At 35.4% G+C, this 72,089-nt stretch overlaps 1 protein-coding gene across 1 annotated transcript; it reads right to left on the bottom strand.

Annotated features, from left to right (window-relative positions):
• Nucleotides 1–29,891: 29,891 nt before the first annotated feature.
• LOC18431520 (NAC transcription factor 56) lies at nt 29,892–31,786 on the bottom strand. The gene is made up of 3 exons (XM_006841642.4): nt 31,446–31,786; nt 31,023–31,330; nt 29,892–30,896 (listed from the first exon to the last, which is right to left on the bottom strand). Exons 1-3 carry the CDS (start codon nt 31,627–31,629, stop codon nt 30,339–30,341), a joined length of 1,050 nt encoding a protein of 349 aa, XP_006841705.1. The 5' UTR covers nt 31,630–31,786; the 3' UTR covers nt 29,892–30,338.
• Between the last annotated feature and the right edge of the window lie 40,303 nt (nt 31,787–72,089).

Below are 72,089 nucleotides of genomic sequence, written 5' to 3' on the forward strand. Positions count from 1 at the left end.
GAGGAGTTTTTGGCGCAACAACAACCAATTTTCAGGTCATACAGGAGTTTTTGGTGAGTTGGCGGCGTCACTTCTTCTTATGTGGTTTCCCTCTAAAATCATCTCGAAGATGGAATTTTTATCCAAAATTTTAGGATTTGCTAGTCTCAACCATGATGATGCATAAGGATCTAGAATTCCTTTTTTTCAAAAAATATATCAATTTTTTTTTTTCAACCATCGATTGTAAGTTTTTGTTGATCCTCTATTTTATGACATCCATCATATTTTGTGACTCACTAAACCGTTCCCTTATTTAAACATGTACTTTAGGAGGTTCTTTGTATCCGTTAATGATTATTTTAATGGTGTAGTTTCTATAAGGTTGTAACTTTAAACAATCCAATTAAGACGCACTTCCAAATTTTATCATAATGCATAATTTTTGTGTAAAAAATTATTAGGATTATCTTTGTATCTAGTTATAAAATTTTAAACTCCAAAAATAGTTAAAATCAATTAATCTATAAACATATGAAATTCTTGAAATGGACGGTCTAGATAATGTAATGATTCTATAAGACCCTCCCCCACCCATATGTGTGGGACTTCAAAGGATCACCATTAAAGTTGGCACGGATCTCTATAAAACTTATCACATAGATGTGGGACTTGACTTTTCTATAGATCCGTGCCAAATTTAATGGTGATCCTTTGGAGTCCCACACACATGGGGTGGGGGAGAGTCCTATAGGATCATTTCTCTCGTATATATATATATATATATATATATATATATATACTTCATATTCATATATCTCAATGTCAAGTTGATCAATTAGACGGGTTTTTCCACATTAAAACGACTTTTTCCGATGGATTTATGAGATGTATCTTTAATTCTACATTTTAAAGTTGCAACCTTATATAAACTGTCTCGCTTGTTTTACCGAAAATACGTTGAAATTTTATGTTATCCTGCCTGCATTTATTAAGAGGCGGGCATCCAACTTGCTCACAGTGAAAATCATGGCTAAACTCGCATAAAGGTAAATAATCAAGTTAACAGTTATGAATTAAAAGAGGTAAAATGATTAAATGATTACTCTTTCTCATGGGGCAGGAGATTTGTCAATTTTCAGAGAACCTAAGTCCTTTGCTCTCTCTCTCTCTCTCTCTTAGAAAGTATGGTTTACATGCACAAGGTTTGAGGTACATTTCCAAGCAATGCATTATTAAGAGAAATGAAAACCATACAAATAGGCCAAAAAATCAAAAGACAAGGTTTGGTTCAACTCCAACACAAAAGACTCCTTTCAAGCAACACCTTAAAACACATTGCTACCAATAACAACACCTTAAAACAACTTCTTACTAAAAACCACTGACAAAATACATCTCAAGACACTAACAAATGCACCATATATATTAGGCGCTAACTTATTCATATTGACACTAGCACCATATTGCCATAACTTATTCATATTGCCACCAACACTTATAGTGGAAAGCAAATCCTAAGCTTAAACAAACATAATCAAGGAGAACCCCCATCTCCACTGCTAGGGTTCCCACCTGCTGGGACTTCATAGCCAGGGTTAGGCACAGAGGTATCATCACCACCAGGGGTATAACCCCCAGGTGAGCTACCTCCCACAATTCCGTTTCCACCTCCGAGAAACCCTGGAATACCACTTGGAAAGCCACCAAAGGATGGCACCATGACTCGACCGATACCAGGAATGAGCTTACTTCCGTCTTTGTCGATGAACCACTCTGGCTCTTTCTTGTCGGCATCCTTAATGGGAGATGCCAGAAGGTCTCGAGTGGCCAGTGTCGTTGCTATCATGAGAGAGACAGCGAGAAACATGGCAAAGACAGAGCACCGTTGTTGAGACATGTTGTTGCACTAGAGTGTTTGATTGAGAGTGAGGGTTGGGCTAGAAGGTGCTTGGGAAAAAGGGAGTGGGATGGATTTTGACTGTTGAGATGGAACGGGGGAGATGGGTTAATTTATAGGTAGTGAATGGTGATAGTTGGTGGGGAGATGGCGGTGAGTTAAGGAGAGGACACCCACCCCCTGCCCTTCCCCCTGGGAGAGGCCGGGGGTTGTGTCGAGAGACTATGTACTACTATACCTAATCTACAAGTATTTTTAGCACCCTAAATTTGAGAACATAACCTCTACGTGCGATACTCAATAAATTATTTTTACTGAATTGCATTTTCTATGCTCTTAAAAAAAAAAGCTTCATTATTGAAAATAAAAATCTAATTTTTGAAAATTGAGATACGATTATAGAAAACTTGAAATTCAATTTTTTTTTTCTTTTGAATATAATCATCTAATGATTTGTTTAGGTGGTTATCAAAATTTCAAATAAAAAAAATCTTGCAAAGTTATTCCATCCGAGGGAGTGAGTTCAAAGTATATTCCCTTGGAAGCATAGTATATGCACTACTAAAATGGGTATCACACTCCTTTGCAGGAAATCCAAGTGTGTTAACAGAGAGAACATATGCTGGAGAGGGGCAATGTGCATAAGTTGTTTGCGGAGGGATGAGTTAAAGAGGGGGGTGGTTCGCTAGCAACTACAAGAGAGAGTGGATAGGTGCCTTGAATGAATCCGTTTCATTTTGGTCGTACGATTAGCATAGAGAGAGAGAGATCTTGGTCGAATAAGACCCTTACTCGAGCACTGTGTTTGTTTGTTTCCATGATGCAGCCCATCTGCTTAAGCGGCTATTAAATCCATTAGCCGCAAGCGGGCTGACATGACCTGTTTATTTATGGGGGGACCCCCTCATCTACCGGGGTGAACAATTGAGTCGTTGCCAAATTGGAAAAGCAATAACACGGCTTAAAGAAAAGGTAAATTATGATATCCCCAAAATGAATTTTATAGATATTTTACCTTTAATATTTCTGGTGTCATACATATGACCCAATAACTGTTTTATAGATGTTGCAATAACAGAAATCAAGAAAAGAAGAGAAATAGATCCAAACAACATATACGGGGTTCAACAATGATGCTTACCTCCACGAAGGATAAACCAATATTGTATTTTTTTTTTTGGTTGTGGGATCGTAACACTTACATTGATTGAAATGTTTATCAAGTTTATCCATGTTTTGCCCAGCCATATGAATATACGATACACATCCAAACACATGCAATTAAGACAAATCAATTTTTTTATTTTTCAAAACTGCATAGGGAGATTTATCTTTAAGAATTTTACTTGGAAGTCGGTTAATCAGATAGCAAGCAATTAGAAGAACTTTAGACTAATAAATTTTTGAAACATGCATCTGAACATCAAAGACCTTGTAGCTTTCAAAATGTGCCTATTTTTTCTTTCAGCAACACTATTATGCTGATGTGTACCAACACACAATGTTTGGTTTATAATACTAAGATTACATAAAGGGTGCGGTTTGTATGGATCCTAGGCTCTAAACAATCAAATTAGAGCCTACCTTCAAATAGTATCAAGAAATGTGGTTTCAAAACTGAAAATATTTGTGATAACCTTAAACTATATTTTCGTCTTTGTTTATAAAGTTTAAAGCTTAAAGAACAGTGTAGATCGACCAATCTATGAAAACTTAAAAATTTTGAAAATTGATAGTCAAAAAATGCATTACAAAATGCACTATTTTCAAAACTTGAAATCCCTTTTTTTTTTCATGTCCATGCATCTTGATGTTGAGATGATCAATTTGAATATATTTGGACATCAAAACAATATCTTCTAGTGATATTTTTTAGGTAGGCACAAATTTGATTGTTTAGATCCTCTGCTATATATAAACTTTTCCCTTACATAAATGCTCAAAAAAAGCTTTGTCCACATACTATATGCCATTATTAGTTTGTATAATTCTAATCTTGTCATTATATTAAGCAGAAATCAATTTGTAAAATTCTTTGAAGACACGGAAAACTTTTGTTTTTTTCAATAAATATACCGAAGTAGCATGAGACTGGTCAGCACTGAATTTTCGTGCTCGCGGAGGGAAAACCCTTTCTTAAGAACCCACGATGTCTTTTCAGGTTTTAGAGAGAAGGAGAAGAAAAAAAAGAAAAGATGTGTGTAGCATGGCCCCCTTTTTGGGTTCACGCGCGTGTACGCATGAGGGGGACCCTATTGCCCACTAAGATAAGGGTCGGGCAGTACGGTAGTTGCGGATCAAACCAACAAAAGAAATAAAATCACTTGGTTGGGGTTGGGACACGTTTAGGAACTGAGCCCTCTTAGATCATTTCAAAAGCCCCCCGGCCTTTTTGGCTCGGTCTGATTTCGGCTCCATTGAGACTTTGCACACCTTCATATACCTACTTGATAAATGACTTTCAAATTTCATCCCTTGGCTCTCCTTTCAGTGCTAAGACTGGAGGGGTTTTTTTGGGGTTATGAGTTAAGAAATAAAGATGGAGAAACGAGGAGATGAGGTATAGAAAGAGAAGAAAGGATGGAAGAGAGAGAGAAAGCACCCAAAATATTAGAAGGCCTTCATGTGTCACCTTCTTTAGGATGTATTACCGAAGGCAAGAAAAAGGTCTTAGGCACGACGCCTAGATACTTCGGGGGATTCATGAGACCCTATACTAGTGGGTCAAGCCCGACTAGGATGCATCTCGAAAGAGCCTCCTAAAGAGTTACTTAGAGATGGAAGCAGAGAGAAGAAAGAATAAGAGGAGAGAGAGAAAGCAAATGCCTTCTGGGGTGAGTCAAAGGTGGTAGTCCTCACGAAGATGGTTTAACAAAGAGCGCAACCCCTCCTAACTAGTGAGACGAGAAGAGAATAAAAGAAGTACAGGGAGAAGGCAAGAAAATTGAGCATACTTATGGTGTCACTTCCCCAATGAGGTATTTGCCAAAAACACTGGAAAGGAATTAAGCTTGAAGCCTAAATATCTTAGGGAATTCACAAGAAACAATATTAGTGGGACACGCCTGACTAGGAGGCTTCTTAGAAGAGCCTCGTAGAAGTGATTTGAATGAGATGAAAGAGATAGAGAATGAGGAGAGAAAGTTAGAATAAGGGAGATGGAAGAGAGATTGAGGGGGATGAGAGATAAAGAGTAAGGGGGAGAGAGAGTGCAAGAAAGAGAGATGAGAGAATGAGGAGAAAAGGGGAGGAGAGGAAAAGACAATGAGGAGAGAGAAAAAGAGAGGAGAGAGGAAGAGCAAGAGAAGAACGAAAGGGACGAGAGGGAGAGTGAAAGTGAAAGAAAAGAGAGAAAAGAGAAGGAGAGAGAAATCGAGGGGAAGATGAAAATGGGGCAGGCTAGAGAGAGAGAAAAGAACGAGGCAAAGGCTAGGCTGCTGGCCACAGAGAGAGAGAGAGAGAGAGAGAGAGAGAGAGAGATAGATGAATCAAAGAACTATTAGCAATAGAAACATCATTCCTATTTCCATTATTTTTTAGGTTGGATAGACATTACTAGTTATATGATCTGAGGCCCCTAAGTCTATTATCCAAGAAAAAGTGTCACAAAAAGACATGAAAGCATAAGGGTTACCTCTGTCCAATAATTAAGAAGAAACATCTTGTGTGGAGGAAGAACTATTGTTGTTACTTGGTTGCTGATAAATATCACATTTGCAATAATGGGTTTGAGTGGTTGCATTCTGAGCGGTAGATCTATCGATGTCCTGCTAGTAATAGACCGTAAGTGTAGGTATAATACCCAACACTTATACTTCACATGTCCTATATTGTTGTAGCGTTCACATTTAAGATGCCCTTTATTACTACGACCCCTTCCCCATCACGATAATTGTTAGAGTCTCAAACACCACCATTATGTTGAGGTTTTTTTGTTTCATATTTCTTATTATTAGCAACAAAAGAAAATTTCTCAGCATTTTTTCCAGAGGTTTTGAAATCAAGATTCATGATTTTTTTCCTAGTTGAGTATCTAAGTTTAGATTTTCCAAATAGAGAATGAGAAACAACTTTCGACTAAACAAGATAATTGCGTCTATTCAAAGAACAATATGAGTTATTTTTTAAATTGACCATTTTATTGAAGAAATAAAGAGAACCAGAAGACTACTTAATTAGTACAAAAAAAATTATATTAATGGATGGATGATCCCTCAATTTGAACCAACCAAAGGCCAAAGATAGCTGAAGTTGCAGTCAAATATTATTAGTGGCTTCGAATAACCCAAGGTACGACAGGTGAAGAGATTCGGGCTAATGATTCATCACCAAGACTCAAACCACATAAGGTTTCCTTCCTCCGATTTATTGAAGAGATCTCCGATGACTACTCTATCGAAATCAATGAAGATGTGACAAAACTGAGATATAAGCCTGGGAGTTTGGTTGACGAAACTTGGTGCTATGAATGTGGGTACAACCGGTCAATAGGGTACTTCTTGGAGCCGTTGATTGTATTGGGGCTGTTTGAAAAAAAAGGAGCCTATTTCAATTACTCTTAAAGGAATTACCAATGATAAGTAAGATCCTTGTGATGATACTTTCCAAACCACCACGTCGCATATTAAGATGCAAGATGCAAACGATGTAAGCCAGATAAAACGGGACAACAATATGCAAGCCACAAAACATCAAGATGTAGGCGGTAGGTGAACTACTTCGGAAAAAAAAAATAGTCTTGGTTTGTAAAAATTCTCCACAATCAAGATAGATGAAGAAACCACCGGTAAGTAATGGATTGCTACTGATAGATCGCCTTGCTTGGATACCACGTAAAAGTTGCAACAACAGAAATCAAGAAGAGAAGAAAATAGATCCACACAACACATATATGCTTAAAAAATAGTGCCTACGTCCATGGAGGGAAACCAATATTTTGCATTAATAGTGATTACTCTAATTACCAAATATTCATAGAGTTATAAATCTTGCCTTTTAAGGAACAAATCTCATTACAACTGTAATCCTACAAAAATAGAAAGCTCAATATCTTGTAATCCACGAGATAAGAAACTTAAATATCTTACTGCTATAACCTTCAACCTAGTCAAAAAGTCATTGTTTTAAAAACTAAACTGCCATTCCTCACATTTTACCCTACCCATTAAATCTCTCTCTCCCTCTCTCTCTACCGACCCTCTCTCTATCCGGGTAGAGAGAGGGGGGGTAGACAGAGAAAGAGAGGGAGGAGAGAGAGATTTAATAGGTAGGGTGAAAGGTGAGAAATGGTAGTTTACTTTTCAAAATAATGACTTTTGACTGAAGGGATAAAAGCAAGAAAAAATAATAACTGTATTATAGTTGTGATACTAAAAGTATTGGACTAAAATGTCTATAAAATTCATTTTGGGGATATCCATAATTTCTATTAAAAAAATAACAGATAAGAGAGAGAGAGAGAGAGAGAGAGAGAGAGCATTGAGAAAAGATGACGAGAACGAGTTAAATAGGGCTGACAACCGGCCAGACTTAGGTCTTGGCTCCAGTCCCTATAGGATCAGCATGGGCTCGGCCTGCTGATTAGGCTAAAGAGGCCTTGGCCTATATTCGACCCTAGCCCTATTCGGGCTAGGCCATGCTGGCAGCTAAATAAAAAAGAAAAAGAAAAAAAAAAAAAGCTAGGCCCGGTTGAATCGTGCCCGACAGGACTAGTCTCGATGCAGCCCTAACCTTGGGCCATGGCTGCCAGGCCTTGAGGGCCACATTTTACGCCTAAGTCCTTAACTTCACGAGATATAATAAGCATAAATGCATTTGCCAGTGAGTACCAGTTATAAAACGTACACCGTACAACAAAATATTATAGCATGAATGCTATTGATATTTATCTATGAAAAGTTATAAGATTTACGTTTCAAGCCTTTAGTTCAATTTTGGGCGTCCTCTCTTTTGCATGCTTGAGGGTGAGGGTAAGGCGAAGGAGTAGTTTTATCCACGAATAAATCTCTTAAAAATTAATTTAACAAAAGGTTAAGTTTTTTCGAACTTTGTGATACACCCAACCTATCAAATTTCACATTGGACGGTTGTAAATAATTGTTATCACCTTATACCAAAAATAAATAATCTCATTATATACAATTTTTTAACTCAAATATCAAACTAACTAATTTATCTATATCATGGTGACTGGTCACGCTATATTTTCCTTTTTTTTGTAATTACTAGATGCTTCTTTTAATTAGGGAAGACTTCAAAACGAAACATAGGACTGTGAAGTGCGTACATAAGTGAAAACCATTCAAAGATCCGGCAAATCTCTAAGAACTGCAAATGTTAGAATAATTGTCTTAAAGTAAAATGTATAGGTTCGTTATAGAATTGGTAGGAAGCGATAAAAAATTCGCAATTCTCTCACTCTAGGTGATTCATTATGTGAAAATTTACTGTATTTTCTTTTGTACTACTTTTGACTTGTATAGCATGCCACTTTTGACATGTAACCATATTTGATGACTTTGTAAATAGTATATACAAGTTGTATATCATTTTTATAACCCTATAAAATAGAGTTCTTTTACACATATTATGCAGGTTCTGTAATACATTTTCTATGGGAGCGTAAGGCTCAGAAATAAAAAAAACAAATAACTTCTTACATGGTATCATAACCGATATGATCTATGAGCATAAAAGCCCCTTTGCCATTTTCCCCTCTACCATTTTGCACCTCTGAAAAACAGTCGTTCTACTGCCCTGAAAAATTAGCTACTCCCTTTATCTCTTGCTCAGCTTATGACCCCCTCTACCACCCAAATCTCCCTCAACCCCTCGCCAGCCACACAAATCTCACCTAGCTACTTTGATATGAAACTGTCGATCTATCGCCTTTAAAAATTTGCCCTGAAAAAAAATCTAAAAATATCCCAAAAACTATTAGGTCTAAAATACTCATTATCCTGTTCTCTGAAAAATGGCCATCTAAAAATGACCTCTAAAAAATCGATATATCTGAGATCACTGCCTTCCCATTGAAATCAAGTGGCATGTGAGAAACGGCCTATGAAAAAATCCCTCTGAAATTGCATTTGGATATGAGACCACTTCTACTTTGAAATCCCTAAATTTTCCATTGAAAATGTTGGGCTTACAAGCCTTCATTTGGCATAAAAATTGTGCATGAAGGAGTTTTTAACCTCCCGAACACATCTGTGATGGTCCCAAGACCGTCAGAGATCGATTTCAAGGTACTTCTATAATTTTGTCTGTCCTTGACTATGCACAGGCCGTGCATGGTACCCATTATGTATTTTCCTATTTTGTGGCCCGTTTGAGCTGCAACTTGGGGGAAGTTTTTGGGAAACTAAGATCTATCTTTTTATTCCTTTTGGGGTTGATCTGGGCTTGTTCGAGGGTACTTTTGATCATAGGCCGTTATTCGTGCTCCATGGCAATCCATGATCAAAAAGGATTTTCCAAATCATTGCTTTTATTGGAAGCCTATGAAAAGTGAGGTTTCAGGGATCTGAGCCCATTTTGAGCTTGAACAAGGACCCGGCAGTTAACACTTCCCCACAAAAAAAAATAAAAAAAAACAAGGACCTGACTGCGCTTCTTATGGTCTTCCGCATGTGTTTGGTGTCGGGAAGTCCCAGGTGCTTCCATTGCTCCTCTTATTAGTCTATGAGGTGATGCTTCCAGTAGTAGTCACGATGCTCATGGTCTAGGACGACTTGACTTGCAGAACCCATGTATAAGGCCTTTGATACCGCAATGCATAATGCATATGTGGTCAATATTTTTCGGGCCCTAATGCACCAGGCACAAGGGCGCGAGTTGCACACAAGGTACAGGAGACCTAAGAACAAAAAGTACGTGCGGTGCACAAGGTTATGCAACAGAATTACATGTGGTCTTAGCATAACTAGCACACGCATTTTGCAGCATCATAACCTATTTCTATTTCCTAGCCTTTACACAGAAGGCGCAAGGTAAAAAAATGGGGCTCATGGCTTTCTCTAGGGGAGATCGACACACTCTAGGGATGCCGACCCTAATGAAATCCTAATTTTGAAAAATCGAAGTAAGAGTGGATATTATAATTACTAGAATTTTCTTAATGCAAAAATGATAAGATGGCCACAATTGGGAACCCAGTTATGTAATTGCACCGAACCGGTGATAGAACTGCTCCGTTGGCCTTTATGGAAGCAAAAATTAGGCAATCGAGAATAGTGTATCATGCATAAGTTCTCATGATCCAGTTTTTAGTTAATCAGGGCCGTATTTGTTGAGCTCCTTTTGGAGAGGAATGACTGACTCGTGTAGGCAGGTTGAACAATCACTAGAGCTACCAAAATCTATTCCATACTACAAATCACAAGCAAGGTGGATGCTCATAAAAATTCTAACACATGCAACATATACGAGACGAGGAGTAGAATCCAAGCTCAACTCTCTCACATGTAATTCATTTATCTCTCAGAGTTGTGGTTTCTCCTTTCAAAGTGAATTGCTTCACTTTCACACCCGTACCTATAGACTCACACCTCTCCCTTTTTTATAATGAGATGAATGTCCCCCTCATGCCCTCAATCATATGGCTACAAACCCCGCGTGAATGAGTAGCCGTTAGAGTGCATGGTGAATGCACTCATGGGGTGTAACCCCTTCATGAAAAGGGTATAACCTTCTCCAACTCCATATGAAGAGGTAATAACCCCTTCATAAAGAGGGTACGGTCAACCCCTAGGTGTACCCTCCCACTAAGGAGGCACCTTATGCTCCCCTAAAAAATACCACACACATACACACAGAGAGGAATGAGAGAGGGAGGCTTGAGTGTTTGGAAAGAGAGATATTGGGTTTATATAACACATATATCAGGTTATGTCAGAGAGAGAGAGATAAAGATATTATATTATATTTATGCAGTTGATATTATATGTTATATGTTCTACAAGTAATATAATAGCTTATTGATGGCTAGGGGATTTTTTTACTAGGGAAAAGTTTATGAGGCTCTAAACAATCAAATTTCGGCCTACCTCAAAAATTCCAATAGAAGATGTCATTTTGATACCTAAATATCTTCAAATTGATTATCTCGATATCAAGATGCATGGACATGAGAAAAAATTGGATTTCAAGTTTTGAAAATAGTACATTTTGTAACATTTTTTGCACTGTCAATTTTCAAGAGTTTCAAGTTTTCATAGATCTGTAGATCTACACTATTTTTTAAGCTTTAAACTCTATAAATAAATATGAACATATGTTTTAAGGCCATCACAAAGATTTCCAGTAATGAAACTACATTTCTCGATACCATTTTGAAGGTAGGCTCTAATTTGATTGTTTAGAGCCTAGGCTCTATACAAACTGCACCCTTTTTACAATGCGTATTTTTCTATTGTATTGGTTGTAGTTTGCTATTATTTAATGTCAAATCTCATCGAGGATATTATAAAAAGTTCAATGTTTTTAAAGGAAGTGAGTTATATAAGGTGATAACCTTATTTGTAGAAGTAAGGTTCAGTACTATGTAATGTCTATTTTAGCTGAACGGTGTAGATTTGATATGTCTTTTAAGATAATATAAATTTAACACATCTTTTAAAATAATATTAAATCTACTCTAACTAACATAAGTGGTATAAATTATTACAGCCTTACTTTTAAAAGTAGGACAATGTCTTATAAATATATTATGTTTTATTAAAAGAAATAGTTTTATATAAGGTGTCAACTTTATACTCGACGAGTAAGGTACATCTAAAAACTCCACTGAAGAAGGTTGTTCCTATGCTAAAAATCCTAAAATCAATCATCTCGACCTCTAGATTCATAAACATAACAAAAAGGATTTCAGTCCAAAAAATAGTTCATTTTCTAACACATTATCTAGATCGTTAATTTTCAATATTTTTAAGTGTTTATAGATTTGTTTGATCATCACCATTTCTAGAACTTTAAATTTCATAATTGGAGGCAACAATAGATTTTCATATCCTCGCAAGGCTTTGCGGCACCGAAACTGTATTTTTAACATAGTTTTGAGGTGCACCTTTCTTTAATAGTATAAAGTTGACACCTTGTACAAACCTCACCCTTATTAAAATAACCTCGAAAAAAAATAAAGTCGGCCTTGCCCAAACCACTAGCTACCACCCAGCTCATGCCTAAGCCAACTCCGACCCGGCCCATTGCCATTTGACAAAAGCTACAATAAGTCATCATATGACCAGTGCTGCATGACATGCTTGAGAAGGATTATGCTTAAGATAGGCCTATGATCTACACGCACTGAGGCACCTCCTAAGATGCATGACAATACAAACGTTTCTCAAAGCTTGCGCTCCTCAATCTTAAATTAGTCCGTAGGAAGGCTAAAATTTAAATACCATTCCATGAGGATCATGGTCCTTCTTGAGGTTAAGAACTTCAATGAGGGTGAAAACATGGGGCATAATCTTTAGAATGCATGATGTCTGCCATTAATAGGAGGAGCAAACCAAAAAGGCAGAGAATGAATGAAAAAGAAAATACGCCAAATGTCTTGAGGAATTAAAACGTGGTGAAAACATAGCAAATTAATGACAAGAACAAATAACAAAGAGAAACATAAAAAAAGGAAAATCAAATCAGAAAAGAAAATTCAAGCGATAAAACCGCCGTAAATCAGCATGTAGGAGCTTGATTGATGGATTAAGATGAAGAATAGAACGTTGAGAATTGAAAGAGAATATACTTTGCCAGAAAGTCTCTTCCTAAATTTGTTTAATTCTTAGAAATCCCCATCGAGTATAACTCCAAGCATACAATTGTTTGGAAATAAATCCTGCTATCAAAATTACTACGTGCAAACCTCTTTTGGATCCTCTATGCATTCAATCTTATGCAAGTTACCATAAAGTTGTACGAATTGGGCTTGGGTTTGAGTAGTTAGCCGTTGATGTCAAGCAATGCGACCAGTTTTTGTTTAATTCCTACCATTTACCTATTTCCAAAAAAAATATTGTAATTTTGATCCAGAAGTGTAACATATCCTCAACACCATCATTTTGAAGATCCCCTTAAGTCTAAGAGGGTAATTTGTATTACACTAACTATTGATTGAAAAAACAGATCAGTAACCAAGATCGGCAACGCAAAAACCAGTTCAGATGGCCGTTTACTGTGTGCAATAGTGAACCGGAGAAAAAACTGTGAACGGGTTTGAATCGATGAATCGGCATTTTTACTGTAGCAAAAAGGCATTTTTACTTTAGCAAAAAGCCATTTTTACTATAACAAATTGACGGTTCTCTTCTAGATCCGAAGGATTTCCTATACATTATGATTCCTGAAGCGGAGTAGGCGATTCCATGCTGATCTTGCGTTTTTTAAGTCACTGATACTAACTATTCGTCCCAAATGGAAACAATAGAAGTGACACTTGAGCAACTTTGAAAAGCGAACATAGAAAATGGGCAAATCCACGTGTAGTAAAAGGAAAATAAAAGATAAAAGAAAATAAAAAAAAGAAAGAATGAGTTTTTCCAAAAGATGCATGGCCATGAATACTTCCTTTTGTAGGACACTTTCGAGTCGGAGACAAAAAAAAAAAAGTCCAATGCATTTCCAGAGGGATAGTGATTCGAAACTATGAATTTGTAGTGTCATTATCAAAAGTCAAAACTGAGGGAACATAGAAAATGAAAAGATGGTTTTCCTAGGGAAAATGATTTGATAGGGCTGCAGCCCTATCCAAACAAGTAAATCTTCACCTCATAACTCATCAAAAATAGAAGTCAAGCATTGAAAAACTTTTACATCGATCATCTCGACTTGAACATTATGGTTGTGAAAAAAAATTAGAATTTCAAGCTCTTAAATAGTATATATTGTAACAAATTATCTGTACTATCCATTTGTTTTAAAAAATAAACATTCACATATCTGTAAGATCTGTACAATTTTTTTAGTTCAAAATTTTATTGTCGGCGTTGGAAATTAATTTAAGAGCCATCATATAGATTTCCATCGGCAAAAGTACTTTCCAGATGAGGATTTGAGGTGAGGCTCTATTTTATTTTCATAAAACTTAGGTCTTCCCACAAAGCCAAGCTCATAAGAAAGGTACTCAGATGGTAAGGTGATCATGTAAAAATGCATTGTGTACATCTAGTTGTCTAATTTGCTATCCTTTGGACACCGTAGTGCTCACTACTATTCTTATAGTAGTATGCTTGACAGCCGGACGGAAAGTGCCTTTGTAATCAATCCTTGGTTGTTTATTATACCCTTTGGCCATAAGATGGGTCTTGTGTCACTCAATCGATCCATCAGCCCGACGTTTTATTTTGAAAATCCATTTGCAGCCTATAACATTGATGTTGGGCTCGGATTGAACAAGAACTCATGTTCTATTTTGGATTAAAGCGTTAAAATTTATTATTCATGGCATCTCTCCACTTCTTGTTTTTGCTAGCTTGATAGAAGCAAGTGGATTCAACATCATGGGTCCGGCATTGGTTACGGGATATTTGGATGGAAGATAGGCTTTTGGCTTAAAGATGCCATCCAGAGATCTAATGCGCATGGCATGGGTTCGGTGTGAATTAGAAGAGGGTGCTCTTCAATGGGTATTGTTGGGGGAGTGATGGGGCAATGGTGTCTCGCAATATTGGGTATAATAGGAGCAGTTGGATCAACAAGTAATGGGTTAAGAGGCTATGATGTTTGGGCTCTATCTATATTGGGTGGCGTAGGTATGGTGGTACTGGAGTTTGGTGGAGTAGAGTGAGGAATATGGGTATTTGTGAATGGTGGAACTTCTTGGTTGGAGCATTCATGCCGTGGACAGTATTGGTTAGAGGTGGACTGTTTGATGGCAAATTAGAGAAACTTCCCAGGTCAGTTTTTTGTCCCAGATCAGGTAATGGTATAGATTTCCCCACTAAAGATGGTAGTGCTGGTGTGGGGGACTGCACAAATGTGCTACTAATGGAAGCGGATGACTTTCCCTGTATACCTGCAAAAGGAAATTTATTTTTATAAAAAATTACATGTCGTGAAATGATGAGCTTTCCATTGGCCATGTTAAGCCATTTGTAGCCTTTATGATGTGAACTGTAGCCGAGAAAGGCACATTGGATTGAGCGGAACTCCATTTTGTGTGAGTTATATGGGAATATATAGGGGTAGCATGCACAACCAAACACCCGTAGAAATGAGTAATCTGATGCAGTCTTAAACAACTTGCCAATGCGTGTTTCATTTTTAATAATGGGAGAAGGGAGTTTATTTATTTAAAAAAATCACACATTCAAAAGAAAATTCCAGTAGTTAAATGGTATTGATCATGAGCAAGTAAGGACATGCTCGTTTCGACAAATATTCATGTGTTTTCGTTCAACATAACCATTCTGCGCATGGATATGCGGGCAAGATAGATGATGCTCTATCCCACAAGAAGCTAAATATGGAGATAGCCGATGATATTCTCCACCCCAATCTGTTTGCAAGAAATTGATACGTCTTTCAAATAAATTTTCAGCCAAAGCCTTAAACTTTAGAAAAGTGTCATAAACATCTAATTTTTGAATAAGACGAAATAGCCATGTAAATCGACTAAAGCTATCCAAGAAATGAACATAATAATAGTAGCCTTCTATAGATGTAACTGGTGCAGGTCACCATATATTAGGAAATATTGAACCCAATGGCTCAATACTAATAGTGGATGAGTGCAAAAAATGGAGTTTATAACTATTTCCCTTTCTGACATGTTCACAAACATGGGGAGCCTTATTACAGGAAATAGGTAATTTATTTTCAAAAATTATTTGCCTAACTGTGCGCATTGCTGGATGGCCCAGTTGATTATGCTATTCCGTTATTACAACTTTTTCTCCAAGGAATATTGAACTCGTACTCTTATCATTCCTCTTCTTTGCTACCTTGAGTAGGCCTGTGCAGAGTTTTCCCCGTTGAGCAATCCTTTATAACAAAATGGGAAGGGTGAAATTCAAACACAAAATCATTATCCTTCATAAACTGATTAATTGACAATTAATTGTTGCAAATGGAATGAACATGTAGAATATTGCAAGGAGCAAATGCAGTATTGTTCGTAATGAGTTTTGAGGAACCAATATTTTTTATGCTCAAACATGTACCATTGCCAATCTTTATCTGTTCTGGTCTCGTATATTCTGAGTGGAGAGAAAGATTGGAGAGATCAATTGTAATGTGGTTAGAAGCTCCTGAGTGTGGGTACCCTGCATCAATGATGCTGGAATGGGCCGCATGAAAGGCATTCAGATTTACACCCAAATCAAGTTGAAATGCATGGCTAAAGCATTACCAACCTTGGAGGGTTGAGTGGCCCACACGATTGCATACTTGGCAAGATATACGTGGGCAATTACCTTGCCGATTTCCAAAGTGGGAGTTATTGTTTTGCTGCTGACCATGGCCTTGACCACGACCACGGTCACCACGTCCACGATTTCTGAACTGACTGCCATGCCTCCTTCTTGAGTTGTTGTTTGGTGTGGTTGCAAGAGTGGAGAGCCAATATCCAACATGCCATATTTGTTGAAGAGTCAAATCTTTTGGCTTAGCAACATACCATAGAGATCATTGAGGGTAATTGGATCAGACTTTGTAGTCATAGAGGTCTGAAACGACTTGTACTTAGGGAGGAGTCCACCACGAATGTGAAGTATCAAGTATCATCAAACACTGGCTTTCCTACTGCAGTGAGATGATCGACTTTGCTTTTTACTTGCTGAAAATAATCATCAATGTTCAAGGATCCCTTCTAGATAGTCTGCAATTGAAGTTGTAGTTGCATTATACGTGTTCGTGAGTGATTCGAAAACGAGAGTTCTAGTGCAGTCTATAATTATTGGGAGGTGGTAGGACCCACAATCTAGGCATGGAGACCCCCTATGAGGGACAAGATGATCCAGCTAAGTAATAGCTGGTCTTGTCGCTTCTAATTGAGAAACGCAAGGCTGATCTTGGGCTCTTCATTGTTTTCAACTGGAAGAAATTCAACAGGGCAATAGAGGAAGCATCCATGTTGCTGAGAATATCATACCCTAGAAGAATGGGCATTAACGATGTTACATTATACCGAAGTACAGTCGGGGCACTTCAGTATCTGACCCTCACGCTACCTGATCTTACCTATAATGTCAACAAAGTCTCCCAATTCAAGCATCGACCTACGTCTAATCATTGGGCGGCAGTGAAAAGAATTTTGTGCTATTTAAAGGGAACCATCATGTTGTCTCTTTGGTTGTCGGTCCTATTAACCTAGACCTCTCTGGCTTCTTTGATGATAACTGGGTTGGTTGCCCTGACGATAGGAAATCCACGGAAGGTTATGCTATTTATATGAGAATGAATCTTATATCTTGGAGCTCTCGTAAACAACAGACAGTGGCTCGTTCAAGCACAGAGGCAGAATGTTACGTGCTTCACTGCAAAATTAACTTGGCTACAATGATTCATAGGGAACTTAGCATCTTCTTACATAAACCTCCTATTCTTTGGTGTGACAATATGGGGGCCACCTATCTTACTGCCAAACTGGTTTTCCATGCACGCACTAAACATATGAAAATTGATTTTCACTTCGTTTGTGACAAAGCATCGAAAACAAAAGATCAACTTGCTGATATTGTTACAAAACCTTTGTAACAATCCTAAAATTTCAAAAAAAAAAAAAAAAAAAAAAAGAAAAGGGGGGAAATGATGCTTTTAATAGGTGATGGTCTGATTGAGTATGATGGTCCTTGGGGACCATCACTATTTTCAAAACTTTTGCTTTGGATTAACTTTCGCTTTGCCTTTACTTTTTTTCCTTTGCCTGCTTTTGCCTCCTGCTGCTTGCAGCTGGCAGCGTCCTTTAGCGGACGTGGGTTTCGTACGATAAAAGTCTACTTTTAACGCGACACCTCAGGTATGAGGTAGAGCGTAAGAAAATAATGTAATAATACGTTATAAGAATATTAAATAGGGATGTGAGCACTCCTACCCTAAAACAAAATTTTGAGATCTCTCTCTCTGGTCGAAACACAGTGAACTTCTCTCTCGAACCGAAATTTTTTATCGGAAGCTCCCTCTCAAATAATTGTGGGTAAGTGACATCGTCTTCCTGAAAAATAGTCTATTTTTAATAAATAGTGATATTTCCGTCCAAGATCTTTATTTTATAAGTTTTGTGTGTAAGTGATATCGTCTTCCTGAAAAAAAGTCTATTTTTAATAAATAGTGATATTTCCGTCCAGGATCTTTATTTTATAAGTTTTGTGTGTAAGTGACATCGTCTTTCTGAAAAATAGTCTATTTTTAATAAATAGTGATATTCCGTTTAGGATCTTTATTTTATCAGTTTTATGTGTAAGTGACCTCATTGTCTCGAAAAATAATCCATTCTTTTTAAAAATAAAATGAAATAATTATTTCTGCTTATTATCATGAATTTTAGGCGCGATAAATTTTATGCGCACGTGACCTCATTATCTTGAAAAATAATCTTTTTAATAAAAATTGTGATATTTTATCTATGTTAGAAATTTTGAATGCTGTAAATTAGAAAAATAAATTTATTTATTTTTCTTGTCTATTGTTAGAAATAAATGTGATATTTCTGCTTTTAGTAAAATTGTGATATTTCTTTCTACTGCTTTGAATATTTAGACATTGTAAAATTCATGTGCAAATGACTGCCTTATTATTTAAAAATTGACATTTTTGCAATTGATTATAGTATTATTGTGAAATGTTTATTTGTGAATTGATATTCCATAAATTGTGATAATTCCGTATTCTTGAATTTTTATAAGAGGCTTTCTATACATATTAAATTGGCAATTATGCTAGAATGCCTTTCCAAACTGCTACCTTTCTAAATTTGAGCCCAAAATATTTGATTGGTTATTTTTGAAATGTTATAGAGAGTGACTGTTATTAATGGTTTAAGTGAAATTCATATTAATGGTTTCAGTGATATGTTGAGTAAATGATATTGCTGCTTTCGAATGTTTAAAGAGATTTAAAAATAATTTAAGTATGCAAGTGGACTCATCCGGTTCGCCGGTGAGGTATAAGTGGACCTATCTGGGACGCTGGTAGGGATTAAGTGGACTCATCCGGTACGCCGGTGAGGTATAAGTGGACCTGCAGGGATTAAGTGGACCTATCTGGGATGCCGATAGGGATTAAGTGGACCCATCAGGACGCTGATGGGGTATATAGGTGACCTACTTGGGACGCCAGTCGGGTATTTTGTAAAACCCTTTGAATTATATACTGCCGTTAAAAGTGTTATAAGCATTTCAATTACTCGGATTATACTTAATTATACATTTATTGAAAGTGAAACTGTTGATGCATTTCTGTTAATAGATCTCATTTTGGAAAATATTGATATCTTTCAATCATGATTATTTTTAGGATTATGATGATCACTTACTGAGTAGCCAAACTCATCAAACTATGGTAAACATTTTTTCAGGATAACTGCGGATTCATTTTGAGTGCTAGTCAAGATCAACCTTGGAAAATACTGTTGTTGTACTAGCTTTCTTTATTTACTTTGTAAGACCTCGCCACTGTAAATTTGTCCTATCAATATATGTATATATGTTTTGTCTGTCACATCTCAGGAATAACAGTATTATAAATTCTTGGGGTGTGACAACCTTTATTTGGCAGCAGGTTTCAAGATCTATAGTCCGAACTCAACGTTCGTGAAAGTACGTTGAACTTGAAGGGGTGTGTAAAGGGATAACCCATAATCATCCAAATCTTTGAGTTATCCCTAATATTGTAGGTCAATCTCATTCAAATAGTTGTTGTAACAAATATAAAGTCAAACACATTCAAAACATTATTGTAACCGGTGGTTTAAAAAATGGATCAGTGACCCGAATTGGGCACTCCAAAAACCCATCCGGATCTGGAATCGGTCGACTAGGTCGGATTAAGTTTAAAAAAAATCCAAAAAAATTATTAAAATTCATAATAAATGTTGTAAGAATCCAATAAGAAAAGAGGGTATTATATTGTTAACTTTCATTTTTTTCATCAATTTAAGAATATTGAGATGTTCTTTCCATGTATAAACTTATATTAACAATTAAATTTACATCACACATAAGAAAAATCATAGAATTATCATGGACAAAGTATATAATCATACATGGAATACAATTAAAGCGTAGTCTAAATCTATTAAAAAATGGCCATTAAAATCTTGAATTGGCGGAATACCCTAATCCGCTAAAAAAACCCAAATTATTACAACCTAACTAACTATAATATTATATGCTGAAGTTAAAATTGTTGGTTTACATTTTATAATACAGATAATAACAAATCCAAAATATTTTATAATATCATAAAATTTAACATGTATTATTGACAATGGTAAGAAAAATAGTACATTACATGATTTATAATGCAAACACTAATAAATAAAATAAAAGATTTAGTTATCGATACAGAAATTATTAGAATGTGTAACAATTTTTGAAATAACACTTTAATTTTTCAAAATTTTAAATTTTTAGATTTCTAGAATAAATTTAGTAAAATAGATTGTTAGTAGAAAGAGAGAGATTTCAAATGGAATAAACCAGTGGTTTAAAAAACGAATCGATGCCCTAGGGTGCATTATTACAACCTAACTAACTATAATATTACATCATTTATTCCTAGGGTGTATTAAGAAATACTTGTTGTATTTATAAATACCTTTTTTTTTTATAATAAATATTTATTGTATTATCTTTTCTTTTTTACTAATGATACTTGTTGTATTATTTTTTATTTTATTTTTTGACTAAAAAATTAAGAAGATGTTGTACTCTATTTTTTTTTTTTTTTTGTATAATCTTTTATTTTAGTTTTGACAAGAGATACATTATATTACTTTTTTTTTTAAAAGAAAAATAAAAATATGTATTATTATTATTTTTACCAAAACTGGTTGTTGTATTACCTTCTATTTTTTATTTTTTTCCTTTTATTTTTTTTACAACAGATTTTTTCTTCTATTTTTTATTTTTTTCCTTTTATTTTTTTTACAACATGATTTTTTTTCTTTTACTTTTTTTTAAAAAAATAAATAAAGCCCCAAAGGGGTATTTTTTTTCCTTTTATTTTTTTACAACATGATTTTTTTCTTTTTTTTAAAAAAATAAAAATAAGGCTTTTACGTTTTTAAGTTTTTTCCTTTTATTTTTTTTTACAATAGGATATTTTTTCTTTTACGTTTTTTAAAAATGAAAATAAAAGGCCCAAAGGGGAAGTGCGCACGGGAGGAATCGAATGGAGGGTGAGGACTAGAGGGTGGGTAGCGCCGGACAAAATCAGCAGAGCTAACCTCCTCCACTAATTCATCCAAATGTCCCTCTTGGGTTGTAATAAATATATACATTCTATTAGTTATGCAACTCTAATTTTGTCTCACATCGAAGGACAAGAGCACTAAACTTCTCTATAAATAAGAACGAAAATAGTTGACTGCCATGCATGTGGAGGTACGAGGGCAATATGTCACGCGTTAATGTGTTTTTGCACGTGCGAGGTGGGGCTGCCACGTGTTTACTATTGAGAATCAGTAATATTTTGTCGATTTACAATGGGAATCGACGATTTCTCTCTAGACTCGCCCCTCGCCTGGTTTCTGATATTGCGTCAGAACCGGTACGGGCAAACCGATTCTCGTGTCGACCCGAAAAACCGATCTCGGGTCCGCATCGATTTTTAAATTTACAATGGGAATCGGCGATTTCTCTCTAGACTCGCCCCTCGCCCGGTTTTCGATATTGTGTAGGAACCGGCACGGGCAAATCGATTCCCGTGTTGATCCGAGATTGCCGATTCCCGTGTTGACGAGGGAAACCGATCCCGGGTCCGCACAGATTTTTAAACTACTGGTTGTAACAATACATCCCATGTATATCTAAAAGTACCACTGGTTGTAATAATACATCCCATGTATATCTAAAAGTATGTATATCTTGTGTTATAAATATACAATCTAAAAGTATATATATCTTGTGTTAAAAATATACAGTCCCAACTCATGTGAAAGTTCAAAAAAGTGAGATAGAGACTTCTTCAAAATATTTAAGTTGTTCTATTATATAGAAACTTCATCCTTTTCATAGTGAAGCATTTATAAGTTATAACGCAATTGGTGACATTACTTCAAACTTGTTTGCGTGCATTCTAATTTAATGAGAAATTATTTCAAGATGTATTTTAATGTAGTGGCTACACCTTGATGTAATTTGAAATTTAGAAACCTCTCATAAAGGAGAAATAAATAAATAAATAAATAAAGAGAAAAGGTATACAAAGAGATAATTTATTTTAAATATACGAAGGAGATATTCACTCTTATCCATCATATTTTAAATTAAGTGGTTGTATGTATGTCATTGACGAGACTACAAGTTTCAAAAAAGAAAATTTTCGAACTTCGTAACATACCCCATACCATTCAATTTGATATCTAATGGCTAGGAGTGATTGTGACATTTTTATAATAATGATAAATCATATACAATTCCAAAAGACAACTCATACCGAAAAATAAACGTCCTTTTATGACATTGGCGTACAAATATCCACTTAGAGCGAGTTGGCTGGAAATAGAAAAAAACATAATAAAATAAAAAATGAAAGGCAGCAAACAAATGCACTTAGGAGAACTTTTTGTTTGGGCCATAGTGCCAGGAGAGTTTTTAAAGAAAAGTTATAGAACCTCTTAAAAATCAAAATATGAAATTCAAATATTAAGAAAGTAGAGCCAGCTGAATTGCACCTAAAGGAACTTATGGACTTTCCAAATTTTTAACTTTTAATCCTTGGTGTTTCACATCAATATGAGTTGTTCTTCATATTTCAGAGTCATCATCATCAGAGCTTTTTTCCTACGATGTAGGGATGGCTAAGTTCTTCATATTTTAGAGTGCAAGTCAATATTTTCATCTAAGATATATGTTTACATCTTCAATGTTTAGCGACCTTGATATTGGCCACACTGAACAAGGACAACAGAAGGCTCTAAAATTTTAAAGAAAAAGCAAAAAGCTCAAAAATATGCATATTGAGGGCTCTCTAAGATCCTAAATCCATGCACTTGGAAATCATAGTCTTCTTAGTGAAAAAATAAAAAATATCACTGAAAAAATAAAAAATATCAAATAATATTTTGTTTTATTTCATAGTCCTCCCTTGCAGATTAGTTGCTTAAGTGATCCAATTGGAGGTAGAAAAAAGAAAAATTGACAAATTCGATCCGGTTAATCTCTATACTTCAATTCATTCTCCAATTGTTATCTATTCTTCCTGAGTTTCACTAATTGTTTGATTCATGGTTTGGGCAATTAGTTTTACATTCTTATAACGACTTCTACATCTCTACAATGCTATCTTATGAGTTTCTGTCCACTCATTAGCGTTCATATAATTAAGAAACAAATTCGCTGGCTTTCATTTTCTATGTAGTGTGTCAGGACTTGGCTGAGTAACTTGACCTCGTCCTGAGGTGAATTCCTTGTGAATTAGGTGTACAACTTTAAAGACCTAAATAAATGCTAAAAAAAAGAACAAATTAATAAATAAATAAATAACACTAGCATAATGGTTAGAAATACTTCTTTAAAGGAGTTTATTGGTTTTCAAGATCATTTGTGAACTTTAATATTTTTCCTTTAATGAATTTGTTTCTAAAATATTTAAGGTATAAATCCACCTTTTCAATAATCCACCTTTCATAGCTATTTTTGTCTTATTTAGTTTCTTAATAATTCTATTAATCATTTTACCTTTTTCCTTATTTTTAAAGATTTTTTATGGATTTTTGCCCGTTTTAGCTTTTGTCACTTTTATTGAGGCGTTCCTAACTTGGCTGAGTCCCCTCGGACTCTAGCTACGGCCAAGGGCTGAGTACCTTGAGCGGATTGATTTTTTGTTATATTTAATCTCTTTTTATTCTTTTAACAAAAAAATAAATTTGCAATAACTCCTTTCATGGAGCCATGGAAAACAAATCGATTTACTTGACATACCTTGTTTTTCTCTATTTCTTTCCTATAGTTCATGCCTCTAAACTTCTTATCCCTTTCTCTTTTATGACGAATTGAGTTTTCTTCATATCCTAGCCCCCGGATTTTATTATAAACATACCTTTTTTATAAAAATGACACTTCCATGAGAGCCAAATATCTAGAATTGACTATCTAGGTGCAATTTATGAACAGGTAACATGCATTTGTTTTTTTTAATGCTTTTTTGTAAATGCGAAATGCATCACTACATAGATAACTACAAAATCGAGATATGCAAACAAAAATGTGCAAGTTACATGCCTCGCCAGAGAGAGAGATAGAGAGATGTCTCTCGAGAGAGATGCATCTAGAGAGATAGAGAGACGTCTCTAGAGAGAGTGAGAAGAGAGAGATGGGGACTTGAATTAATAATTCAAAAGAAAATCTATACATGAAATCATTTTGAGTTTTGTCCTTGTCTTTCTTGTCCACAATACCCAATTTGATTGGTGTGAACCAATATATTATACATAACAATAAATGAGAAATCGAAAGATACTACCCGAACAACAGCTATGTGGATTGAAACCGTTTTTTTATCCGGTTTTGGCAATATTATCCAAAATAAGATTATCTCAATGTCCATTAGAAACCATAAGAAACAAAGACACCAAGGCTTACGTATCCTGTTCATTGTACACCACAAGTCATGCTTGTAGATGGTCACTCTAGTTTCATGGCATAATTTTCATATAATAAAATATATGAAAGATAATATCGCATGCTATACTAGCACTGATTCAAAAGTCGACGAGTTGAACCGGACTCGTCCGATTCTATTCGGGAACCGGCAGACTCGATCTGGTTCCAGTGAAATACCGGAAATCGTTCATGCCGTAAATCGTTATGTGATGTCATGATTCTCCCGATTCTTCGATGGCCTGCCGATTCTTCAATGGTCCTGATTCTTCTATTATGCCGTAAATCGCTATGTGACATCATGATTCTCTCGATTCTTCGATTCGGGACGTCATGGCCCGACGATTCTTCAATGGTCTCGATTCTTCGATTCATGACATCATGGCCTGCCGATTCTTCAATGGATATTTTTGTAAATTTTAAAAAGTACATGTACCTTAAGGTCCGCACACTTGGTTACGTGACTCTCCTCACTTCGCACACGTTATCCTCGTTAACTACAAAAAGGTATTTATTCACTACAACTTTCTTCTACCTCTTCGATGTGGGATAATGTGAAGGTATTAACTTGAAACATTAATATAATATATATTTTGTTTGCGCTTTTAATACTACTATGTAGCATGTGGCTTACTGGTTATAACTTTCTTTCTGCATGTGGAAGGGGATATGAAAGGGGGTTCTTTTATCAACTATTTTTCTTATCAATTTTATTTTGTTGAGGTCAATTTTTTTTCTTATAAAAAAAATAAAAGGTTTTTTTATCAATTTCACTTTTTGTCAAAATTTTTTATTATCAAAAAAATGAAAGGTTTTTTAATCAATTTCGCATTTTGTCAAATTTTTTTCTTGTCAATAAAATAAAAATTTTATTATAAAAGAAATGAAAGGTTCTTATCAATTATTTTTCTTGTCAAATTTCTTTTTTTTGTCAAAAAAAAAAACAAAGTAATAAAAAGTTATTGTCAAAAAAAAAAAATCTTATAAAAAAATAATAATACAACAAGCATTTTTGTCATAAGAAAAAAATGAAAGGTTTTTTTATCAATTTCGCTTTTTGTCAAATTTTTTTCTTATCAAAAAAATGAAAGGTTTTTTTTATCAATTTTGCTTTTTGTCAAATTTTTTTCTTATCAATAAAATAAAAAGTTTCTTATAAAAAAAATGAAAGGTTCTTATCAATTATTTTTCTTGTCAAATTTCTTTTTTTTTTCAAAAAAATAAAAAGTAATAAAAAGTTATTGTCAAAAAAAAAAGTTCTTATAAAAAAAAAAATACAACAAGTATTTTTTGTCAAAAAAAAGGTTCTTGCTAAAAACCAAAAGAAATGTAATACAACAAACATTTCTTGTGAAAAAATAAAAGGTTTTTGTCAAAAAAACTAAAATGTTCTTATAAAAAAATCATTCTTTATTGTAGTCCATGTATGATTATATATTTCATCCATGATAGTTCGATGATTTTTTTATTTTGTGATGTAATTTAATGGTAAAATAAGCTCATACAGAGAAAAAATATCTCAATATTCACATATTAACGAAAAAAATAAAAATTAATAATATAGTACCCCGATTTGTTATTGGATTCCTAAAAAACAACATTTATAATAAATTTTAATAATTTTTTTATATTTTTTTACAGCTTAATCCTAGCGATTCGGCCAATTCCCGATCAGGATCATTGATCCAGATGGGTTTTTGAAGTGCCTGATCGGGGCCACCGATCCGTTTTTTAAACCACTGTATACTAGTATTAGTTATAATTAATAAACTCATTAATATCCAAAAGGTTGTACTCTAAGTATTGGTTTAGAGATTTAGAGGTCCCAATTGTTGGGCTTGGTGATAGTTAAATCACCATGCCCATTTTTTCTTCTAAAAATTAAGGTATTATAGAAAATAAAATATTGACTTTCTTGATAAGCAAAAAAGTGATATCTTTATAAAAAAGTGCAGGAAGACATAATATGGGAATGAATCTCCAATATGGAGATGAGTCTCCAGGAGAGAGACATGATCTCTGAGAGAGGGGCGGTATTCTTATGAGTTTTGGATTGGTTAACTTCCACTTCTAGAGAGAGAAAATCTCGATATTGTTCTCAAAGTTATCTTTCCAATAGCGGTATTGCAGTAGGAAAGAGGATGTTGATCGACGGTGTTGCTCGGTCAAGATAGCGGGTTTAGAAGGGAAGATCGGTGATGGTCTTTTACCGATGTTTAGAGATATGTATTATATCTGGTAACCTAAAACTGTAATCTTCATTGTGATAGTGGATTTCTAGTTGTTGAGGCCGTGGATGTAGCCCTATGGGGTGAACTACGTAAATCTTTTGTTGTTTAGTGTGTCTTTTTTTGTATTTATGTTTGCTTATTTCTCGCACTCCATTTATAGTTGTATTCATCTACTTCGCATTTGGCCAACGGAGTACACGATCTTGGATGGGATCCCTGTATTTAGGATTTCTGGTTCCGCAAGTAAGGGGTTCACTAGAACCCTACACCAAATGGGGTCGATATTAGTATGGGCCTTGACAGTAATAATATTGCTGAGTCCCATGGTGAGGTCTCTAACTCCATTCTCACCAAAAAGATATGGCTCAAATCCCCATTACCATACCACTTTACTCACAAAAAAAAAACGGTCCCAATGGGATTAACATAAGAGCAATGAAGCATATCACAACTTGGGAAAGATGAAGTGAAAGTATGTGGTCGTGATACCGGGCCTAGCCCGTGGATATTCTAATCCAAGTAAAAGACTAAAGTGCTATTTTTTATTATAACCCAATGGTATGAATTTATGGAAACCACTTCAACTAGCATAAAGTGGGAAAACTAATAATAAAACTGATTCTCGTGGGTTTAAGAGTGTGAGCCCGGTTGAACATATCCTTTTCGTAATATTCTAGCATAGCACCTCTAGATTACAACGACCAGCACCTTCCACTTGAACTCCAAGTAATCCAAAAGATATTACACTCCCGCGGGTGTACAATGTCCATTTACTCCCACGAGGAAAACACCACATAGAACTAATTTTAAGACCCCAAATTTTGGAGATGTAACAAGTTCAACAAAACGATTAACCTCAATAAAAAAAAAATCCGAATTGTACCCTCTATGCACTCGAAAAAAAAAAGATGTCTCAAGATTGAATCAAGACCATCCAAGTTTTAGATGGTAAGAATTAAGTGTTGGAAAATTCAAATTTAAAAAAAATTTCTTGAGAATAATCATCTAGTAATTCATAAGTGGTTCTTAAAAATTGAGAGTGAATAGAATATCCTCGGAAGCAGGTATTCTAACGGAGGGAGTAGAAGTAGAATATGGTCATGAGGGAGCATAGTATAGGTGCTTTGTTTGAAACTAGGATAAGGGGGGCGGCGCTTAGGAATAGAGAGAGAGAGAGAGAAAGGGATGAAAAGGGCCCTTAAAAATTGACTTTTAAAAGAAGTTGTGGAAGCATCTTAAAAAGGAGAATAGGATAACCGTGCTTTTAATCTTTGAAGATGGGGTGGTGGGGTGTTACCAAAGAGGGCCCAAATGATTTGATGTCATCTAAAGCCACGTTGTCATCTACCTCGTAAAGGAAAGGGATTCCAAAGTAATGTGTTGAATAATTTTTAGGGTTTGATTCCATGCGATGTGTGAAATGAGATGGCCCCCAAGGATGGAGCCTCTTGTCAATTAGCATACCCCATCACGTCCCCTCACTCCTTAGTAGATAATGACCTTCAATAAATATCACCAATTTTTCATGATAAATGTTCAAAAATGAAATCCACTATCCCCTCACTCCTAAGTAGATAAATATCGCCAATCTTTCATGATAAATGTTCAAAAATGAAATCCACTATCAAAACCATGTTGGGCTTTCTGAAAAGTGTGTATCTATTTCAATTCAATCATCATTAGTTTATTATTTGAGAAGCTACCCCATGCTATTAAATTGCCCTTAAACGAGGACATATGCCAATAGTTTCAATAATATAAGTAAGTCTAATCCAGTTGAATTTGACCTCCAAGACGAAGACAAAGGTATGTACTATATGTATGAGAAGTGGGACTGCCCTTCGACAAGTCCTATGAATGACATATCTCATAGTTTATACAAAAGGTAGTAACCAATAAGTACTATATCGAATAAATGTTTACATACACACACTTGAATGCATTATTTATATACATGGATGCCTGCTATTATTCACTGACCTCTTGAATAAGTTGTCACAAATAATTTTCTTCAAACGATGACAACTTCGTACTTATATTATAAAATGAGAAATAGCATATTCTTATTTTTGAGATGCGAATAGCATATTCTTATTATTACCGAAAACCAAGCGAATTCAGATAATTTGAGAACTTATCTTCATTCTATAAATGCAAAGATAAATTATTCATTAGGACTCAATTGTGTAAGGATGATTTGTTTTCAAATCATTATTTTACTTTGTTTGAAACCAAAACAACACAAAACTTTAAAGAAAAATAAAAAATTTGGACTGTGTGTCTTCTTTATGGGACAAATCAAAATAATAAAAAAAATAGCTCACATTTGCGAGGAAATCAAAGAAGGGTTTTCTATTTTGTCAGGAAAGAGATAGATATGCAAGAAGGCCATATTTATTAAGACTCTAATTTGTAAGTAGAGTTGCCTATTCTGTAAAGTAGGAGCAAAATATCTAAAGCTATTATTAAATAAATGAAAATAAAAATTCCTTATTATATGATAACGACACACGTATTCCTACATCATTCACATCAAACAAATATTCACACACACAGAAATTTCAGTAAAAAAGAAGAAATACTCACACTCACACCTGCATAGGTATATAAAGATCAATATTTCTTTTAGAAAGCCATTATATATATTTGTGGATCTAGGTTGAAGATGATGTTAATTGATAGCCAGATATTTGCAAGGGCAAACATCACAAGTGATGTAAGTTTTGAGTTGGAAATACAGAAGGTGATTTAGATTAGATGGACGGTGTTGATACTTCATCAGACCCTACCGAAAGAGACTCCTGAGGTTTACAGCCTAACCAAGCTCGGAGACAAACTATTTACCGCACCACGCGTCACACGTGCCATGGTCGAGCTAAGGATAGAGATATGGGTCACCATTCACAAGTGAAAATTGAATCAAACAAATGCCAATAAACAACCATAACATATCAACAATATAATGAGAATACTAATAACAATAACAATAATATAATCAATCATAATAACAATAATATAATCAATCATAATAATATGTTATGACGTAATCTAAAGAGCTTTTCTCACATCAATCGGTTGTAAATTGGTGTAAAAAAATACATTAACACTATTGATATGAAAAAACTCCTACACCTGATCACATGAAGAAATTTTTCTATATAAAAATACCTTTACACGAGTATTTTCAGACATACCAAACGTGCCCTTAATTTCGACACCACCGAGGGATCTCGAATCATGTTAATCCAAGTGTTCCTATGTATATGCATATAGGAAAAGCCTTTCACCTCTTGTCCCATGTCCCCCACTTACACGTGTCGGCCTACACAATCTCCAGAGCCCGTCACTTCTTGTTTCCCATTTGTTTCCTCCAAATTTTCAAATTTTTTTACAGTCGTATTTTTGTTGGCTGTGTGAAAGAAGCTATTTTCTTCCTTAGCCTTCAAGTAACTCGCCGGAGAGACTTCACGACGAGTTCCAATTGATGCCGGAAAACTGTTGGTATTGTGGCCTGAAAACCCCATCTCCGATGGAGCTCAACAAACCTTGGTGATGGAAGGGTGCAGCAGCTCCTGGTAATTGATTGAGCAACGTTGCGATGGAGTTGGAGCCATCGTTGCTGCCGCTTGTGCTCTGGTTGCTCTGAAACCTCTTGGCCAAAGGCATGGCGGCCTCATTCCAATAAGGCGAAGGAAGTGTCCTTTTAAATGGCAGAGCGGCCGGCGCTAGAGGGAGATCGCCACCGGACTTTGTGCTGTTTTGTTGATGACTTGAGGGCAATTGAGGCATGGAATTCATGTTGTTGCTGACTCCATCGTCAGTGAGCAGGCCATCGAAGAAGTTCTCGTTCTCCAGGAGAGCACCGAAGGTGCTGGGCTTTTGCGCAGGGAGCTTATGGGGCTGGCCATCCATGGAAGGGAGAGGAGCAAGCATGTCGTCCATTGAGTCCTCTCTCTCCCTCTCCATGAGCCTCGGCGACTGGTTGTTCTTCTTATAAATCCGGCATAAAACCCAATCATCAAGCTGCAACACCAGAATCAAATACGCTGTTATTCGCTATGCGAAAATTCGAATTTGTACAAGTCACCAAAGTGTAAAATTAATTGGAATTATTGAATGAAATTAGAGATTGGGGATTAAGCGACTGACCCTGAGCGAGCTTTTCTTGTTGTTGTTTGAGAGATCGTTGTTAGGCTTGGTGTTGCCGCCATCGGTGAGCCTATACTCGTGCATGATCCAGTTGGTCTTGATGCCCTTTGGTGGCCTCCCTCCATAGAAAACAAGAGCTTTCTTCACGCCAACCTTTTGTGTGCCACCTGATGTTAAGATTGGTTTATCGGTTCCTGTGGCCTTCCAATAACCAGAAGTGGCGGCTCGATTGGGCCGAGCTCCATTAGGGTACTTCCGATCTCTTGGGCTAAAGAAATACCACTCTTGCTCCCCAAACGTGGCTTTACCTGAAAAATTTTCAAAACAAATACTAATTGAGAGATGAAATTAGAGAAAGGAGAAGTGAATCGATAATTGAGAAATGGAAGTATGTAAAGAGGGAAGAAGAAGGATGTAGAGTACCAGGAAGCTCCCAGGGATCGAATTTGTAGAGATCGACTTCGGCGATTATGGTAACGGGAAGGGGGGCAGACGAGGCCTTCTTTTTCAGGTAGTGAACGACGAGCTCTTCATCTGTTGGGTGGAAACGAAATCCGGGAGGAAGCTGGGGTTGCTGCGAATTCGAAGACGAGTCCGTGCTCTCCATCTCTACAAGATTAGAGAGAGAGAGAGAGAGAGAGAGAGAGAGAGAGAGGAGGTATTTGTTAGAGGGGGAGGAGGAGCCTGCTGTTTGATTTAAGACGGACCAAAGTTGAATGTTAGAGAGAGAGAGAGAGACAGAGGAGGTATTTGTTAGAGGGAGAGAAGGAGCCTAATGTTTGATTTAAGACAGAGCAAAGTTGAATGTTAGAGAGAGAGAGAGAAACTTCCTAGTGAGAGAGAGAGAGAGGCTGCTGGATAGATATCAAAGTTTTAAAATAGTGGAGATAGATATAGAGGGCTTGAGCTTTTAGAGAGAGAGAGAGAGGGAAACGGTGAGAGTTAGAGAGAGAGGTGTTTGAAATGTTGGAGAAAGGGTGCGGGCGGTGCTTTTAAACGGAATTCAGCACTCCCCACCCCCTCTCTCTCTTCCCACCGCCAATCACGCGACGCGTGTTATTCCACACAGATGAGCCCCGATTGACACGTGTCGACTGCGAGGTGGTCCCCACCTCCCACAAGGCAACAAGAGGAGACGGGTAAGTTTCGGTCCGAACTGCCTCTTTGCCTTTTGATGTCACACTTTTCTTATGCGGCAGCCAATCAAAGAGCCAGGGAGCAGAACACGGGCCCACCCACCCATCATCCGCACGTGCCGATACCCCTTTCCTCCCTTCCCATTGCTCTCGCCTTAATTTCAGTTTTGAGTCCATCTCCCGATCTAAACAAGAGTTAAAGAACTAAAAATATGATAACAAGGAAGGCTTTCTATGTTCTCCCTCCTATCCTCCCTTACCATCCGGCCATTCAAGTTTTTGTGAAGGGAGTTACTGATCGTTTGATCTTAGATTTGACGTCTTAAAGTATTTTATTTTTATTTCTTTTAATATAATTTTTGTGAATATGAAATTTGGTACCTGCCATCGTCTCATTGGGGCGCACCTATAAAAATATTAACAATAATTTTTTGATAAAACATAATGACCAAAATACCCCTTGAAACTTTCAAAGGTATTTTGGTCATTTTATTTTATTGAAAATATTTTTTTATATATATAGTTTTCCTTAGTACGAGTTTAATAGATGAATTGATGTCCAAAATTTGGTATCAAAATAGTTTACAAAAAAAAATTAAAAAAAAAATAGTGTAAAGACGTGACATTGTGATTGGGGCAATCTTAGCCCTCCATTCAAAAATAGACGGTTGGATAAGAGGGAGGATAGAACTTCTATCTTGTCGGGAGAACATAGAAAGCTTTCCATAATAATATTATATGCCATACACCATTCGAGACCACGGACACCGCTTCTGTACGGTATATGGCAACTCTAGAGCACTTGTGTATCTTAATATGGTAACCAGTGTAGAAATCATTCGGAATAGTTAACCGAACATGAGGCTGGAAGCAAGCAGTTTAACCAGCTTAACCGGTAAATCGGCAGTGTCAAACGGCCTAACCAAGCAAGTCCAAGACGGTCAAAAAAGTATTTAAAAAATAAAATAAATACAAAAAAAATCTAGTAAATTATGAAAAATATATTTAAAACATGATTAAACAAACACATCCAAATGAAGTTGAAAGTTAATGAAAATGAATTTTAAAGAATGGATTTGTACCCAAGGGTATTTTTTAAAAAGATGAAAAATGTAAAAATAAGTATTAATGGCCAAAAATAATTTTCAATCTTTGCTAAAATGATGAAAAACATTAAAAAATGTATTACAAACAAAATCCCTTATTTCTTGGGATTTTATATACTTGTTCTTTTTTTTTTTGTTAAAATACCCCACTGGTTCACTAAAACTGACCAAAACCAGAACCGACCGGTGGCCGACTCCAATTTAACCGGGTTTAATTGGGCGGTTAGAATTTGAACCGTCCGATATTTCCTTACACTGATGGTAACATTTACGTCACAACTATAGATACATGATGGATGGTGGAGAATGATTACCTCCTTAAAAGATTGGAGTTCTTCTTTCCATCTAAATATCCAAATGGTTAAACGCTGAACAAGCAAATGACACACCACTAGTGTGAGTTATATCCAGTCACGTGTACCCACTGCACGTGTTTCTGCAAAGTACCTTGTACACTATGATGAATGGGTATCCAACATTTGTATCAAGAACTTTTTGTTAATCTCTATCGTCCATTACGAGGACTCAATAACCGTCAAGAACTTATTAAATCCCTGACGTCCGTCGAGGAGCGTGTCGACCGCGACCCAATAGGCCTACATTAGATGCTAACCGACCTAATCGGGTCCATGTCCGGTTAATCGTTTCGGTTCGATTTTATGAACACTAATGCATAGGGAGAGATCGACAGCCCTATTATCAAATGGAACTTAGCACGGGGCTCAGCTGTTTGCCTTAAGCACTGCAATCACAGCCGCAACCCAAAGCCTGAGCTCATGGCCGGCTCTATCGGAACCAAGGCTATCTCAAACTTAGCTCTTCAAATCGCCTCTCCACGACTGCCCCTCATCTATTTTGCTACAGCGTATAGCACTTAAGTCATGTTGTTCGCTCCTGCTCATTGGATTGAGGATACTATAATATTTAAATTTCCTTGATTTGTGCGTAATATTTTATCGAATATTATATATAGGAAAAAGTTTATATAGAGTCGAGGTTTTGAACAATTAAATTAAAGCGCAATTCAAAAAATTCACTAGAAGATGTTGTTTTGATGCCCAAATATCCTCAAATTGATCATCTCGATATCAAGATGCATCGACATGAGGAAAATTTTTTTTTTTCAAGTTTTGGAAATAATGCATCTTGTAACACATTTTGGACTGTCAATTTTTAAGATTTTCAAGCTTTCATACATTTACTCAATCTACACTTTTTTAAGCTTTAAATTTTATAATTAAGATGAAAATATATTTAAAGCTATCACAAAGATTTCCAATATAGAAACCACATTCTCCGACACAATTTGAAGGTGGGCTCTGATTTTATTGTTTAGAGCCTCGGCTCTATACAAATCATACCCTTATATATATATATATATATATAGGGGTAATGACTTTATGCAAAGGTTGTATAGTAATATAATGTAACAACCTTCAAAAACCATGTTAGTGTTATTTGTTTGATCCCAATTCTTAAATAATGACTCTTGTCATTCTATTGAACAATCACAAAAAAATAAAATTTCAAAATGTGCCCTAGAAAGTGTTATTTTAGCCCAAGCATTATAAGCCGTCCATTTTGTTAAGGTGCTTAGGTCTAGGGCTTGGAAGGATTTTTTTTTCTCTTTCAAAATTTTTGGATAGCTTTGTTATTATTAGATGAACAATGTTGAAGAAGAAAAAAATGGTTTTGAGTTCGTAAATGCCTAGATCTTGAATTTGACCAAATGGACAGTCTAGATTCATTGTTGGAGGGAACTCATTTTAACCATATCTATGATACAAATTCAATTTTTTTTTGAGATAGACTATTGGGATGAAGATAGGTTATGTGCAATTTTTGGGATAATTCAATTGCTACAAATATGGTTTTTTAGAAGTATGATTGCATTAGATTACTATACGACTATGGTTTTTTAGAAGTATAATTACAATTTTAATTTTTTATTTTATTTTCTGGTGTAATTTTTGGGCTGGGGCTTGTCGCCCACCAAGGCTTTTGACAAAGGTTCAGTCAACTGGCATGACAAACAAGGGCAGGTATTGTGATCAACAACTCACTCTCTGGAGAATTGCATTGCCATTGCGTAGAGAAGAAAAACAAGGGCAGGTATTATGATCATGCGCCCGATAGAAGAAAAACGTAAGCCTTCTTGTAGAATATATAGGAGCTACCCGAAAAGGACCTCCATTTGGACCCTTTTTTAACAGGGACCACGTGAACGCGGGTTATCCTGTATCCTGATGAGACACGGCTCCTGCATCGAATATGGGTGGAGGGTGGGGCAATTCGAGTAATGGCAAAAAAGCTAGCTACTTTGCCCTCTTACCTTCAGGCTAAAAAAAGCTTAGAGCAGTAGTGAGTAAAGGCTGGTCACCTAGACAGGAAATGCTTGGTCCTAGCTAAACCCCCTTGTGCGATCGAAAATAAAACACAATTCTTAGCACTTCATGAAACAACTTTACCCATATGGGAAATCGCCATGTTCCTGTGTATTACTAGCCAGCAAGAGCAAATGATGATTTAGACTGAGGGAGTTGTTCGCCTTTAGAAACTCTGATGTTGGGGGCCTACTCGCCTTATGAATCACCGGTGGGCCCACCTACCAAGAACTTCCATATTATATAACACTTTGCACTTGAATTGAAGCAGTGCCTTTTGAATATGAGTAGGTGTTCACAGACATGGTTCAATCTTCTCAACATCGGCTAGTCAATTTTTCCCTCTCAATGTTCTTACACGCTATATGGTTTCGGTAGTCATTCAAGATGCTGGATTAAAATTCAACCAATTTCTTTCTTTTTTCAATATTTGTTTGGCCCAAGTTACTCTTGCCTCAGGGAGAGGTAGCCTCTCCACTCCAATTTGTCCCTAAGGTGCTTCCTTTTCGGGGAGAATCAAGACCCAACAAGTCAAGTACATAAGCATGGAGCAAGCCATGAGTGGCCACTTTCAGTTCTACTTAAACTCAGCCTCTATCTTTCTGACTCAGTTGCCTTATCCCTGTTACTTATGCTATGCCACTTTCTTTGAGTCATTCCATAAGCATATCGTTATACCACCTTGACATAGGGGAAACCCTTGTGAAAACGAAAAGCAATCCACGAGAATTGAAAGAAGAAACAAACACAAAAGAAAGAGACAACCAACTACAATGCAAAGATATATGTGGTTCGGCTAGGTGTTTACGTCCACGGGAGATGATAGCTTATTTACTGGTACTAAAGAATAGGGTTACAATCGTTCTCTTCTTCAGCCTTTTTGTTCTCTCTAATTAAAAAGAAATCTGTGTTTTCTCTTAACCCTAAAAAGAACCCTCTCGCTACAATATATAGAGTCTCATATAAATTACTGAAATACCCTTGTACGGATATATATCACGTCCAAGATATATCGAATCCTTCGGCTCTTCCACCCTCCCGGCTTTTAATGGCCCTCTGGAGTTGTCTTTTTTACTATACCTTGACAGATCTATTTCCTCAGAATACAAAACATCAATCATTAACAACCCTCTATACCCACTTTGTCGCCTCTCATTATCCTAAGTGAGATAATTTATCAGGTTTTTAAAGGTCCTTAGTTCCAAACCATCTTTTACATACAAAGGGCTTCTTCTAGCTCTCAGTTGCGAGAAGCTTAGGCTACCTAGCATTTAGATCAAAGTCATTATCTTACTTTATTGGCATAATAAGCTTTGGTGTTCGTAAATACCACCAGAGAGTCATCGTTGACATGCCATCCTCGAGGTTTTTAGTCTAGCAACATAGAAACAGTGAGGGTATTTACCGCCATCTAGGGCTGGAAGGCAAGATAATAGTTCAAGATGGGAAAGCAATGTGGATCAGCCATGGTAACATCTCTTAAAAAAATGAAACAACCCAATTGCTCAAAGAGAGTGATACATGTTGTACATGTTGAGTGGAGGAACATGGCACACTCACCTTTAACAAACCTCTTTCGTCACCCTTATGTATCCCCTCATCGATTCAATGTATTTACCACCATTGAAAGAACATTTTCTTCAATGGAATATATTAGACCTATTTGCTTGCTTATTTTATGACTCCCACAAAACCTCCGTGTAGCAATCAAAATCGTCTCGTTAATTATAGCACTCCCTAGACTGGAAGGTCTATAGACCTGACTCCCATTTCTCTTTATTCAACATCCCGGCTTGGCAAAGAGCTTAAAGTCTGCTCCATTCAAGGCATTTGGCCTAATTGGAGCGAAACAAATAAGGAGTAAGGTATAAGTTTAGGCACTGTTGAGAGGAGGGTGATCGGTCTAATAGGCTCTCACCAACTATAAATGAAGGGTAAGATGGTGCGAGAATCTATTTTTATCTCTTAAAAAGGTTCAAATCAAGCGGAACTGTAAACACATGAAAATATTGAAATTAGATGATCCAGATAATTTGTTGTAAGATGTGCTATTTATTAACCTTTAAATCTCTTTTTTTTCCCCTATCTATAAATCTTGATGTCAAGATTATCAATTTGATGTTTTCCGACATCAAAACAACCTTTTCTTAAGGATTTTAGAGGTACACTTTAATTCTACATTTTAAGGTCATCCTTATAGTGAACTTTCACACACACACACATATTGGTTCCCAATCCATTATGGTCCAAGATGGACCTCGATCAGGACCTAACATTGGTCGAGTTCAGTGTCAGACCTGTCAATGCACTAATTGGGTCCAGACCCGAACCCATATCAGGTGGATCCGACCTAATTGCCATATGCATCATTGCGTGCATGTCCCAATCATGTAGTATATGCATGTTGAGGATTGATGTCTTGTATTATGAGGAAATAGATCTGTCAAGGTAGAATCAAAAGGACAACTCTAGAGGGCCGTTAAAAGCCCGGAGGGCTGGGACTTGATATATATCTCTACAAGGGTATTTCGATAATTTATACCATATATCTGGGACTGGATATATATTTGTTGCGATGAGGTTTTTTTAGGGTTAAGGGACAAGCGCAGATCTCTTTGTAATTAGAGAAATAGAGAGGTGTGAGGAAGAGAGCTATTATAACCCTATTCTCCATTGCTAGTAAAGAAGCTCTCATCTCCCGTGGAGGTAGGCATGTTGCCGAACCATGTATATCTTTGTGTTGTGGTTGGTTGTCTCTTTCTTTTGTGTTTGTTTCTTCTTTCTTTTTTTCGTGGATTGTTTTTCTTTACTACAAATTGGTATTAGAGGCTACAAGGTTATTCCGAGTTCTGGGGTTTTCTACCACGATGATAGGAAAACGCTCAAGCGCCAAGTATGACATTGAGAGGTCCAATGGAAAGAACAACTTCACTCTTTGGCGACGAATGATGAATGATCTTATGATACAGCAAGGTCTGGCTAAGGCTTTGTTAAGAAACTCGAAGAAACCAACAAAGATAGATGATGAATAGTGGCTAGAGATGAAAGAAATGGCGGTAAGCGTGGTTCGTCTGAATCTATCAGATGACTCATTGCGTCATGTGGTGGACCTCGAAACTTCTCCGGAGGTTTGGACAAAACTCGAGAGTATCTACATGACGAAATCGCTGACAAACAAGTTGTTCTTGAAGAAGCAGTTGTATTATCTTCAGATGGAAGAAGACACGGATTTGCTTGAACATCTCAACGAGTTCGACCAGATCGTAAGTAAGTTAGCAAGCCTTGAGGTCGAAATCAAGGATGAAGGCAAGGCCCTACTTCTGTTGGCTTCACTTCTAAGATCATACGATCACCTGATTACGACTCTACTATACGGGAAGAAGACTCTTGAGACGGACGAAGTGACTGCTACTCTTATATCAAACGAGACAAGGAAGAAGACTAATAGTATTAAATCTCAATGAGAAGGTTTATTTGGAAAACACAAAGAGCATCATGAAAGGAGCAGATCAAATCAAAAGAGGCCTGGAAGCAGAAGTCGGTCAAAATCGAAAAGGAATGGCAAATTTATTTGCTATGGCTACAAAAAGGAAGGTCATATGAAGAGAGACTGCCTGAAAAGAAATGAGGATATAAAGATGACAGAAACAGGAAAAGCATTTGATGAAGGTAGCGTGACTGATAGCTCTGACAAAGATGATGGAGATCTTCTCTCTATATCTTCAGGTAAGAATCAAGTTACTGATTCTTGGATTTTGGATTCTGGATGTTCTTTTCATATGTGTCAAAATAAAAACTGGTTCGAAACCTACAAATCATAGAGTGGGGGATCTGTTCTATTGGTGAATGATGCGGTATGCAAGACCATTAGAATATGAACTATCAAAATCAAGATGTTTGATGGGATAGTACGAATCTTATCAGATGTGAGACATGTCCCATAATTAAAGAAAAACTTAATATCCTTAGGGGCCCTTGACTCGAATGGTTGCAACTATACAGCAACAGGTGGAGTCCTCTAAGTTAGTAAGGGATCTATGGTTATCATGAAAGGTCAGATGACTGGGAACCTATACAATTTGATAGGGAATACAGTTACCGATAAAGCTTCTGTAACCACAGATATAGAGTCCAGCACAAATGACACAAAATTGTGGCACATGCGTTTAGGACATATGAGTGAATGAGGTATGATGAAACTTCGTAGAAGAAAATTGTTGAAGGGTGTCAGAGCCTGTAAACTAGATTTCTGTAAATACTGTGTTTTCGACAAACAGTGCAAGATTAGATTCAGAACTGCAATTCATACAAGTAAGGATATATTAGACTATGTACACACTGATGTATGGGGGCCGTCATCAATCAAATCCAAGGGTGGGGAAGAATAATTCATTACTTTCATTGACGATTACTCAAGAAAGGTCTGGGTCTACTTTATGAAATACATAAGTGAAGCATTCACAAAGTTTAAACAATAGAAAGCAGAAGTAGAAAAGAAGACATGAAAGAAACTGAAATGCTTAAGATCAGATAATGGAAGGGAGTACAAGTCTAGAGAATTTCAAGAATTTTGTAAAGAAGAGGGGATTGTACATCACTTTACTACACTAAAAACTCCTCAGATAAATGGTGTGGCTGAGAGGATGAACAAGACTCTTCTGGAAAGAGCTTGCAGAATGAGATTGAATGCAGATTTGAAGAGTTTCTGGGCAGAAGCAGTTAACATGGCATGTTTCATCGTTAACAGATCACCATTTACTGCGATTGATTGCAATATTCAGGAGGAGGTGTGGACAAGAACGCCAGTAGATTATTCTATGTTGAGAATCTTCAGATGTCCAGCCTATGTCCATGTGCAGAGTGGGCAACATTCCAAAATAGACTCTAAGTCTAAGTAGTGCATCTTTCTCGGTTTTGAGAAAGGACTGAAGGGATTCAAGCTTTGGGATACTACTTCATATAAGGTTCAGCTTAGCAGGAATGTTATGTTTGATGAATCTCACATGATGAAGTCAATCAACTTGCAAGATGACAAAGTGCAAGTAGATGAAAGTGATGGAAAAAGATCGACAATCTAGGTGGAGCTAGGAGAATATGAAATACCAGAAAAGGAAGAATCATCTAGCAGCATACCAGATAGCAACAATCGCATGGGGAACCCTAAAGTCTGGCAAAAGGCAGAAAGAAGCGTGTTCACAAAGCCCTTGTGAGATACGCCTTTGAGGACATAGTAGATTTTGCTCTAACAGTTGGTATTGGGGAAATCGACTCCTTCGATGATGCTCTAAGTGATGTACAAAATGATAAATGGATGACAACCATGATGGAGGAGATGAAGTCTCTAAACAAGAATATGACTTAGGAGCTTGTCAAGAGGCCCAAGTAAAGGAAAGTGATTGAATGCAAGTGGATCTTTTGGAAGAAAGAGGTAACAATAGAAAATGAATGTGAGAGATTCAAGGCTAGGCTCGTAGCAAAAGGCTACGCTCAGAATGAGGGAGTGAACTAAAATGAAATATTCTCTCTGATTGTCAAACACACTTCAATAAGGCTATTATTTGCTTTAGTAGTCATGTTTGATTTGGAGCTAGAGTAGCTTGATATGAAGACAACATTTCTTCATAGTGATCTGAAGGAACAAATCTTTATAGAGCAACTTGAAAGCTTCAAGGTGCATGAAAATGAAGATCAAGTTTGATTGCTCAAGAGATCGCTTTATGATCTTAAGCAATCTCCTAGGCATGGTACAAGCGCTTTGACTCTTTCATGGTACGGATTGGCTATTCAATAAGTGAGTATGATTGTTGTGTTTATTTTAAAATTCTTGATAATTATTCACTTATTCTCTTGATGCTTTATGTTGATGACATGCTCATCGTTGCTAAGAATGCATATGACATAACCTCTCTCAAGTCTATGTTCAGTTCTGAGTTTGATATAAAGGATCTAGGGGCCGCTAATAGGTTCCTTGGTATGGAGATTCATAGAGATAAAAGTGCAGGTAAACTCTAGGTAACTCAAAAAATGTATGTTGAAAATGTGTTGGAGCGTTTCAACATCTCAACTATAGCTAACACCCATTGCTTGTCCATCATGGAGATTGACAACCATCAATATATTGATTTAGTCCCTGTTATCTAGCAAAAAGATGTATTGAAGATACCAGTGTGGTGCATGATACACCTCGTGGTACTTGGTCTATGCTTATACAATACAGTTTCCAAATTAAGAAGCCATAGATTTGGTGTATGTTACACTTTCCAAATTTCTAAATACAGGCATCTCTTTTGTCCTGAGTGTTCAAGAAAACCGATCCCCCTATTGAACCTATCATTGGCTTGACTGATTTGGATCAACAATATGTTGTCGATGGACCAATTCGGTGAGATCTATTAAGGTAAATTACTTTTTAAAAATAAAAAATAAGAACAATTGGGAATCCGACAATTCTAGGTCTTCCTAGAACTGTTGCCCTCCCACTGGTTCCAAGTTCTGACCTGAATTGCTCATTTTTAAGCACTACTTGCCCCTATTGGAAAACAAGCATCATATATGCCCTATGATGTACTATATATCTCATTTCTTCTAATGCATGATGATTATGTAGTCCGGATTGCTATGTTTTAAACACTATTCAGTGTTTAAAAAATTGACTTGGCCAAGGTACTTGGGATCTGGTGGAGGCGATTTAGTCCGGTGAGTTCGAGTAACTCGTCCGAGTCCAGCTCTTTTTTTTAAAAAAAAATGAAAAAAAAAGTTGTTTTATATATATATATATATATATATATATATATATATATATATATATATATATATATATATATATATATATATATATATATATATATATATATATATATATATATATTATGAGCACCATTACTATACATGAACTTGGAAGCGGGTGTGTTGGATCGTATGAACTATTCCAAAATGATGACTTTCAAATAAAATAAAAAAAATAAAAAATAAAAAAATAAAAAATGGTTATTATATATATTATGAGTGCCATTACTATATAGAAACTTGCAAGTGGGTGTATTGGTTAGCATGAACTATTCGAAAATGATGTCTTTTTTTTAAAATTTTTTTTTTCGGAACTACTAAAAAATGATATCTTTAAAAAGTGAATAAGCCATTCAAGCACATCTAAAATAAAATTAACGTAATTTAAAATTTAAAAACATGTTGTACAACCTACTTGGCTAAAACTCACCTCCCTCAAAAGGTGGAGCTGAGTTACTCGACCAAATCTGAGTTGCCTTAGCCAAGTTTTGGAACCATAGCACTACTTGTTCCTATTGGAAAACATGCATCATAGATGCCCCTATGGTGTACCATCCACCACATTCTTCTAATGCATGATAATTGTGTAGTATCGATACAAATACAACCGGAGGATGTTCCGATATACCACTCTCCCAATTGGTGTATGCTACACTTCCCAAATTTCTAAAGCAAGTCATCTCTCTTGCTCAAGGGCAACTGAAGTTGCTCAAAGTGTGGTGATGCCGTTCGTTGGCTCTCTGCATCACTACTTTCTCGCTCTAACCGTTGTCCGGCGGCGGGCACTCATATCTCTCTCTCTCTACCCCACAAACGGGTCCCTCTTGGTAAGTTGGGGGAGATTGATGGGTCACTATCATCCCCACCGTTGGTTGTAGTGCTAACTAGTAGAGGCTTCCAACACCTCACCTGCAAATTTGGAGGCCTTGGCCAACGGCCGCGCCCACGGTGTCCTTATCAACTCATTTGAAATCCAAGGCCTTGGCCCCACCGTGCCTTTTGCTTCTCTATCTAGAAGGTGGGAAGGCCTCAGTTTGTACTTATACAATCAAAGTAGCGCACTTTCAAATAGTGTAGGAAAATGTGGTTTTAATGGTGTTTGGAAATATGGTTTTAATATTGAAAATTTTTGTGGTAGCATTAAAATATATTTTTATCTAAGGTTTTAAGAATAGTGTGGATTGAGCATACCTACGAAAACTTGAAAATTGATGGTTAAAAAATATCTTACAAGATGTATTATTTTTAAAACTTGAGATCTATTTTTTTCCATATCTATGTATCTTGATGTCGAGATGTTCAATTTGATGATACATGAGCATCAAAACCAATTTTTTCTAGTGAAATTTTTAAGGTGCTCTCTAATTTGATTATTTAGAACCGCGTCTCTATATAAACTTTTTGCAAGTAGGAACCCGGCACTTCTCGTAGCCATGGTGGAGTAGGGGGCCACTTGTGTTGGACATGGCGTGGATGTGGGGTCCAAGTGGTGTCCAATCACGTTTGAAAAGAAGGCGTTGGAGCATAAGCTGGACGTACAGTTTGAGAGGAAGTACAAGTGGCGGCTACAAACCATAAAGGAGAGGCCCCTCCGGGACAATTACGTTGATCGTATGTTTAAGGGCCACATGGGTTTGTCGGCAACTACCGCGTTCGAGTTCTGAATACTCCGGATATTAAAAAATTAAAAATTAATAAAAAAATTTTAAATAAGGAGTTTATTTGTGATATTTGTTTTGGGATTGTTTTTTAAAAGATTATTTATTTTTTGTACATAAAAATCGTATCATTTCTATTTATTAAAGGTCAAATTTGATGGCTTGAGGTGAGTCACAAAATCTTGAGTATTGTTTTTTAAAAAAAGATATAATGATATCATTTATCTTTGGTACAAGATGATCACAATTAATCTTGACCATTGCATGTGAAATTAGATGGCATCATTTATTCTATTGACCAAGCTCAAACTTAAAAAAAAAAATTCTCGAAATCTATGACACTCACATCATATGGTTGTAAGTAGCTGTGACCTCATTGTACAAAAAAAAAAAAAAAAAAAAAAGCCTCTTTGCAAACAATCATTTTTTTATGTTTTCTATTATTTTGGGAAAGATCGGAAGGTGTTTTGGCTATAAATAATTATATTTGCATTTTCCTATTTTTTTTTGGATTATTTTAAAAAGGGTGCGGTTTGCATAAGGCCGAGGCCTTAAACAATCAAAGCAGGGCTCAAATAATGCCGAAATATGTTGTTTCAGTATAAAAAATCTTTATGATGGCCTAAAATTTATTTTTATCTTTAATTATAAAATTTAAATTTAAAAAATAGTGCAGACCGAACAGGTCTAGGAACACTTGAAAATCTTGAAAATTGAGAGTCTGGATAATAAATTACAATATGCACTATTTCTAAGACTTAAAATTTATTTTTTCTCACATTCATACATCTTCAGGTCTGGATAATCAAACTGAGGGTTTTCCAACAGCGAAACATTTTCTAATGAATTTTTGAGATGCACCTTAATTTGATTGTTTAGGGTCCCACCATTATATAAACTTTTTTCTTATGAAAAATACCCCCAATCACTAATTGGTTTTTTAAAATATATTTTTTTACTACTTTATTTTTAGGAAAAAGCTTATATAGAGCCGAGGCTCTAAACAATCAACTTAGAGCCCACCTAAAAAATTTCATTAGAATAGGTCGTTTTGATGCCCAAATATCCTAAAATTGATCATCTCTGCTTCAAGATGCATGGACATTAGCAAAAAAATGGATTTCAAGTTTTGAAAATCGTGTGTCTTTTAACGCATATTTGGACTGTCAATTTTCAAAGATTTCCAAGTTTTCATAGATCTGCTCGATCTACACTATTTTTTAAACTTAAAATTTTATAATTAAAGATAGAAATATATTTTAAGGCTGTCACAAAGATTTTCCGTATTGAAACCATATTTTTCAATACTATTTGAAGGTACGCTTTACTTTGATTGTTTAGAGCCTCGACTCTATACCAACCGCATCTTTTTTAAGTGATATGTTTTGCTTGATCTTACTTTAAATATATATTTTTTATTTTTATACTTTTAAATTTTTTTGAACTTTTTTTAACTGCTGGTGTACTTGGCCCTATTTGAGCCAACTCACTGGGACTCGGGCAGATCGGGCATGTGCCGTATGGGACGCACTCGTGTGTTCCAGATTCCCATTGGTTGAAAATTACTTGTGCCTTCCGGATTTGGCTTTTACTGCAAGACCATTCACCTCTACAACGTAGACCACGGTACGTGCTTGCCTCATGTCAAGGATGTGTGATAAAGGGCCAAACTGTACTTTGTGAATTTTATACCTCTCACACGCAAATGGGTGGAAGCAATTGTTCTCTCTTGTGATAAATGACCATATTATACGGGGAAAGCTTTCTATATACAAGTTGGTACAAGGAATTTATACAGGTTACACCTTTCTAAATTGTCTTATCTCAGTAGACGGTTGGGTAAACCCAATTATAATGTCACGCCCAATTATACTTTTATTTTTATTTTTTTAAAAAATAATATTCACACAAAAATTGGGCAGTCCAATCCTCTCCTAAACTCGTACCTACAAAGAAATAACAAATAAAAAATAAATATTCTTGATAAAATAAAATGATCACTAAAAGTTTTAGGGGTAGTTTGGTCATTTTTTATAAATATTTCTTTTATTTATTTTTTTTGGTGCACCCCATAGAGATGATGACATGCAACAAATTTCACGTTCATATGATGTAGAATTCGTTTTTTTTAAAAAAATAAATATTTTGATACGTCAAATCTAGATTACACGATTAATGACTCATGACAGCATGTCTAAAGTTAACCTAGCCATCCATTCGAATCGGATGGTTTGGAAAGAGTGGCATACATAATTTCCTTATGCCTATGGTATATAGAAAGTTTTCCATACACCACACCTAATGATGTATAGAAAATTAGTTAGTGGACGAGGGGACACACTTCTAAAACAGTCCCTTGGCACATTAAACATCCACTTTGTAGATGGATGTCACAAACAAACTGATGGTCCCAACAAAGTTTAAAATTGATAGTGTTAAAATTAAAAGATATAAGACTTTATTTATTTATTTTCTATAAACCCAATGTCTTTGAGATTTTTGTTCTCTAAAATTTAATTCCAAAGTCCATCTCTAAAATAGATTTTTGAGAGAGGACTCATTTTAATAGATGAGGTCACTAGCTCATAAACACCTTATCCCTGTATATTGTGAATTAATAGAAACCCGTATGTATTTTTTATATGGGATTGTATACAATGAGACCAATTACTTTTGACACATGGAGAACACAATTATTTGTAACCATCAGATGTGAGATCTGATAGCTTGAGAGTGTCACAAAGTTCGAAAATGTTTTTTTTTAACTTTCATTATGGTCAATGAAATAAATACATCCACCCAATTTCATATCCAATTATCAAAATTAATTGTGACCACTTTGTACCAAAGGTAAATAATCTCATTATATACTTTCCCATCATGTATAATATCTTATTTTATTTTTTATATACCCACATTAAGAAGGTACATTCATTCGTATGTTTCTTATATAGTTTGTTACTGTGTACCCACATTAGGAACATCCATTCACACACGGTTTATAACCTTATAAGTTGGGGCATTGTACACAATTCTATATAAATATTGAGAAATACAATTTGCTCACATGGTTTCAAAGTACGGTTTTGGTCTACGTTTGATCTTGCTCGGTTAGAAAAAGCAACATTTGTTTTGGGAGGAGTCTTTTGATCTAGGGCTGCTTCTGTTGCAAAATCTAGCAAAGAAATCAAACGCTTGTTTTCCAGCGTCTTGTCTAAATCCGGCAAACTGCTGCAAATATTTTTCCGAGGACCTCGTTTTTTCTAGCGAAATAAGAGGTTAAGTTATAGCTCTGGCTTAACCCATCAATTTCACCTTTACCTTTTGTGTGTCATCCTAGAACCGCTGGAAAATCCCATTCAGAGCTCTCTTGCACCTGATTTTCAGTCATCTAAATAAAACCAAGTAGAAAACCCAAATATAATCTCTTTCTCTACCTCTCGCTTCCTTTTTTTATCTGGCTTCTCTGTTCTACTGTGTTTCCTTTCTTCTGCGTTTTCTCCCTATCGTGGAAAACCGAAAAACATCAGCCTCTCTCTCTCTCCCCTTAGCTTCTTGTTCCTATTTCTCCTTTATTCTCCTATGCTTTGCCCTTTTGTTTGCAATAGAAAAACAAACCCAAAGTTCTCTTGTGCTTTTCCCCTTTATTTGCAAAAGAAAAAGAAAACCCCAAGACGTCTTTGTTGGGGCTTTTTATTTTCCTTTCCCTCTTTTCTCTCACTTAAAGGTATAAAGGTGTATTGTCCATTTGAAAAAGACATACAAATTTAAAAGGAAAGTGAGAGGGTTGGTCTTGATGGTCCACTGTGCTCCTTGAAGTCAATTATGTTTCTTTGATATTGCATTTGAAGTTTGTAGTTCTAGCTTGCCTAAATGGAAAAGTCTGAATCTTTTTTACTTGTATCGGTTAAGCTCAATGAAAATAACTACATTTTTTGAGCTGCCTTTATAAAAAAATGTGATTCATAGTAAAGGATTCTTAAAATATAAAGATAGAAAAATAACGAAACCACATGATCCAAACAAGTTAGCTGAATGGGGAATCATTAATAGTAGAATGATAGCCTGGCTCATGAGGTATATGGAAAATAATATTGGGGTCAATTTGACTAATTTTAATAATGTTCGAGAGGTTTGGGTTTTTCTGAAAGAAATCTATAATCAAACTAATTGAGTAAGAAAGTACCAATTAGTGTAGGAATTTCGTTCACTTTGACAAAGTGATCGGTCCATTCAAGACTTTCATTCTTGTATGAAGGTTCTTTGGGATGGAAACCTGAAATCATTGATGGGCCAAATATGAAGATTATCGAAAAATCACAAAATGAGTTCAGAGTTATAGAATTCCTGATGGCACTTAGGCCGGAATTTGATAGTACCATGAGTGTCATATTGCACAGAGCCACTCTGTCCACTCTCACTCGGGTTCTTTCGGAGTTGATTACATAAGAGTAAGATTAAATCTCTAAGTACTCTTTCGATGGGAGAAACCACTTTTGCTGCAACTCGAAATTGTGAATACAAAAACCTTAAACAAAGTTCTTTTTATATACCCTGTCAAGAAATGTCTTCTGTTAGGTGCAATTACTATAAATAGCTTGGGTACATGAAATTTACATGCCCAAAGAATAAGAACAAATATGTTGTTGCAGTTGCTATTGAGTCACTGTGAAAGAACACATTTCTGATCATGCTGCCAGGCATGTTGTTGCTGCTCCTCCTTCAGTAACTCTTACAGTTGAGTAGTTACAGTTTATACTTTCTCAATCACGACTTCCTTCTGAATCTAGCCCATCCATTGCAAGTAACAATATTTCAGCTTCTTGGTCGATAGACATAGGTACCTCTCGACACATGATTGCTAATGTGTCTTTACTAGTTGATTGTAAACATTTTCCTTACACTAATCGAACTGCTGATGCTGCCATTATAAAAGTTTCTAAAGTTGCCTCTATTACTACTACTTTTGATCCCTATGGTAAATTGTAAATTTCTAGTGTTTATTATGTTCCATCTATCACTATGAATCTACTTTCTGTTGGTCAAATTACACATTTCAATTGTGATGTTCTCTTTTCTCCCTCTAGTTGTTATGTGCAGGATCGCCGGTCAGGGAAATTGATTGGGGCTAGGCATAAAATTGGTGATATATACACTCTAGACTATTGTCATATGACTCCAACTCCCTTTGACAGTGCCGTATCAACTGTAGATACTATTATTTTATGGCACCAACGTCTTAATTGTGTTTATGCTTTTAGGTTACAAGTTTTATTGTCTTGTGGTACTCTGGGTTCTATCACTGATAAAGTGCTTGTTGAGGTCAAACATGGTGAACCTTATAAGCTTGCAAAATCTCATGTTTTGTCATTTAGTTACAGTAATTCAATTTCTATTGCAAAGTTTGATCTTAGGCACACTAATGTATGGGCTGCTCCTATTTCTTCAAAAGGTGGTGCATGGTATTTTGTAACTTATATTGATGATCACACTAGGTATACGTGGGTGTTTTTTATGAATAGTGGCACTGAACTTCTTGAAAATTTTACCAAATTTTACTCCCATATTGAAACTCAATTTTCTACAAAAATTAAAATTTTGCGCTCAAATTCTGGTGGGGATTATTGTAGAAAATTAAAATTTTGCGCTCAAATTCTGGTGGGGATTATTTTAGTGAGATGTTCATGGATAGAGATGTTCATGGATAGAAATATTCAACTTAAAAACTCTTTCCCTTATATTCCTCAACAAAATGGAGTCATTGAACGCAAAATAATCATATTTTAAAAACCATAAGGGCTCTTCCTTTGTCTAACCTTGTTCTTAAGTCTTTTTGGGCCGAAGCAGTTCGCATGGTTGTTCACTTGATAAACATTATGTCTTCCTCGATTTTATTTGGGTACTCCCCTTTTGAGCACTTATTCTCTCATCCACCTGATTACTCTATTTTTTGTATTTTTTATTGTGCTTATTTTGTCTTATTGCCTACATCTGAGAGGGACAAATATCTGTCGAAGCTGTGAAATGTTGTCTTGTGGGGTATCTTAATTCTCAAAAAGGGTATAGGTGCTATGATCCATTAACCAAGAGACTTCAAGGATCCAGACATGTTGTACTTTTTTAACACATATGTTTTTACTCAACATCCACTATTACCAACACTTCCTCTGATTTTTCTTTTCTAATCTCTTTTTCTGATGCTGATCCATTACCTTCTGCTCCTCAGTCAAATGACTTTACCTCTTAAACCTATTGCCAGAAGGAAGATCATTTAATTACTGCGACAAATTTTATTCACGCACCCGCATCTATTGATCCTGCACGTACACCTATTGTCGCCATAGTGCTCATGTTTCTATTCAGCCTTCTCAATTTTCTAATTATGAGACCTTCTTACTTGGATATCGAGTATTTCTTGCCTCCATTCACTCTTATTATGAGGCACAGACCTAGAAAGAAGTTGTTAATCAAACGGAATGGCAACATACAATGGCAGAAGAACTAAATACTCTTGATTGAATGCATGCTTGGGACCTTATCCCTCTTCCAAAAGGAGAGAATGCCATCAGTTGTTGATGAGTCTTCAAAATCGAAACAAAAGCAGATGAAAGCATTGAAAAATGTAAAGCTCGCTTAGTACCACAATGATACAATCAATAATATGGAATTGACTTTTCAGAAAATTTTGCCCTAGTGACCCAAATGACAACTGTTCAGACACTTATTTATGTTGCATCTATGCGACAATAACCTTTAGACCAGTTAGATGTAAAAAATGCATTTCTTAATGGTGACCTTGACGAGGAAGTATATATAAGGTTACCTTCCGGAGTTACAGATTCTTATAATAGGGTATGTGGGCTTCGATGGGCCCTGTATGAACCCAAACAAACACCCCATGCTTGGTTTGAAAGAAATTGTAATGCAGTCGTGTTAGCAAGACTTCGATAGAGCTATCATGATTCATCCGTTGATGTTCAGAGCATTATTCATAAAATCAAACAAAAACTCAATCAAATATTTGAATTGAAAGATTTGGGGTTCTTGTGCTACTTTTTTGGCTTAGAAGTTGCTTATTCTTGCGTGGCTATCCGTTATCTCAGCGAAGTATGCCTAAGAATTCGTCTCCCAAGCTCACCATATGAATGATACTAAGAGAGTTGACACTCCCATTGAATTGAATGTCAAACTTCTAGCAACAGATGGTGAACTACTCCTAGATCCAACTTCTTATTGTTGTACATCTAGTTACCAACTTTTGAGTGCCCCTTGGTCCGTCCACTTAGCTGTAGTCTTATATAGGATTCATTATGTTAGGGATACTCGATACCAGGTTTTGTGTTTCTCTTCTTCTTCCTCACTTGAACTTCAGGCATACACAGACTCGGATTTTGTAGGGAACCCAAGTGATCGCAAATCAACTATATGATTTTGCATTTACCTAGGTGACTCTTTCTTATCTTGGAAAAGTAAGAAACACAAACATATTGCCCAATCTAAATATAGGGCTATGACACAAATTACAAATAAAATTGTTTGGCTTTAATGGTTACCTGTGGACAGGCGTATTATCGTTGCTACTCCCACACCACTTTACTGCGACAATAAGAGCACTGCTACTTTATTGCAACAACAAGAGGACCATCTACATTTTAAAAAATCCAGAGTTCTATGAACACACCAAGTATATTGAAGTTAATTGTCAACTTGTCTGGCAAGAATTTTTGGCAAACACAATTTTTCTTTCCCGTATTACCTTCTCTGAATAGCTAGCTGACTTCTTCACCAAAACACATACTGGAGCTCAACACTCTCAGTTTCTCTTCAAACTCTCCATGATCTCAACCAAACCATATCAAGTTTGGGATGGGAGGGAGTGTGAATCAATAGAAACTTATATGTATTTCTTATATAAAATCTTCTTTCCTTTTCTATGTACCCACATTAGGTTTACGTAGTCTATAACCGTGTACCTACATCAGAAAGGTACATTCACACAGTTTGTAACCCTATATGTTGGGGCCATGTACATAATTCTATATATTGAAAAATACTGAGAAATATAGTTTGCTCACATATATATTCTCTTTTGGTTCAATCACAAGTTGTAATTGATTTCTTAATTTTTATTTTCTATTTTTCGCCATGAACATTTTGGATGAAAATGTGAAGGAAATCAAAATGACCATATACCTTTAGGTTGCCTCGTGTCAATATTAAAAAACACAGACTAGTAGGTCGAATCAGTGACCCGTTAGTCTAGGCAATTCAGTCAGATTGGGAAGGAAGAAAAAAAAAAAAGACAAATAGAAATAAGATAGATCAATAAAAAGTGATAAATTCATAAAACTGATAATAAATAAAGAAGAATATATTGAATCTTTTTTTCTTTTTTTTTTTTAAAAAAAGCGGGGGTTGGATTTGAATACTAGTCCACCAAAATCTGCCAAATTTCAATCAGCCAAACAAGCAACTTTTTCTTTCAAAAAACAAAGGCTTTTTTTTGGATTTAATAGCAAATCCACCAGTTTTATGTTGGATTTGAAAATAAATTCAATCTGTATTTTTTGGGTTGGATTTGAAGAAAAATCCAGCCTAAAACCAACAAATTTCAAATTGGCTTAAGAAGAACAAAAATGGATTTTTCTGAAAAGAATACTTCTCTACTGGAAAATAAGTGATCTTCCCAAATATCATTTCCAATCATACAATATATATTGTAGACTGAATATAACACTCTCCCCAAAATCAATCCAAAAATGGAAAAGAAATGTAAGAGCTCTTTTTGAAAATCCGAGCATTTTTAGAAAAATAAAAGCTAGCACTTTTGACTTTAGATTTCTTTCAATAAGGTTCTTGATCAAAGTATTTGTATTGCATATTTTTAGAGGTTTCCAATTTATATTGAGGGTTTTGAGCTACAAAATGGTAAGTATTTGCCTTTCAATGTCGCTAAAAATCTATTTGTTCCTAAAATCATTTTAAAGTTATTGTAGGCCACTGGCAAATTTGACAGGATTTGGTGAAGAAATGAGGAAAAATTAAAATTTTAAATTTCCAATTTTGTGAAGCATAAAAAGATTTAGAAAAGGGTGACTTGCCCAATTTCCTTGTTTTGCAAGAGGAGCTTCAACTCAGCCAAACCCCCCCTCCCCCCCCCCCCCCCCTCCCCCCATTGGTCTTGAGTCGACTCAAGTGATTCTATATGAGATGGGTTAAGTGATTCTCTAATCATTGCCTTGAGTTAAATTATGTTGAGAAGCGATGCAAAAATCACTCCCACATGGCATTCCTCTTTCATGAGGGTATATTCATTCTAAAAAAAATGGGCTTTTATAAAGGCCTGTTTTACGTAGAGAAAACATAGAAAAATGTAGAGAAGTTTTGAGAGGTAGAAATTGAAAATTTCTTACACAAATTCTAGCACTATTATGCCCTTTTATTGGGCCGGTTTTCTATTAGAATTTCTTTGCGGCGATGGTGTTGTCGATGGTGATGAAAAGATGAGTTGATTGATGGTGGTATTGTGATAGAAAATATTTATTTGAGTTTTTTTTTCATTGTATGAGGTAATCTCTACAAAACCCCAAACTTGTAAGTTTTTTCTATTGATAGTGAATGCATCATTGTTCCGTGTTTGTAGATGCAGCCCATTTTGGGTGAACCATGTAAATTCGTGTGTATATTTTACTTTTACTTGCGTTGTGGTTTGGTAATTTCTCATTTTACTTGTTGTTCTTGTTTTTATATTTCTCAAATATATTACATACATTATCGTTCTTAGGTATTTTGTTTGGTGTTGGATTTATTATTGTGGAACGCCTACCACATTAAGAAAGATTTTGGTTATCCCGGTTTGTCAACAAAATAATCAACAAAAAAAGAAAAGAAAAGAAAAGAAAAAATCGCCTTGAGCCATCTCAAGCAAAGATGAAACGAGTGAAGGGGTTAAGCTTAGTGATTAAGGCCCCGTACGGACATCCTAATAGTTGCACCCCAATCTTATTTTCACCCCTTATTATGGGGGAAGTGTGAACATTGGACATAAACACCTGTGGCAATATCATTATTTCCCTGCCAATTGCAATAAAACAATCCTATATAAACTTTTTTCATTACAATATTTTATGCCGAAGAGTCTCTCCCTCTCTCTTCCTAACGTATGTGGAGCAAAATTCTAAAAATTATTTGTATTTAGGTCCAAGCTTTGGCCAGCTTGCTAATCAGGCCGGTCCAAAGCCCAGGTAAAGAAGGAGGGTTTATCAGGTAGATAGTCAACATAAAACTTTACCACGACTTTTTATGATAGACATGATTTTTATGCGGCCCGCCCACATGAAACAATCCAGCCCATATGAAACAAATTTCCTTTTATGAAAGCATCAAAATACCCAAAAATATAGTCTTGAGGAAAATTTTTTAATCCAAACTAGTTGCCACATAAATAGAAATATAATTTATTTGGTTTATAGTAAATGGACTTAAAAAATAACCAAATAATGCTTAAAATTTAAAAATTATCAAAAGTAAGAATAAATAGATTTGCAACTAATATTGATGCAAATATATTCTAATTAGAAAAACAATGCTTAAATAAAAAACTAACATTTTCTCAGTCTTAAAGAAGAAAAGTACATATTTTTTAAGCACATGTTGAAATCAAAGAAATTTTGCATGATCTTATTGTTGATCAGTATATATAAGCTATATCTAGCTAGACTGAGGTCTAAATTCTTCCAAGTATACTTTGTTTTGAAAAGAATGTTATTATCTATTAATAAAATGAGACTGTATACAACGAGATCATTTATCTTTATGGCAAGAAGGTCACAATCACTCGTATTTATTGGATATCAAATTGGATGGCTTGGGCTACTCACGAAGTCCGAAATATTTTTTATTGAATTTTGAGTCTTTGCAATGATACTCTTACAACCATCCAATTTGAAATCTATTAAGAGTGATTGTGTCTCTTTGTAAACTTTTTTAAAAAAAATACACAAAACAAGTAAGGAAAAAAGAAGAAGAAAATCTCTACACAAATCAATTGGAAAATGAACAAGCCGGGTGTAGAACAACCTCAAGTATGGTAGGAATGAAAATCCCCAATTATCGAGTCTTTCGATTTAAAAAAGATAGGCTATTGAATACAAAATACCTCTAGATCTTCTGGATCTTGTAAAAGCAGTACAAGGCTTGAATATGGGATTAATAGGCGGGCAACGATTGGGTCATGACGAGGCCAGGACTAGTCAAATATTCCAGCCATTGCCTAGACAGGGCCGAAAGGGCCTTGGATTAGGGCTAGTCGTGGCCCAAAGAGGGCCGTGCCTAGTGGAAATAAAAAACATATAATTATATGAAAAATGAGGGTTAGGCTTGCCATAGGACTATAGCCCTTGGCCCGTGCCTAGCCAGCTGGGGCTCAGCTCTTTAACCCAGCTGGCCCAGCCCATGGGCCAAATATTCTAGCCTTGGCCGTTGTTTTCTTAGGATTGGGCTGAGTTGGCTATGCCAAGTCATCTGGCCCATAGTCAGCCGCATAAAATGTGCCAACAATTTATAAAACGTTGGGCCAAAAAAAAAGACGAATCTTTGTAACACGAAGAAAAAGTTTGGTTTACTATACTGACTTGGGCAGTTTGGGTTGACTAGTCTCGCGATTGTAAGCATTCCGAACTAAAGGTTCTACCCTGACTCGGTAATACCGCCGTTTCAAATGCCTCAATCTATCAACACATTATCAATAATTAAAAGGGTTTTGTTATAGAGCTTTGAGTATTTCTTTAATATAATTAATATTTTTGGACACGTAATACTCTTACCCCCATAATGTAATAAATTTTTTATTTAGGGATATTTTAAGTAATTAATCAAAAACAAAATTTAATTTTTTGATAGAAAGAAAAATATTTATTAACTATGTAGCGTGACTCAATCACATGTAGCATTAATTACCTTTTAACCACTAATATAATTTTTTTAGTTTCTTAAAGGCATATCTATTATGCCTCTCCTAATAACAAAATATATCATTACCCTAAATATGTTTTATTACAAAGTAAGGGTAACGACTAACGAGCGTCAAGTTAATGTTGAGTGCACTAAATAAATATGCAATATGTAAAACCACCGTAACAAAACCAAAATCTAAAGGTGGACTTTCTATGTGACCCTAACAACATATAAGTTATATGTGACCCCACTACTTAGCCATTCGATCTGAATCGAAAAGCTATGATATGATTGTTCATACCACAATGTCATGTTAAATACAATATGTTTCATTTGTTTTCTACAAAATCATTTTGCATGAAATTTTGGGAGTCCCATTCTAAAGTTAGGGTGAATCTAAAAATAAATAAAAATAAATATTTCTCATAAAAATAAATATTTTTCATAAAAATAAATAACCAAAATACCTTTGAAATTTTTCATGGGTATTCTGATAATTTTTTATCACCGAAAATATTTTTTTATTATTTTTGTCATGTGCACCCTTGTCAGATCTATAGATGCCCTAACTTTTGATTTAAAATGATTTAGAGAATAAAAATAAAAAATAAAAAGTAAAAAACTTTAAGCCGTTGATCAAGATCTAACAGTTAAGAGCTAACTTGTGACATTGTGACTTAAACCATCTCAGCCATCTACTCAGATCTGATGGCTTAGATCAGGGTCACATATACTAAATATGTGGGTGGGGTTCCATGGGAACATTTCCAAAATTTAAAAGCCTATGTGTTGAATGCATTTGTGCAAGTGAGTCCTCCATTGCCCAACGCTTCTTGTCAAATAGTGCTATCAAATTAGGAAATAGTGTTTACAGCTAGCTTATGCCATAAAGTTTGATCCTTACTTACCTTCCCAAGGAAAAGCATTTTTTTTTCTTTTTAATTTAAACCTTTAAATTGCTTGATAGATTGGACAACTATCATACATCACATGTCTTTTTCATGTATGTCTCATAAATTTAATAGGTCATGCATCACATGTCTTGCTCATGTATGTCTCATAAATTTAATAGGCCATGCACCATGCTCCACCACGAGATTAGTGACCATTCACATGCCTATGCATTTGGAATCTAATGGTGGGTGCCACCACCACAATCATTTTGGGGCCTATTATTCTATTTCCAGGTGTATTTGCAGATGGAATCGTTGATGATGATGATCCAATATGTGTACAAGCCCACAATATTAACTAATAATTTAATATCATACATTTCTTGATTATAAAATCAAAGAAATGCCCCTAATTATGTCCAAATAATTATATCGAATATTTGAAAGAAGGGTCCACGTAATCTAATAGGCAAATATTTTCAGGAAAATTATGGAAAATGGTTTGATGGGCCTCCTACAAAAATAAGTAAGCTACACATGACATCTCATTGAAAATGGCTTGGAAAACCTTTACAACGATGATCTCGGCTTGAACATTACGTTGTGAAAAAGAATTAGGATATCAAGCTCTAAAAAAATGTATATTGTGATAAATTATCTGGACCGTTTAGTTTGTCTTAAAAGTAAGTGTTCATGTATCCGTAAAATCTATACCATTTTTTTAGTTTCAAATTTTATTGTTAGTGTTGGAAACTGATTTTAGAGCCATCATGGAGATTTCTATTACCAAAAGTGCTTTCTAGACAAGAATTTGAGGTGAAGCTTTGTTTTGTTTTTAGAGAACCTAGGCCTTATAGAAACTTCTTCCGAAAATAATATAAACACCTCTGCATACCGTTTTGATATTTTTCTATTCAATTTACGTATCACTACTTTTCCCGCAAGACCCTCCCATAATATATTTTAGGCTGCTCGGGACAAAAATGCCATTGGCCTCTGAAAAAAATTTAGAAAGAGTGCCGACAAGCCTCAGCCTCTAAATATAAGAATAATTATTTTATGCGGTTTGGATGCATTTCTATAATATGCCGTTCAAAGGTATAAAGCATCTATGTAATCTATTTAAAAACAATTGTAATTAACAGTCCAAATGTTTTTTTACTATACTTATTATTTTTAATTTTCAACTTTTTTTTTAATATAGATCTCCATGTTAAAGATTATACATTCTCTAAAAATTAGGATCAAATTATGCTTAAAAAAATATATTTATCACCAAACCCACATTTCTACATATGCGGGCTTGGCTGCATGCTAACCGTGTCCTAAAGAAAATATATAAATAAGGCCGGTTTGGCAGTCCACATGCTAATCATCCTCAGCTTCTAAAAGAAATATTTTAGAAAGAGTAAATTTTTTACTATAAGGGCATTTTTGTTAATATTGCCATGCATTCTCTTAGGGAGTAGCTGCAAAAACAAAATAAAAGATTAACATATTAATGGTATAAGTAAAATTATTAGACACCTATGTACATAATGTTTGACGTAGGTCATTTTCCCAAGATTTAATCAAAATATAGTCACTTTTGGGACATTATAAAATTCCTAAATATTTTTCACATCTTATCTGTCTCCATTGAAATGTTTGCTGAATGGTTTCAAAACACGATATGTTTGTGCCATCGGAATCCATGGAATCTACACATTGATCTTATTTCGAAGTCTACCAAATGTATTAATCTTTTTTTGAAACTCTAAAAAAATGTACCGGGGCATCAATCCCCAACAGGCAATTATCATGGCGCGGGGGGACTAAATATATATGTAGTCGTAGATGAGAAATGTCAGCAGGAAAAATGATAGATGATCCTATGGAATTCAGGGATGGCAACCAGGTCGGGTCCAACGAGTAACGCGAGGCTTCCGACTTGACTCATGTCTGGGTCCAAATCCGAGTATTTGATCCAACGGGTCAGGTATTGGTGCATTTGATTTAGACCTGACTCCGGTCGGATGTGAGTCCGGATCCATAAACCTTGTCCTGTTGGGTTGGTATATATATATATATATATATATATATATAAAAGATACTGCAAAACGTTTAGAAGCGAAAATGAATAGTGATTTCGCCTACCCTCATCACCGTCCAAAGTTCATCGCATGGTCATGATTGTCCTGTAGTTTTCATTGTTTATTTTTTTTTACAAATTGTAATAACCTAAAATTTGGAACATGTGTTCATCAAAAATTGGTGAAACTAGGAAAAATATCAAAAACATATTTTGCATGAAAACAATTGATCAAAATACCCCAAAAAAGCTTTAGGGATAGTTTGGTCAATATGTTTTTTACAAAGAATTGTTTTTATATTTTTATTTGGTGCGTCTCACTACGATGTACACATGCTTCAAATTTTAGGTCATTTTGATTTGTAGAAAAAAAATGAAAAATAAAATACTACTAGACAATCGTGATCGTACGATGAGCTTTGGACGGTGATTAAGGTAGGCGAAATCACAGTTCATTTTAACCTATAGGCGTTGGGAAGACTTTTACGCCTATAGGTTAAATGAACTGTGATTTCGCCTACCCTAATAAAAAATAGGTGAAATTTGGAGTGTGTGTATATCGTAGTAAGACATACCTAATAAAAATATAAAAACAATTATTTGTGGAAACAAAATTGACCAAAATACCCCCGAAACATTTCGAGGGTATTTTGGTCAATATTTTTCATGTAAAATATTTTTAAATTTTTTTCGTAGATTCGTCTATTTTCGATGAACATACGCTCTAAATTTTAGGTCATTCCGATTTGTATAATTAAAAATGAAACACTACCTGACCATCGTGACCGTGCGATGAACTTTAGACGGTGATGAGGGTAGGTGAAATCACTGTTCATTTTTTCCTATAGGTATTTTGTAGTATCTTTATATATATATATATATATATATATATATATATATATATATATATATATATATATATATATATATATATATATATATATATATATGGAAAATGATATTAAACGTATATTCGTGTATGCCTTTGCCTTTGTTGTGCGCCCAACGGTAAGGATGAGACTTGCCTATTTCAACGGTGACCCGTTTATAGGAAGCCCGACATCAACTTGTCATTCGCGCAGGAGGCCCCTATCGCAAGGCTCTCTCTATAGGATAACAACGTAGCGAACTCTCTCTCTCTATTAGAAATCGATCGCAACGCAGCGAACTCTCTCTCTCAACAAGACACAATCCTCTCTCTCTCTACTAGACACATACCACAGGTACTCTTCTCTCAACTTGAGCTCCTTTTACAATGAGGGTAAAACATTTAATAAGGATTCTCTCTCTATGATTAGGCTTGAAGGGGATTTTATCTCTAAAAAGCTCGGCAAGTGAAATAAATAGTAGAAATTTTCTCGTTTATCTCTCTCTATCAAGTAATTTCTCTCTTCTCTCTCTTAATCCCACTTTGTTCTCTCTCCTCTCCCATCCCTCTTGTTAGTTCCCCGATTTTCTCTCTCTACCCATCTACTGGTCTCTCTCCTCACCAAACCACCAATTTTTTCAAACCCCAAAATCCTCTATTTCTCACACTAGAAGCAACACAAGAGTTCATCTTCATCATTATCATTAGGGTCATTGACAAGAGAAAAAACAAATGGTACACCGTAGAAATTTTTTATTAGAATGTTCATTAAGGTTTTCTAGCATCACCAGATGGAGTAACTCATTAGTCATACCTTTTTTGTTTGAGCACTGCAGTTTGATGTTCGTGGTCACCATCTATTGTTTCTAAGGTTTTGTGATTTTAAGTTTTATTGGGTTTTTGACAAAATGATATTTAACCAGTTTTGTATTTTTTTTTGGGAACTTTTTTCTGCTTTTTTCGTTTATCCATTTCTAAAATTTTTTCCTGAAGTTTAGAAAAATTTCCATATTTTTTTATTATTCTTTCCTCGTCTATCCATTTCTAATTTATTCTTTTTCCTGTCTCCTAATGTATTATTAGCTATGTTCAAACTTTGGTTATCGGTACAGTGCTACCAACTCAAATATAATTTTGTATAAAATTGTCAACTTTTTTTTCCCACCATGTATTTTGTATAAAATGAATGAATTTAGCATGTTTCAACTAGTTGTGCTCTTCATACAATTTTGTATAAAATTGTCAAATTTAGCTTTGTCTTTGTAATTTGTTATGATCTTTGCATTTTCAATGTTATCTGTTCATTGACATATTTCCAATATGTTATGATGTGCTTGAAGTACATAGTTATGTAGTCCTTCACAATGTGTTTATGATGCGATTATTGTAGGCCATAACAATGTCATCTCATTCTACAAGTTGGTAATGTCCTAAGTGTAATATAGAAAAAACAAAAATATCAAGTCAATCTATAATCTTGTAGAAAAGAAGCAGCGAGTCTGAGAATATAGAATTTAAGCATTCGTTTTATACAAGAGCATGTAGTGATATTCTACATTAGAGTTCATTTTTCTGATAGTTCCTTCATTTTTATATAATGGAAGAGTAGAAGCAGACCCTTTATTCTCATTTGATAGTTGATAAATTTGGTGCATGAAAAGTGTGATATTCTGCTCATAATCCGGTTTCCGAATGTATTATTAGCTATGTTGAAACTTTGGTTATCATTTCAGTGCTACGCACTCAGGTACAATTTTCTATAAAATTGTAAAATTCTTTTTTTTCCAAAGGCAGTGTGTTTTAGAGTTTTAACAAGAGGTACTGTGTGGGCTTTCAGTGTAGCACCCATGTTTTGGTTTAATTAGATGTTATTCCTTGAGTTTATTGTGCAAGCATGATCAAAACAAACTAAAATAATTGAGCTTTGTAGTGTAGAATGAACAAATTCATCTAGTTAGTTTTTTTTTTCCTTCAATTGAGCACATCACATTCTTCACCATAAAGCGGCAAGGGAGTTCTTGTTCTTTTGTTAGGTTGTTGACTTATAGAAGTGTTTTGACCATCAACTGAGTTATGTTAATAGAATGAAACATCTCCCTGCACATAATACACACAACAAAACTATGATAAAGTCCCTTAAAATGGAACTGACATGGAATGTGATGGGTGTCTGTAATAAAGCTTGATAACCAACTAAACCTAATGAACAAAAGAAAAGATATGCAAATTGTCTAATCATTTATTTTAAAATATGTGAATCAAATAAAATGTATTTTGTGTAATGTAATTTTAGTAGTTGAGATAGACCTCACAATTTCAGAAAGTGTGGTATCCCCCACATGGTCAGAGGATGATAATATGGGGCAATATCCCTTAGTTGCAAACTCGCCCCCCGATAAGTTTACAAATCCCAGAAACCGGGAACATACGTCGTCATCCAAAGGGGGAAGAAATAGTGTAACCCTACACAGGAATGAAATTCGGTGCTGAAAATGATGCATTTGAGTTTTACAAGGCTTTTACATTGGTGCATGGGTCAGAAAGGGAACTATTCACAACAATAAGGATGAAAAGAGATCTGCTAGGGATTTTATATATTCCAAGGAAGGATTTCGTAGGGTAAAAAAAGTGTTACCTACAAAAAAAATCCTTTAGTCAAGGTGTGGATGTACAACGAAGATGTGTGTAAGCATAAATGACAACAATGAGTGGGTTGTCACAAAGTTTGTTAAGGATCACAATCATGACCTTGTATCTCCAAGGAAAGTCCGACTCATCCGATCGCACCGAACAATATCGGATGCGACAAAGACAATAATAAACTCCATAAGCTCGGCTTTGGTAAAGTTTCGGAATATCTATGATATCTTTTTTGAGTAGGCTGGAGGGATTGATAATATTTCTTGCTCACAAAAAGACATCAAAAACCAATTAGGAAAGAAGAGAAGAAAATTCATAGGGGAAGATGGGAACCGTACGATGGAATGGTTAATCAATATGAAAAGATCGAATCGATCTTTTTTTTATAAGGTGAAATTAGATGTAGAAAATCATACTGTCAGCCTATTATGGGTAGATGCCATGTTAAAGGTATTCTTCAACCACTTCTCGAATGTGGTCACTTTTGATACTACATATAAGACAAACTCTTTGGGCATGCCCTTTGCTCCCATACTTGGAGTGAATCACTGCCTTAGCACAACATTTTTGGGTTTACACTTATATTTGATGAGAAGATAGAGTCCTTTGTATGGGTATTTGAAAATTGGTTTGAGGTAATGGGTGAACGTCAACCGGGAGTCATTATCACCGATCAAGATCCTGCAATGACTGTTGCAGTGAGAGAAATTATGAATAAAAGCATACATTATTATTGTTAGTGTCGCATGCTTTCAAAGGTCAAAAAAAAATTGTGCCATGTCTTGCGAAGGAGTCCATCTTTTTCAGACCACTTCAAAAACTGTATAATGAGTGAAACTAAGAAAGAATTTGAGTCGGAATAGAAATCTCTAATTGAGAAATATGATCTTCAACAGAATGAATGACTCAATAGATTGTACAGATGTCGAGAGCAGTGGATTGATGCATGCGTGGCAGATGCATTCACAGCCCGTATGTTATTGACTCAAAGAAGTGAAGAAATGAATTAGCACTTCAAAAACTATGTGACTTCCAATATAACCTTTGCGCACATTATTGGAAACTAGTCTAAAAGTGCATGATAAAAAACTGCTTAAGATAAGAGAAAATGACTTAAAGAACATCTCATCTACGCCTTTTTTGAGGACCACGTATGACATCGGGGCTTACGCTTCGAAGATATATATACACAAAGTTATAAAGTTTTTTAAGGAAGAAGTTGCAGAAGGCGTCAATTACATGAGTGAAATTATGAAGAGAATGACATAGTTACAACCTTCAAGGCATCAAAACGTGGAACTGGAACAAGGGCCTTCACTGTAGAGTTCAATTGTTACGACCAAACTTTTTCTTATACTTGCCTTACATATGAGAGACTAGGCATTATTTGTAGGCATGGGATTAGGGTGTTGATAGTGAAAAATATTTTTGAAATCCCATCGCATTACATAATGAAGAGGTGGGCGAAAAATGTGATGCAAGGTGTTGTAGTCGATGCGAACAATAAAAAAATTCAAGGTACTTCTGATCTACCCCGTTCCATTCATTTTAATGAGGTTTGTCAAGCCACTAGAGTGCTAGCAGAGTGTGCTTTAGAAAGTGTAGAACTTCATGCATTTATAATGTCTGAGATAGCAAGTACAGTTGCAAAGGTTGAGGCCAAGTTTGGGGCTGTGGTATTACCACCTGGTGCTATTAAGACCCTTTGCAGCAGTCGTACTGAGAATATGAATTCCAACAATAGCAACTGCGCTGAGGTTGAGGGACACACACGCCATAACATCCTTGAGGCCCCCCGGGTACGAACAAAGGGGAGACCTACCAATGATAGATATGTACCTCGGGCTGAGATAGAGGCAGAGAAAGTGAAAGTGAAAGAGAAGAAAATTATCCGAAAGTGCGCAGTTTGCAAAAGGAGTGGACATGACAGAAAGAATTGTCCAGCTGCCGCACGTTTAAAGTATGGATGAACTATTGCTCCATCTTTCGTACTTTTTGTGATGGTAATATGAATTCATTAATTATAAATATTTGAAATGGGGTTTCTTTGTTTAGCTTAAATGTCAATATAAGATGCACGGATGGGTCAAGTGAGAATGTGGAACACGATGAGTAATGGTAAGAAATTTTAGTCCTTTTCATTGTAATAAGTAAACAAGTATTTGTTGCATTGAATTTGCATTGAATTTGAAATGGTTCGGTTTGTTTTGGGAGGCTTGCTTTTATGAGTATTTGCTCAGTTCTTGCTCAAATTGCTTGCCATTAGGTTCTATGATCATTAGATTAAAATCCAGAGATTGTAATTTATCATTAGAATAAAATCCAGACATTGTAATCGATTGGTTTTTAAAATTTTGATGAAACCAGATATTGTAATTGATCATTAGAATAAATTCCTTGTAAGTATTGATTAGTAGTACATACTTTTTAATGAAAAGCCAATTTGGTCACTTGATGCAGTGTAAAGTGGATTTTAAATTTCGATGAAACCAGACATTGTAATTGATCATTAGAATAAATTCCTTGTATAGTATTGATCAGTGGTACCGAAATTTTAATGCAAAGCCAATTTGGTCACTTGATGCAGTGTAAAGTGGATTTGCTGAATGTAAGTTTCATCTTGGTGCACGTTAAACTTACATCCAGTATTGATTTCAACACTTGTTTTTCAAAGCGTATCTTTTTTTATTTTTTATTTTTAATTTTTTGGTGGAATTAAGCCTATTTAAAATGTGGAAGAATACTGTATTGGATCATTCTCTTAATAGATTGCATTTTTTTGTTGCAATCACTTATTTCTTTTATGATAGCATTCCTTATATATGAAATTGCATCAATTTGGTGGTTGTTCATATCATCACATGATATGCAGTTGAAGTCAGTGTGTATCTCGATGTCAATAAACAGATTTGTTGTTTGGTCTTAAAGTGTGTATTTAGAAAGAGGCAAATTAGGATGACACCAGAGTATAGTTTTTCATAGTGGATGGTATGGTTAATGACTTAAAGGCTGGTAATAGAGCACATCAAGAAATCATAGAGATGTGCTTAATGTTAGAACAATTAGCCCAGCAAAGTTTAGTTGTCACCTGTGTGTGTGTGTGTATGTGTGCGAGAGAGAGAGAGAGAGAGAGAGAGAGAGAGAGAGATGTGTCATTCTTTCCTTGTAACAGTCAGAATGGGTTTATAGTGAATCATTTAAGTTACATTTGTTGCTTACTGGTTTTACATTTGTTGCTTACTGATTTTACATTTCTTTCCCTTGTTTTCTTTTAACAGGTTTTGACAATGACCCCATTGTGCTAACTACTTCTTAGGGCTGTTTGTAGTAATTAGGTGACAGACACTTGTTGATCTAGTGCAAGAATTGTGACAAGCATTAGAGAGTGGATGGCATTGTGCACTCATGTCCAATTAGAAGTGGGTTGGGAAACTCTATGGCTTATGTCAAAGTCACTTAGATCTTTTTGGTGATAAGATTGTATCATTATGTCTTGTGGACAAAGGTTGTCCAAGGTTTATTGACTTGTTGGATTCTTTCATTTCAATTTAGTTGTCTAAGTTTGTTTGTTATAACTTGGAGGTACATCATTGTACTTACAGTTGCATTTAGATTCAAGTGTTCTCTTGTTTTTAGGAAATTCATATTTCAAACATGTTAAAAATTATAGCAAATTTTACTGTGTCTTCTCTATATTCTTCTTAAAATTTATTGTTTTGTTCTTTTGGCAGAAGTGTGCAAATATGTTCTTGGAAAGAAATATGCATCTTCCCCGCATCCCTATTAGTTCATTCATAGGTTCACACAAATGCTGCACTTGGACTCATCGGCCACACACACACACACACACACACTCTCTCTCTCTCTCTCTCTAAGATCCTTGGAATCATCATACGTACAATTTTCAAAAGTGAGTAACATAGAAAGAGAGATAGAGAGCCATCTCACTCTCTCTACAGATGAGAGAGAGGAGAGAGAGAGAGGGAGAGAGTTGAATTCCACAACTACAACATGAACCATAATATGTGAACGATTGAATTCTACAATGGGAATAATTGCATTAGTAAAAAGGCAACCCCAAAAAACTTTCACATGTTTCGAATAAAGACTAAAAAAATAAAAAAGATGAGTGCAAGCATGCACACATTTATTATACACAAAGTACAATAATTGTTGAAACGCCCAAAGGCACAAGTAAGAATTGTTGCAAACGCCCTATGGCACCGAGTATCGTATCATGACCAACACTTCTTTCTTGATTGACCATGACAAGTTCTTTCGATTCATCCATTAGATTCTATTGTTGTGTATTGAGATGCCTTAAATTGACATTTTGTATGATGGTAATATATTCATTACACCATTAGAAGAACCCACATAATAGACACTTGTAGTACATCCTATTCGGGTTATTTGGGCTTGCCGATATTTTTGTAGCACAATCTATACTGCACTTAGGGCATTGATGAGTTGTATATCCTCGATTACTTGTAAATGAGATGACATTGTTAGGGCCTACAATAATCGCGTCATAAACACATTGTGAAGGACTACATAACTATGTACTTCGAGCACATCATAACATATTGGAAATATGTCGATGAACAGAGTACATTGAAATGCAAAGATCATGACAAATTGCAAATTCAAAGCTAAATTTGACAATTTTATACAAATTGTATAAAGAGCGCAGCTAGTTGAAACATGTTGAATTCATGCATTTTATACAAAATACATGGTGGAAAAAAAAGAAATTTGACAATTTTATACAAAATTGTACTTGAGTGGGTAGCACTGTAACGATAATCAAAGTTTGAACATAGCTAATAATACATTAGGAGATAGGATTATGAGCAGAGTATCACCATTCAAGCATCACAGATCACGAAACCTATTATAGAGAGAGACAGTAAGAGCGTGAACCATATCACATTGTGGTGGCTGGTGGAGTGATTTTCAAAAATGATTTTAGTGGGGAGAAGTGGATTTATACTAATAAACATTTCACATAACTCAACGAACATGTTATAAAGAGAGCCAATAAGAGCAGGAACCATATCACATATCACAGAAATCATACAATGTATTAAAATTCTTAGAACCCTAAAATTTTTCAAAAAAATTGATATGTAATGCCAAACACTAATAAAATTAATAAATTGCACTACTTGAGGAACCATATCACAGTTCACAGTGGATTAAACCTATTAAACATTTCACATAACTCAATGAACCTGTTATAGAGAGACAATAAGAGCAGAAATCATATCACAGATCACAAAAATCATAGAACATATTAAAATTCTTAGAACCCTAAAATTCTCAGAAAAAATTGAAATGTAATGCCAAAGACACTAATAACAATAATAAATCACACTACTTGAGGAACTATATCACAGTTCACAGTGGATTAAACCAATTAAACATTTCACATAATTCAGAGCACCAACAGGACAGTGCTAACCAAGGTTTTAGACTGCTCAGTAGTAAAACTTGGCCACCAACCCGGCTTTGTTACCCCGGCAAGTCCCAAACTACTAATCAATTTGCCTGAGGCTCTGCCGAGCCAGGAAAGAGGAAAATCAAAAGAATAATAAAAAAAATCTGGTAATTTTGCTAAACTTCAGGAAAAAATACAGAAATGGATAAACAAGGAAAGCAAAAAAAAGTTCCTAAAAAAAAAAAACTAGTTAAATATCATTTTGTCAAAAACCAAATAAAAATTAAAATCACATAACCTTCACGAACATCAAACTGCAGTGCCCAAACAAAGAAGGCATGACTAATGATGCTAGAAAACCTTAATGAACATTCTGGTGATGCTAGAAAACCTTAATGAACATTTTAATAGAAAATTTATGCGGTGTACCATTTTTTTTTATCTTGTCAATGACCCAAATGATGATGATGAAGATACACTCATATGTTGCTTTTGGTGTGAGAAAGAGAGGATTTTGGGGTTTGAAAAAATTGGTGGTTGGATGAGGAGAGAGATCAATAAATGGGTAGAGAGTGAAAATCACGGAAATAAAAAGAGGGATGGGAGAGGATAGAGAAGAAAGAGGGATTAAGATAGAGAAGCGAGAAATTACCTAATAGAGAGAGAAAATCAGGGAAATTTTCACTATTTATTTGACTTGCTGAGAGTTTTAGAGACAGATTCCCTTTCAAGCCTGGTCATAGAGAGAGAATCCTTATTGAATATTTTACCCTCATTGTAAAAGAAGCTCAAGTTTAGAGAAGAGTACCTGTGTTCTGCATCCAGTAGAGAGAGAGAGGACTGCGTCCTATAGAGAGAGCGGTGATTAATTTCCAGTAGAAGAGAGAGAGAGAGAGCCTTGCAGTAGGGGCCTGTTGCCTATTTCCCATAGCCTGCGCGAATGACAGGTGGATGTCAGGTTTCCTATAAACAAATCACTGTTGAAATAGGCAGGTCTTATCCCGGCCGTTGGGCGCACAACAGCCTTGATTGAATCTGGTCCGATCTGATGATCACAGTTGTATTTTGTAATTGAATTTTATTTTTTTTCTACAAATTCAAATCAATTGAACTTTGGAGATTCTATTATTTAAAAATATTGGAATCTAAAAAAAATACTGTAATCTATCAAAAATATCAAAAACATAATTCGTAAAAAATAAATTGACCAAAATACCCTGAAATGTTTCATGGGTATTTTGGTCAATTTATTTTTTACGAATTATATTTTTTAAAAATATTTTTATTAGGTGTGTCTTGATGAGAAAAGTTGATGATCCAAATTTCATGTTATTTGGATTTATATAAAAAATATTAAAATTATATTACCAAAATACAGTCATGACCGTCAGATCGGCCTAGATTTAATCTGTGGCTATTTGGCTTATACTATTCCATTAGCTAGTAGGCTAACCCTAGCATCTTCCATATATATATATATATATATATATATATATATATATATATATATATATATATATATATATATATATATATATATATATAGGAGAAGTGCTATAGTATTTCGCCCTTGTCACGAACATGCTATATCTATGACGGTTTTGCCTAAAACCGCTGTGGACCTATGGGAGTTGTGGCGGTCCCCCCATATTATTTACGTCAAAGTTGTGTGAAAAACTCCCATCACGGACTAGAAATATCCATGACGGTCTTTAATCCATGGCATTTGAAGAAATGAAATGGCGTCCAGCCTATGGGTGAAAATACTATTCACTTCGCCCATGGGCGTTTTGCAGTCTCTTACTATATTACACATATATGTTCCAATCCACATAGTTGGGCTTTAAAACAATTATTCTTACTCATTTTACATTCATGGAATAAAGGAATAGGTAAATAAGATAATTCTAGCAGCTCACACCGTTTTTGGTACCCTATGGAAAATTAACAATTAAAAACACTTAGAAACACTCATGAGTGAAGTTCTACGAAATTTTTTGTTGATGATTGATGTTTTGTATTATGAAGAAATAGATTAGTTAAGGTATAGTCAAAAGGACAACTCCGGAGGATTGTTAAAAGCTTGGAAGAGCAAATGCTTGAAGGGCTTGAGGTTTCGAGGAGTGTTCGGTGCAGGTAGACTCGGTTAACTTGGCCCTTGCGGGGGTTGGGGGGCGGCAGCCCCTGAGGAAAATTTTGGGTATCAGTACAAAGGTATTTCGGTAATTTGTACCATTTATCTGGGACTCGATATATATCCGTACATGGGTATTTTGTAATTTATACGGGACTCTATATATTGTAGTGATGGGGGTTCTTTTTAGGGTTAAGGGAAAAACATTGATTTCTTTGTAATAAGAGAGAACAGAGAGGCGTGAGGAAAAGAGAGCTATTATAATCCTATTCTCCATTGCCAGTAAAGAAACTCTCATGTCCCGTAGACGTAGGCACGTTGTCGAACTACGTATATCTTCGCGTTGTAGTTGATTGTCTCTTTATTTTGTGTTTGTTTCTTCTTTATTGTTTTCATGGATTGTTTTTTGTTTCTACAATTTCACTTGTGGTTTACCGCCATACAAAGTCAATCAGATGATTACGATGGTCTAATAGTGTTTAAAATAATTATTCGCCCGTAATTTATCACCATCCAAGGTCATTCAAACTGTCACGATTATCTAATTGTGTTTGAAAAAGTATATAACAAACCCAACCCATTCACAACCTTACTCAAGACTTAGTAAAACCGTTGGCATTCCTCAAGGACTGTTCAATGGGTTCACATGACAGGCAAAGGGTTAACCTTGGTTTATTTGATGTTTTGAACACGACCTCTAATCCTGATTCTTGTGTCCACGGTTTGTCCAGGACAACTTGAATTTAGGAGGTTGATTCTATATAGTCAAGGACCATGTTTTCCCTGAATATTACCATTTGATCCTTCTTTTTACCAATGTTATGTGGATTTAAAATAAATTATCCATTTACTTTTGAAGATGTTGTTATCATTCTTTTTAAAAACTAAAATAATTAATAAAAATTCAAACAAAAACAAAAAACAAATATAAAATATGTCAAATTGAATGGAAAATAGCAAAAAATGGTGAATTCCCAACATCAGATGTTGGAAATGTTAGTTGGGGGGCAATAGTTGGAAAATGTTTATACAAGGGGGAGGCCCTAAAAAATCAAATTAAGGTGCACTTCAAAATTCACTAAAAGTGGTTGTTGGTGTCGAAAATCTCTCAATTCAATCATCTCAACCTCAAGAGATATGGACGCAAGAAAAATTGATTTCAAATTTTCAAGTATTGGAATTAGTGCGTCTTGTACTATATTACCTAGAATGTCATTTTTCAAGATTTTCAAGTGTTTATAAATTTTGTTTGATCTATGTTATTTTTGAATTTGTACTTTTATAATTAGAGATAAAAATAAATTTTATGGCCACCACAAAGGTTTCTTATACTAAAACATCTTTCAATACTATTTAAATGAGCTCCTTATTTTGATTTGTTAGGGCCTCAGCCTTATACAAACCACGCCCATTAATCAAATATCATTGTGCAAGAAAATTTGATATTACAAAACAAAGGTAATGAGTATTTGATGAATGTTGACTAGATTAAGAGAATATCCAATAAGTTGAAGTATTCTAAAACTCTTTTTAAGGGAGGCGATATCATCCTACAATGTGCTTTCCTTTTTTTCAGAAGTCTCCAAACAATGTTTCATGAATTGGAGTGGTAAAAAATTCTAGAGATGGTACATGGTAGAGAAAGTTGGATATAGAGATGTATTATGTTATAAGATGGAAATATCCAAAAACACCCATGATGACTCAAGGCTTGAGGTGGGTCGAGTTGGGCCATCCTAGCTCCAGTTCCTATAGGGAAAGCCCAAGCCTAGCTCCCGCAGGATAGGGCTCCTTCCTAGCTACTGCCAAGCTAGGTCTATTAGATTCGGAAAAAGTTTATATAAGGGTGAGGCCTTAAACAATAAAATTAAAGCGCATATCAAATATTCATTAGAAAATATTATTTTGATGTTGGAAAACCCTCAATGTGATCATCTCGACCTCAAGATGTATGAACACGAAAAAAATTAAATAAATTTGAAGTTTAATACATAGT

The sequence above is a fragment of the Amborella trichopoda genome, chromosome 2 (genome assembly GCF_054954075.1).
Source record: "Amborella trichopoda isolate Santa Cruz 75 chromosome 2, AtrichopodaSantaCruz75HAP2 v2.0, whole genome shotgun sequence".
Lineage (NCBI taxonomy): Eukaryota > Viridiplantae > Streptophyta > Magnoliopsida > Amborellales > Amborellaceae > Amborella > Amborella trichopoda.

Bases quoted from the DNA above. Each gene is read 5' to 3' on its own strand.
- LOC18431520 (XM_006841642.4), bottom strand. From the start codon at position 31,629: ATGGAGAGCACGGACTCGTCTTCGAATTCGCAGCAACCCCAGCTTCCT. The intron at 31,331-31,445 runs GTACTCTACATC...AAAATTTTTCAG, and splicing joins CGATCCCTGGGAGCTTCCTG to GTAAAGCCACGTTTGGGGAG. The intron at 30,897-31,022 runs GTCAGTCGCTTA...CTGGTGTTGCAG, and splicing joins ACAAGAAAAGCTCGCTCAGG to CTTGATGATTGGGTTTTATG.